This window comes from Lithobates pipiens, unplaced genomic scaffold, assembly GCF_037356315.1.
Source record: "Lithobates pipiens isolate NorthernLeopardFrog02 unplaced genomic scaffold, aLitPip1_a1.2 Scaffold_18, whole genome shotgun sequence".
NCBI classification, from domain to species: domain Eukaryota; kingdom Metazoa; phylum Chordata; class Amphibia; order Anura; family Ranidae; genus Lithobates; species Lithobates pipiens.
Genome location: NW_027507758.1, coordinates 620541964 through 620602911, shown reverse-complemented (window position 1 = coordinate 620602911; position 60948 = coordinate 620541964). Strand labels below are relative to the sequence as shown.

Genomic DNA, 60948 nt, shown 5'->3' with positions numbered 1-60948 from the left:
AGTGACATGTCTACAGCTCTCTTTGACTTCAGTGGGGTTCAGATTAACAAGCAAAACTAATAGGTCCGACAAAATCATTCCGTTGGATATTACGATCATGTGTGGGCTTCACCTGACTTTTTTCTTAAAAAATTCAGACGGACCCTGAAATAGAACATGTTTCAAATCTGTCCGACGGAATCAATTTCTTTTTTTTTTATTTCTTTTTATTGAACAGTTTTTTAACACATACAGAACATACAAAAGGTCCCAGAAACCCCAGTCCCCCCCCCCCCCTTCCCACCCTCTCCCCCCTGTGCAGCCCCCCGATCAACTTCTGAGCGTAATCCATGTTCACCAACAGTACTTCACATATAAAAAACATATCTTATACCGTTAATAATTGAATAATTTTCCCAAGACCCGCGACGGGGACGGGAGTCAACCTCAACAGACGACTCCCTGCCCCGTCCTTTACCCAACTCTCAAGGAGTTCTCCCCCCACCTAGCGATTAGATCACAGTATCTGTGGCATCAAGCCAACACCGCCACACTCTCTCAAATTTATTGGGACATCCTCTACTGAGATATGTTGCTTTGTAGAACGGCAGAGCATTATTAACTAAACCCTTCCAATAAGACACTGTAGGAGGATCAGGTTTCTTCCAACACAAAAGGATAGCTTTACGTGCATAAAATAACGTCAGAGAAATCAGAGTCCTCTGCACCTTTCGAGGTGCCAACTCCCCCACCAGTCCGAGCAAACATGCCGCAACCGTGACTGGGATCGGCACCGAAAGTACCGATTGTATAACTTGCGTCACTCCCCTCCAGAACTCCTCAATCTGCAGACACTGCCAAAACACATGATCAAAGTCAGCTCGGTCGGCTGTACAACGCCAGCACCCCCCGGCACCCGTACCATACATTCTGGCCAATCTGGCTGGGGTGTAATATACTCTATGCAGGATTTTAAACTGGATAAGTCTGTCTCTAGCTGATACCAGCGTCTGGAACGGGTAATCCCACATGTCATCCCAGTCCTCCCCCTCAAAGTCCGGCACCAAGGCACTCCAAACATCCCTGCATTTTTGGATGGGCTTCGGCCTGTCAGGGAACAACATTTTGTACACAACAGAAAGAGGCTTTTCCAAGTCCTCCGTCCGCAGCACACTCTCCAGAGACGACACTCTCATCTCCAGAGCCCCAGGACCAAACTGGGAGAGAAAAGCATGCCGCAGCTGTAGATAGCGAAAGAAATACCAATTTGGAAGAGCATGTTTAGCTTTAAGCTGATCAAACGTTAGAAGCTTCCTCTCTCCTACCACATCACCGGGTCGGGTATTTCCCTGAAATGTGGTAATCTAGGATTAAACCAGAGAGGAGTGTCAGGAGACCAACTCCCCTCCGGTTGTTTCAGTAAGACCCGCACTTTGTCCCAAGCCCGTATCGTTGCCCGCATTGAGGCCGTCAGAGCCAATGAAGCTCCTTGACCTCTATACGACGGAATCAATTTCTAATCGGCAAAACCGTTCGTCTGGACGCTGGTCCCACGGACCAAATATGACGCAAGGGCAGCTATTGGCTACTGGCTATTGAACTTCCTTTTCTAGTCCTGATGTACGTCATTACGTTCAAAACGAACGGACTTTGGTCCATTTGTGTGTGGGCAAGTCCGTTCAGTCAGAACTCCGTCGGGAAGACCGTCGGACCATTTCTGCTGGAAAGTCCGGTCCTGTGTATGCGGCATTAGGAGCAGTTCAATGAATCTCCCGTAAACTGAACCCAGGAATGTTCAATTCATCCCTACATCCCTCTGTGAGATTTCTGATGTGTTAGCCCTTGTACACACGGTCGGAGATTCCGACAACCAAATCCATCGGAGTGATTCCGATGGATTAATTCCGGAAGAGGTCCAGAAGTGATGTTGCATACACACGGTCGGACTAAGTTGTTGGAAAATCCGATTGTACATAACGTGATGACGTTATTTCGTTGCGATGGGACAACGTTCAGGCTAGTAGCCAATAGCTTTGGTCTAGGAATTTTATCTGAGCATGCGTGGCACTTTGTCCGTCAGAGTAGGCTACACATGATCGGAGTATGTCCGATAGGAGCATTTTGTCTGAAAATTTTACCCGCAAGTTGGAAAAATTGGTCCGTCGGATATTCCGATGGAAACAGTCCGATGCAGACCACACACAGTCGGAATATCCAACAAAACGGTCCGATAGGAAACATTCCGACGGAATCTCCGACCGTGTGTACAAGGGCTAACAAGTGCTGATTTCTGTGTAAAACATTTTCTACACTCGGGGCAGGAAAAAGACTTTTCCACATGTGACATATCTGATGTACAGAAAGATGGGACTTCTGAGAAAAAGATTTTCCACACACAGGACAGGAATAAGGCTTCTCCCCTATGTGAGATCTCTGATATCTTATGCCCTGTACACACAGTCGGAAATTCCGACGGAAAAGGTCCGATCGGATTATATTGTCTCAAAATCCGATCGTGTGTGGGCTCTATCCGACAGAAAAAAATACGAGACCAAAGCTATTGGCTACTAGCCTCTACGTAGTCCAGTCGTACGCAAAGAACGTCATCACATTGCGAACGATCGTGTGTATGCAACACCAGTTTTGGACAAAATCCGTCAGAAAAAATCAGACAGATTTTGTGGTCGGAATGTCCGACCGTGTGTACAAGGCATAACAAGTGTTGCTTTGTGTGGAAAATATTTTCCACACTCGGGGCATGAAAACAGCTTTTCCCCCCTTGTGGCATACCTTATGTCTAGAAAGATGATGCTGCCGAGAAAAAGATTTTCCACACTCAGGGCAGGAATACAGCTTCTCCCCTGTGTGAGATCTTTGGTGATTATTAAGGTCTGCTTTCCATGAAAAACATTTCCTGCACTCAGAGCAGCCATACGGCTTTACTGATGCTGAACAAGGGCTGATTTCTGTGAAAAACATTTCCCACATTCAGGACAGGAATATGGCTTTTCACCTGTGTGAATCCTCTGATGTGAGTAAAAATGGGACATCCATTAAAAATATTTCCCACACTCAGGGCAGGGATACAGCTTCTCCCCTGTGTGGATTCTCTGATGAATAACAAGGTCTGATTTACGCGAAAAACATTTTTTGCACTCATGGCAGGAATGGGACTTCTCTGCTGTGTGAGATCTTTTCCTTGTAAAACATTTCCCACATTCAGGACAGGAATACGGCTTCACCCCAATGTGAGATGTCTGATGTCTAATGAGATTTGATTTCTTTGTAAAACATTTTCCACATTCAGGGCAGGAATTTAGCTTCTCACCCAGGTGGAATCTCTGATGTACAATAAGACTTAATTCAGAGCAAAACTTTCCCACATTCAGGACAGGAAAATGTCTCCTCCACCTGAATTCTGGCACTGTCCCTCACAGTACAAGGTTGCTCAGAGTCAGAGGGATTTGGTGGTCTATCCACACTGTGAAGTCCTCCATCCATAGCTGAGCTCATTGTCTCTTGTGATTGTGATGTCCTCACCTTCTATTTTACAATCTAAAAATAAAGAGAGATGATCCTTTGAGGGTTTCTTCATGGCGTGTCCTGGAAAATATAAAAACATGATCAATAGATACAAGATGGTTTGTTCACTTAAATCAAAAGTCCATCTGGATCAGGTAGATTATAGTGATCAGATGTTATCTGTGGTTATCCCAACCTCCCAGATCACTTTTACATTTACACAGCCTTACCAGAAGAGCAGGAACCACTGGAGACTGGGAGGTACACGCACTTCACACAATCACAAGCCTAGGCACCGGGTCATGTGATTTATGATAATGAAGAGATAACATAAGAATATATTATGGCTCACTTGTGCTGATCTCTGTAGGAGTGTTTTCCACTTTGAATGTCCTCATCATTCCTGTCTCCTCTGTATATGGCACATGGCAGATCATCCCTCCCATACGTCTCTTCTACTTCACCCTCAACTTTCATGTTCATCAGATCTTCACCCTAAACCATTAGAATGGCAGAAAATAACATCTGTAAAATAGAAGTATTTATGATGTGAGATCATACAGAAAATATCATCTTGTAGAGTCCACACATCGTCTCCACATGTCAGAGTGTTCAATCACTTTATGTTCTAGACTCTTAACTCCATCTGGTCATGGTGAGGGATGGTGTGACCTTCCTGTGTGGAATCCCGGGAATACAGAGGACGGGGACATCTCTCTGGTGGGTTTCTGTAGCTGGATGTCTCCACCATGGTGTCCTGGTTCAGATCTTTGTGTCCTTTTAGAAACTCTGACTCCTCCATCACCCCATTTCAGCATCTTCTTTTATCTCTTCTTTAACCCCAACTTTAGAATCTCTCAGGTCTCCACTCTGAATATATAATAAAAATTACATCAATTGTAACAATGCAGATAATATACAGATCCTAATGATACTATCAGTGATTGTTCCTCATCTACCTGATGATGGTGAGGAATGGTGTGATCTTCCGGTGTGGAATCCCGGGAATACAGAGGACGGGGACATCTCTCTGGTGGGTTCCCATTACTGGATCCATCTGTAGGAAACACACACACTGACTGAATACATTGTTTCTATGTGTTTATCAGATAATGAGGGATCTTGATGGACTCTTCATACTGCTTAATGTCAGTAAGGGCAAGTCAGCAAGCAAGATGGCCTCCCTTGGTGGATTCCTGTATGCAGTCACAGGCCAGCTCACTGCCTTTCACACCCACTTAAAAAAAGTGTGCGTGCACAAACATCTGTCACCAACGATGGCATGGTCATTTAAACTGAACCAGTTATCTGGTTCAGTGCTGTCCTGTCTACAGCATTCCTGTGCTAACCTGCAATCTGTTACTCTGCATCTGATTCCAGTTATTGACTCAGCTTACCTTGACCATTCCTTGTACTCTACCTGCACTGATTCTGGCTTGTCTCCTGACCTTCACCTCTCCTTGCTTCCATTGCCTTGGCACCGCTGATCTGTTACCAACTTTGGCTTGTACCCTGACTGCTCCTGCCCCCTCTGCTGTTCTACCTGCTGCTAGGCAGCCTATTACTAGCACCGTCCTACTCTAAGTCAGTGCATGCTCACCCCCTGTCACCTACCAGCCTATGTCTCATCTGGTTGCTGTTTTCAGCTCCAGCCTGTTGGTGCTTTCTGCTTACCTGACACTTCTCTGGTCACCTGCTCTGCTGTGTTCCACAGTTGGCTTCCTTCTGCTTGGTCTGGATTCCCTGCTCAGCTTCACTGCTAACAAGACCAACAGGCACTCATGCCACTCTGTGCTTCACTGCCACCTGTCCACTCTATCAAGGGCCCCAAGCCAGAGGTGTAAGAGAAACCTTTCTCATCATATCAGGCTCTTCTACCAGGTACATGACACTCTCCTTTACAATAAAGTCTCCTCTTACCCGGTGATGTGAGGGGCGGCTGATTCTCCATCATGATGTCCTTGTAGAGATCTTTATGTCCTTCTAAATACTCCCACTCCTCCATGGAGAAATAGACAGTGACATCCTGACACCTTATAGGAACCTGACACACACAATGATACAGTCACCATCCAGACACATCCCTTGTCTGTTACTGGATAATGTCCCAGAATTCCCAGCACCGCTCACCTCTCCTGTCAGCAGCTCCATCATCTTCTTGGTGACTTCTAGAATCTTCTTTTTGCTGTTTATCTCAGGTTTTAGGGTGTGAGGTGGAGGCACTGTGATGGTCAGACGATCTCCAAACTTCACAGGAGGAAATCTCTATTAAAGCAAAAACAGTAATATTATGTTACCATCCATCATCTTCTTGGTGACTTCTAGACTCTTCTGCATGTATTCTATCTCAAGTTTTAGGGAGTCACATGGAGGCACTGTGATGGTCATATGATCACCTGACTTCAGAAGAGGAAATTTCTGAATTTAACAAAAACAGAAATTTCATGTCACATTCCCTGAATCCTCCTCGCCTCTCTGGTCAGGTCTGTGTTTTATTAAAAGAAATAAGAGTAATGTCATGTGACCACCTAGAATCCTCTTCAACTCTCCGGTCAGGTCTGTGTTATACTAAAAGAGATAAGTGATGTCATGTGACCTCCCAGAATTCTCCTCACCTGTCTGGTCAGCAGGTAGATGATCTCCAGGGTGAGGTTCAGAATTTTCTCAGTCACGTGACTTCGGGCTTCGTCCATCCTCATTGGCATAGTCATGTGATCTATGTAGGTTTATCTGTAGAAAGAGTTATCTGGACTGTATTTGGTGTACAATATTAGGATGGGGATGTAAGGGGTTAATAGGCGGGCTGCTCCAAGTGGGAATTGGCACATGTGTATAGGGAGATGTTACCTTCTAGTCACTGTATTTGTAAATAGCTATTGCTTGGTAAATTTCACAGTGATAATTTGTAGACAAGTACCTCCTGTCTCTACTAGGTGGATCAAAAACCATAATTGGAGTATTGGAATATCTCATAAAGGGTTTGCACAAAGTAGACAAAGAAATGGACCACATAACCTTCCATACAAAAGCTGCTGCGTTTCATCCAGACCAGAAGTAGAGACTATTATGCAACTGTTCCAGTTTTCTTATAGTTTAGCTGTTGCAGCTTCTATATGTATCCAAAATCTGGTGGCAGAAGTGTCTTTGTCCTATTATCTGGTGTGCAGGTATACGGGAACAGTGGGAAAAGTGATTAACACAAGAATTCTAGCTTGCAGAGTAGCTTCAGGAATCCTAGAAGTGTGTGCTAATTACTAAACTGCTCCTCCAACGCCTAGAGTGTACCAGATTGTATGAAAGGTTTGTGTGGCCAGCCAGCTAGATTTAGGTGGAGTCTCCTTCTAGTAGTGGCCAGAGGTATTGCAGACTCTGACAACTGTCTTACAGCAGGTTTTACTTGATCTAAATAAGCTCCCCTGCATTCCCTCCTCCAAACAGGGTCCTTACCTAAGTTATCTAGTTGCCAAGGGTTTGTGTCCTTGACAGTTTAGTGGTATTTATGGGATAATGGACTGGGTGTACTGTTATAAGGCTGTTAAGTGTGTCAGGACTGGGAAGCAACAATCTGTAGTGTACCAGTTGATTTTGAAGGCAGAAAAGAAGCACAATACCCTGCAAGTCAGTTGGCGTCCCACGTCCCTGTACACCCATCCTTGACAACCTCTTCCCTCATTATTGGCTGCTGTGTGTCTGCTGACCAGGGTCAAAGGCTGTGCAGGGCATTATGGGTTAGAATTAAAATTAGCCACAAAATCAACCAAAATTCAAATCTTAGAAAATAGGGTCACATTTCAGTACAACCCAAATCTCATTCTTCATTACAAGAGATCACTAAAGGTGAGAAGATGACACATCTCTAAAATGAAGAGAATGTTCCGGCCCTGTAAGTGGGGAAATGTTCGTGCCCTGAAGGTAGGGTTGCCACCTCATCCTTTTAAACCCGAACAAATATGAATTACATGGGTTCTGAGGCTAATTTACTGCAAAGGCACCAAGTTTACTTACCGCCTTAACCTCCCTGGCGGTATGATTCAGTCTGGAATTAGGTGCTGAAAGCGGTACAATTATTTTGCACGGAAATCTGGCTTTTATTTTGTAGTCCTGTAATTCTTAGGAATAACGCTCTTAAATCTGTTCAAACCAGAGTCTAGCAGACATCCCGGGTATGATAAAGTTTATAATATAATAAAGAATAATAAAAATTATTCAATAATGTAATCAAATCCAAAAACACTGAAAAATTTTCACTTTTTGGTTGCTATGGACAATCTCCAAATTCCAGGCAGTAAAAAACAGTATTTATAATATAAAAGTGCATGCAGGGCACTGCACAGACCACTAGGGACAAAGGGGGTGTGTATTTTTTAATACAGCACTGTAATCTGTAAGATTACAGTGCTGTGTGTGTTTAGTGTGTTTTTATTTTTTTGAATTTGCCGCCGTTCTCCGCTCCTGTGCGCCGTAACGCCGCAGGGAACGGAGCTCGGCGGCATTCGGCACTGTGAATCGAGTGGAGGACAGCTCGATCACACAGCGCGGCGGACATCGCTGGATCCAGGGGACAAGGTGAGTAACTCTCCCTGTGTCCTCCCCTGCATCGAGCAAAGCCATCCTGAGTCTGGCTCGGGGTTACCGCTCCTATCAGTATATTCCTACCCCGAGCCAGACTCGGGATTACCGCTAGGGGGGTTAATCAGCCACAGAACCTCTGTAATTAATAGGTGTTCGGATGAGGTGGCAACTCTACCTGAAGGGGTTAATCTAGGTTTCCACACTATATATGTGTGTATCATCATCTGCTGGAGATAAAATACATCACAGTGACTATGGAGGAAGAGGACGGACATGACGGGGTTTACTCGGTGTAAATAAAAAATAAGATCCTATGACCTCCTCTACTACCACTTCCAGCAAAGTCTTCTCTCTACTTCTTCCCGACTCAATGTTCACCTAGAAACTTGCTATTTATACCTGACATCACTTCCTGTCTGTATTCCTTACAGTATTATACTTCCTGTCTCACTATAAGCAAGATCACCATCTTGTGGAGCTCAGAGGAACTGCAGCACCAAGAAACGTGTTATACTATGAACACAGCCTTGTCATTTTTTTTCCAGGTGTCTTAGATATTGCAGGGCAGTCCCAGTATTTTGGCTAATCTCTCATTGTGTCCTCATCTTGCAAGTTCCAGGACATTGTGCAGAGTGGCAATGAGGTGCTGACTGCTAGAATATTCTGGAAAAGGATTGTGAAATGTTTCATACTGTGAATACAGTCTTGTATTGTGCATGTACCGTATATGCTCAAAGATTCATACTACACATGAGGTTCAGGTTCAGCATTACCATGGGTTCAAACAGTCAGCATCAGGTGAAGACTAATTCCTGAATTCGAATAATGAAAATTTTGTCCAAATTTCGATTTGTAACAAAACAAATTGCAAATGTCTAGCACCTATCGCAGCTTACCCTGGCTGAATTAGCTCACCTCTTGCATTTATCATTGTCTTTGCAGGGGGCCGGTGATGACTTAACCATTGGTAACTCTGGTTCTTGTGCCTGTTCCCTGGACATTTCCTTAGCCCTTCAGCTCGGTTTGCTGCTTTCCCTCTAGACTCGGATTCTACCTATCTGACGGCTACACCATTAACACTGGAACAATTATGCAAGAAATGTATTCTGTCTTGACCAAAGACTTTTTGGGCCAAAAAAAGGACCTCAGTTTTAATATAATACCACCACCCCTTTTTCGCATTATCCTGGGAATACCTTTTGCTACGGACCCATAACCCCAGTAATAATTGGTTCTCGTGGGGGCTGGGGCTATCTCCTTCAGCTGATCCCCCCATGGTGGATATGGGCTGGAACCTTAGTCCTTTATGTTGCTGCAAGCACCACCAGAAACAAAGGAGTTATGGAAAAGTTGTGAACAGTTTTGGTTGGCACCATTTCTATTACCAAGGGCCAGACACACAATGATGTTTAATGGATCTTTACTGACCACATGTAGGACAAAACAGTGCAAAGAGATATAACCAGTATTAAACCGAGAATGGTATCCACACAGGGTAACAGGAATACCAGAAACAATTCTTACATTTGCTCACTAGGTGGAGATAAACAATGATATAGCAATTATATAGGGGAAGTGTTACTGGTAACCAAACTATGAATAGTTGCCAACATTGTAAAAAAATGTATAGAGGCACTTTTTGTGGAGTCTTACTATAATTAGGGGGTGGGGCATTCATTTGTAGGTGTGACATAGTGGCAAAATGGGTGTGGTTTCTGCAAATATTGGGCGTGCTTAAGGGGCGTGGCTGGAGTCTGAGATGAACGAGAGATGGAGGTAGAAAGAGAGAAGGAGAGAGAGAGAAGGCCCAGATCCTACACCACAATAGAAATATGTGTATTCCAGAAAGTTTAATAATCAGCAGATAAATATACTCCAAACACCTGGTGTTAGCACTTCAATCATCCCGGCACCATGGTTATGGTGTCAGGATGATTGAAGCGCATTATTTCTATTATTTCATTGTAATATAAAATGAAATCATTCAACTCACCATAATGCAGAATCAGGGGGAGCCCCGAGCATGTCACCTGTCACCAGATGTCATCCGGTGTCCCCAGCAGAGTCCGTTCTTATATCAGGTGACCCCAACGGAATCTCTCCTTACATCAGATGCCCCCAGCGAAATCCCTCCTTACATCAGGTGCCCCCAGGTGAGGTAGGGGTGGGAGCTTTTCTCTCTCTTTCTGTTTCTCTGTCTCTCCTTCTCAAACACAGCAGGCTTAGGAGGAGCTGTTTTGCATCCATTCACGTCAGCCCTGCCTCATTCCCTTCTTCCTTCCTGCTGGAGAGAAGAGTGAGCCGAGAGAGGAGGAGGAGAGGAGAGGAGAGGAGGACAACACACCGTCCCCGCCGAGGTGACCCGGAGCCCGCCACTACACCTGATGGACAAAACAGTTGTGAAAAGGTGACGGCAGTTGGTCTCGGAAGTCAGCACTCCATGTTATTCACCCCTCTTCTTTTTTCCGGGTTTGATCTGTGGTCCATGGCTGAGTACCTGGAGTGAATTGCCTGGGGTGTCTATATCAGCTGAGGACATACACCTTAACCATTGGAGCGTATTGCTGTTTAACTGACAGCAGTGAGGTAAGGTACCCACTGCACTCAGCGTGCGAGCACCTGTCTTGAGGAGTTGTGAGATCACCGGTGGAACTATCCCGTGTTTGTTCACAGAATTAGTCTATTACACAGCACAGTGTGGACTCACTTATTTGCATGACCTGATACGGATTGCTATTTTTTCTATAAATAGAGACACTTTAAGAATCTTTTTTGGATTGTGTTTTATATCTATTTCTACTTTTTTTGTTTATTTATTTATTGGATCTTACTTTTATACAATTTTTTTAAACGTATATATTTTTTCACTTGGATGCACTTTTATGGATTGAGACACATTTTGGATTGCACACTCTTTTGGATTATTATCATTATTATCTGCGATTTCGTTACCTATTGTTTCACTTGCACTTTACTAGGAATACGTGTACTACTTGAATTTTTACACTGGTCATTTCACTATTATTGGATTTAATTTAGTTTTTGTGTGGAGCGCAAAACCATTCTTTATCATTATTATAATTTGAGGGGAGGGTTTGCACCTCTGTCAGTGTTTTGCTGCAACCATATTAGCTCTTTTGTTTAACCATTGTAGCGCGAGGATAACCAACAATTACCATTGCCCCCAGGTGAGCCCCTCCTTACATCAGGTGCCCCCAGCAGCAGAGCCCTTCCTTACATCAGGTGCCCTCAGCAGAGCCCCTCCTTACATCAGGTGCCCCCAGCAGCGGAGCCCCTCCTTACATCAGGTGCCACCAGCAGCGGAGCCCCTCCTTACATCAGGTGCCCCCAGCGGAGTCTCTCCTTACATCAGGTGCCCCCAACAGAGTCCCTCCTTACATCAGGTACCCCGAACAGAGTCCCTCCTTACATCAGGTGCCCCCAGCGGAGTCCTTCCTTACATCAGGTGCCCCCAGCGGAGTCCCTCCTAACATCAGTGTCCCCAGCAGTGGAGCCCCACCTTACATCAGTGTCCCTAGCCGCAGAGCCCCTCCTTACATCAGTGTCCCTAGCAGCAGAGCCCCTCCTTATATCAGTGTCCCCAGCAGTGGGTCCCTTCTCAAATCTGGTGTCCCCATCAGTGCAGCCCTCCTCACATCTGTGTACCTGGCAGCGAAGCCCTCTCCAAATCAGTGTCCCCTCAGTTTAGTCCCTCCTCACATCAGTGTCCCCAGCAGTGGAGCCCTCCTCACATAAGTGTTCCCAGCAGCGGAGCCCTCCTCACATCAGTGTCCCCAGCAGTGGAGCCGGCCTCCTTACATCTGTGTTCCTGGCAGCGTGGCCCTCCTTCATGCGTCTGTCCCCATCGTCGTCAGCTACAAAGTTCTCATATGTTCAGTGGAGAGGGGAGGGGCCTCCAGGCCGTGCAACCAATCAGCTTCAGTGTACAAAAGAATTGTCTACTTGTACACTGAAGAGAGAAACTGATTGGCTGCCCCTCCCCTCTCCACTGAACACACAGTGATTAGTCTTTGCGGCGGCAGGCATCTTTTTGTAGCAAGCTGGACATTTTTGCCTAAAACATTCCCAATTTTCCCTGGACAAAGGAAAAACCCTGGGAGTTTAATTGGGAATGTCCGGGAAAATTGGGACTGTTGGCAAGTATAAACTATGTAGATCCTGTACTGACAATTAAGGCAAATACTTGTGCTAATCTGGGAGGGAACACAGTCTCTCACTATGTTATGTCAGTGGATTGGCTGCAGAGGATAGCCCAAGTAGTTGAGGATTGGAACCCACAGCAGCCTCCAAATAGGTATGGCTGCAGAAGTCTCTTGTTAAGCAGTATAGGCAGCATTGAGTAATGCCACCCTCCTTCTTGGGGTGTTTTTTTTCCAATATAGGACTTTCTGGTGGTGACATTGTGTTTATTTACTTTTTGAATGAGTAAACGGGGGTACAACATACTCCTTACTTATTACAGTGCTTTTTTTCCTCAAAGAATAGGTGTAGGAACTCCTCCCTTCCGAGTCACCCCTTGACTTTGCCATCTACCCACCTCTGAGCACCATTCCTTAGGTCCACCCCTTACCTGCCACCCAGTATCACCCCTTTTAGAGAATACAGAACCAAGTATCATTTTGTGGTGTTAATTATTTTGTATGGAATTTGTAATGATAACAAGAAAGGCAGTAAAATAGATATAACAACAATACACCCCAGTGACAATAGATCCACCCCACCAACAATGGTTTCCCAAAAGCCAGCATCAATAGACCCTTCAGCAGCCAGATAGATTAGACCCTTCACTCCACAGTAGATCCCCCCAGCAATGATTGACCCTCTGTAACTTAAGACCCAGCTCAGCAACAATAGACCTCCCAGCAATGATATACCACCTGCAAAAATAGATCCCATCCAGCAACAATAGATTCCCGAGCAGCCAGCATCAACAGACCTTCCAGCAGCCAGCAACAAATACCCCCCTCCCTCAACACTAGATCCCTGCCAGCAACAATTGACCCTCCAGCAACATAAGACCCAATCCCAGCAACAATAGATCCCATACGAGCAACAAAAGACCCCCTCGGCAAACAATAGCCCCCCCCCCAGCAACAATAGACCCCCTTCCTCCACAAAAATAGATCCCCTTCAGCAACAATAGAATTCTGGAGGGCAGCATCCCTTGTCATTCAGTTCTGGAGGTGCCGGAACTGCGCTTCCCCACGTCCCTGCTGAAAAAAAGCCCTGCTTCTTCAGATAGGAAAAGGCCTGTATTTGGGGACCCACTTTTTTTTCCAAGAAGGCTTTCAGACTTTGTCTCCCCCCACAACAAACAGGTCAAGGTTGTGGGAAAAAGGCCCTTGTTCTCATCAACATGGGGACAAGGTGCTTTGCCAGAATAGCCCCTCCTGGCAAGATACCCCCATATTTTGAGGGCATGTGGCCTGGTATAGTCCAGGAGGTGGGGCACATGCCCCCCTTTTCCTGGCCAACTAGGATACACATTTGAATAGGCCCAGGTGGGGATTTTGGGATGGCTTTCACATTTTTTTTCTTGTGCTATGCAATTTGGTGGAGACCCCCACCTTAATATTTTTTTCTTTGGTCCCCCTTAACCACTTGCCTACTGGCCACTTTTACCCCCTTCCTGACCAGGCCAATTTTCAGCGCTGTCACACTTTAAATGACAATTGCACGGTCATGCAACACTGTACCCATATGAAAAATTTTCTCTCTTATTTCACACAAATAGATGTTTCATTTGGGGGTATTTAATCCCCACTGGGTTTTTTATTTTTTGCTAAACAAACGAAAAAAAGATGAACATTTTGAAAAAAACCAACACATTTTTCATAGTTTTTTTTATAAAACAGATAACTTTTCTCCCTTAGTGATGGGCACTGATGAGGAGGCACTAATGAGGCTGCACTGATAGGCGGCACTGGTGGCCATTGATGAGGCTGCACAATGATTTTACATCGTAAATGTGCCCTTTGTTTAAGAATCCATTGTTTCTGAACCATAAAAATGGCCTGGATGGATTTTAAAGATTCTGCTCTCATTGACTTCAATGAGGTTCAGATTAACATTAAAAACTTTGGAGAAGTTCAGTGAACCTCCCACAAACTGAACCAAGAAATGTTCCCTACAACCCTCTGTGAGATTTTTGATGTTTAACAAGCTTTGATTTCTGTGTAAAACAAACAATTTCCACACTCGGGCCAGGAAAACTGTTTTTCCTGCATGTGGCATAACTGATGTAAAGATGGGACTTCTGAGAAAAACGTTTTCCACACTTAGGTCAGGAATGCAGCTTCTCCCCTGCATTGGGATCTTTGGTGATAGTCAAGTTCTGCTTTCCATGAAAATCAATTCCCGCACATGGAGCAGACATATGGCTTCTCACCTGTATGCATTCTCTGATGTTGAACAAGGGATGATTTCCGTGAAAAACATTTTCCACACTCAGGGCAGAAATATGGCTTCTCACCTGTGTGAATCCTCTGATGTGTGTACAAAGTGGACACCTGTGAAAAACATTTCCCGCACTCAGGGCAGGGGTACGGCCTCTCTCCTGTGTGTACTCTCTGAAGTTTAACAAGATTTGACTTATGTGAAAAACATTTTCTGCACTCAGGGCAGGAAAAGGGCTTCTCACCAGTGTGAGATCTCTGATGTATAACAAGGTCTGATTTCTGTGAAAAACTTTTCCCGCACTCAGGGCAGGAATGCGGCTTCTCTGTATGAGATTTCTGATGTCTTTTAAGTTGTGATTGTCTTGTAAAACATTTTTTGCATTCAGGGCAGGAATATGGCTTCTTGCTCACATGAGATATGCAATGTATGACAAGTTCTGATTTACGAAGAAAGCATTTCCCGCACTCAGAACAGGAATGAAGCTTCTCACCGGTGTGGGATCTCTGGTGTACAGTATGACTTAATTCAGAGCTGAAATTTTCCCCACATTCAAGACAGGAAAATTTTTCCTCCCCCTGATTTCCGGCACCGTCCCTTACAGTACGAGGTTTCTCAGAGTCAGAGGGATTTGATGGTCTATCCACACTGTGAAGTCCTCCATCCATAGCTGAGCTCATTGTCTTTTCTCCTGCACAATCTCTTGTGATGTCCTCATCTTCCATTTTATAACTTGGAGATAAAATGAGACGATACTTTGAGGGTTTCTTGATGGTGTGTCCTGGAAAATATAAAAACATGATCAATACATGCAAGTTGGTTAGATTACTTAAATCAAGATTCCATCTGGATCAGGTAGATTTGAGTGAGTAGATGTTCTCTGTGGATGTTCCAGCCAGCTGGGACCTGGGACTTCCCCTCTTTATTAAAAGGGCCTTTGTTCCTCCTCCGAGATCACTTCTTCCTTTACACAGTCTTTTCAGAAGAGCAGGAATGACTGAGAGGTGCATGCTTTTTCACACAACCATAAGCCTAGGCACTAGGTCATGTGATCTCTAATAATAAATTATCTCTCTATCTCTCTATCTATCTATCTATCTATCTATCTATCTATCTATCTATCTATCTAGATAGAGAGATAGAGATATCAAGAGATCGAGAGATAGATAGATAGAGATATTTATTAGGGCTCACCTGTGTTGATCTCTGTAGGAATGTTCTCCTTGTTGAATGTCCTCGACATTCCAGCCTCCTGCTGATCATCCCTCACATACGTCTCTTCTACTTCACCCTCAACATTCATGTTCATCAGATCTTCACCCTAAACCAACCAAGAATGGCAGAAAATAACATCTGTAAAATAGAGGTATTTATGATGTGAGATCACATAGAAAATATCATCTTGTAGTCCACACATTGTCTCCACATGTATGAGTTGTGACGGATCTCGGATACCCCTGCTGAGCATCTCCGCCAGACCTGTGTCTCCTGTCCTCCAAATGCACCCGCAGCCTGCAGACTCGCGATAACCAGCCCTTAACCCCTCAATCACAAAACAAGCCACACAGGTGTTGAGGGTTAAACATCCAGAGCATATACTGTTTACTAAAAACTAAACATGCACCTTTAAACACAGGGACACTCCTCTTAGCCTTGTCATAGAGGGGGTAGGGGACAAGGAAGAACCAATGGAAACTCAACACTTGTATATTCAAACAACTACAGTTGAAACACATGAAGAGATTATGATAAGCAGGCAGCCCCTCCTTACACATTCCCTGCTGGGAGATGTCTCCAGATCTTTGTCTATGTGCTTTGACCCAACATAATTATCACAGCAACAAGAGGGAGGGGGGGGGGGGTGGAGAAGGGATGTAGCGTTACATTACATTATCTCAATGCTGTTTTGTCCCCAAGTCTCGTAGCCCCGCACTTTGGGAATACCGCCATCTTGTATATGCCTTTATCAGCTAAAAGTACATTGTGGAATAAAAGTATATATTTAGCCCAGCTGGGCCAATAGGTTTAGGTAGCCAGAAATGACTCCAGGAGCCCAGCCACAGATACCGCGTTCACCCAATTCCGAAGAACCGGCGACCGCGGACACAAATGTCTGAAGGTGGCATCTTCTCCAGGTGGAGGGAGACGGCAAATAGCCCTCCAAATCTCACGTTCTCTGCTGGGCCAGGAGGCGAGCCCACAGCCCCTTCCAAAACACACAGTGACATTGGGCTCTGTCACAAGAGTGTTTAATCACTTTATGCTCCAGACCCTCAACTCCACCTACCTGATGATGGTGAGGGATGGTGTGATCTTCCTGTGATGAATACAGAGGACGGGGACATCTCTCTGGTGGGTTCCCATTACTGGATCCATCTGCAGGAAACACACACACTGACTGAATACATTGTTTCTATGTGTTTATCAGATGATGGGGGATCTAGGTGGAACCTCCATACTGCTCTCTACTTACAATTACCCGTTGAGGTGAGGTGTGGCTGATTCTCCATCATGACGTCCTTATAGAGATCCTTGTTTCCTTCTAAATACTCCCACTCCTCCATGGAGAAATAGACAGTGACATCCTGACACCTTATAGGAACCTGACACACACAATGATACAGTCACCATCCAGACACATCCCTTGTCTGTTACTGGATAATGTCCCAGAATTCCCAGCACCACTCACCTCTCCTGTCAGCAGCTCCATCATCTTCTTGGTGACTTCTAGAATCTTCCTATTGTGGTTTACCTCAGGATTTAGGGAGTGAAGTGGAGGCACTGTGATGGTTATATGATCTCCAAACTTCACAGGAGGAAAACTCTATTCAAGCAAAAACAGTAATATCATGTCACGTTCCCAGAATCCCCCTCGACTCTCTGGTCAGGCCTATGTTTTATTAATAGAGATACGAATGATGTCATATGACCTCCCAGAATCCTCCTCACCTCTCTTGTCAGCAGGTAGATGATCTCCAAGGTGAGGTTTAATAACCTCTCAGTCATGTGACTCCGGTCCTCCTCCATCCTCATTGATGTGGTCATGTGGTCTTTGTAGGTTTCTCTGTAGAAAAAGAATTATCTGAACTGTATTGGTTGTACAATATTGGGATGGAGATGTAAGGGGTTAATAGGTGAGCTGCTCCCAATGGAAATTGGCACATGTGTAGGGAGCTCCTTCCATCTAGTGTCTGTATTTGTAAATAGATTTTGCTTGGTAAATATCACGGAGATAATTGGTTATAGATAGGTACTTCCTGTCCCTGCTACTATCTGGATCAGAAACCCTGATTGGTGGACTGGAATATTTCAGAAAGGGGAGTTTGCAGAATGTAGACACACAATTGGACCACACAACCTTCCATACAATAGCTGCTGCTGCTGCTGTATTTCATTCAGACCAGAAGCAGAGACTATTAGGCAAGTGGTCCTGTTTTCTAATAGTTTAACTGTTGCAGCTTCTATATGTATCTGAATCCTGGGGACAGAACTTGCTGGTCGCATTCCCTCCCACACTATACAAGGTCCGCAACTTGGTTATCTTGCATCCTTGACATTTCAATGGCAGCTGTGGGATAATGGACTGTGTGTAATGTTATACGGCTGTTAAGCATGTCAGGACTGGAAACACAATCTGCAGTGTGCTCGTTGATTTCCGAGAACACATAACGGATGGCGATACCCAGCATGCCGGTTGGCCTTCCACTTTCCCGTACACCTGTCCTTGACACTGCCTTCCCCCATTATTGGCTGCTGCGAGTCTGTTGACCAGCGTCAAAGTCTGTTTAGGGCATTATGGATGAGAGCCAAAATGAATCAGCCACAAATTTAAATCCTAGAAAATAGGGTCAAATTTCAGTACAAACCCAAATCTGAATTACCGTATTTATCGGCGTATAACACACGCCCCAATTTAAGAGGGAAATTTCAGGAAAATATATATATTTTTTAAAATAAACCACTTTGAAGCAAAATAGTGGTCAGTGAGCATCAATGCAGCCTGATTAGTGCCCATCTGCAGCTTCAGTGCAGCCTGATTAGTGCCCATCTGCAGCTTCAGTGCAGCCTGATCTGTGCCCATCTGCAGCTTCAGTGCAGCCTGATCTGTGCCCATCTGCAGCCTGATCTGTGCCCATATGCAGTCTAATTAGTGCCCATCTGCAGCCTAATCAGTGCCCACCTGCAGCATTGTTCAGTGTCCATCTGCAGCCTTGCCGTTATATTTGCTGCCATCGAGGAATAAGTGGGGACGAGCGCTGCCAAAATAGAGCCGGATCTCCTGTTTACTCGGCGTCACGCTCAGTCCCGCCCCTTGGCCCGGATCCTATGATGAACATAATGCCGGTTCAATGCCGGGACGTCCATGCTAGGAGCCGCCCAGGGGACAGGGCTGAGCGTGATCCGGAGCCGATTACACAGGAGATCCGACTCTATTTCGGCAGCGCTCGTCCCCGCGGTGGCAGCCTATATCGGCGTATAACACGCACACACGATTTTCCCCCTATTTTAAGGGGGAAAAAGTGCTAGTTATACGCCGATAAATACGGTACATCTCTCAAGACTGCTAAGGTGAGACATCTCCAAAATGAGGAGAATATGAATTACATGGGTTCTGAGGCTAATTTACTGCAAAGGCACCAAGTTTACTTACCACCTTAATCAGCCACAGAACCTCTGTAATTAATAGGTGTTCGGATGAGGTGGCAACTCTACCTGAAGGGGTTAATCTAGGTCTCCACACTATATACGTGTGTATCATCATCTGCTGGAGATAAAAGACGTCACAGTGACTATGGAGGAAGAGGACGGACATGACGGGGGGTTACTGGGTGTAAATAGAAAATAAGATCTTATTACCTCCTCTACTGCCACTTCCAGCAATGTCTTCTCTCTACTTCCTCCTGACTCACCTCTCGCCCAGAACTTCCTATTTATACCTGACATCAGTTCCTGTCTGTATTGCATAGAGACTTCCTGTATCGATATGAAGGGCCGACTCCTGAAGAGCACGCGCTATGTGCGTTTGAAATTTAAAGTTACACCTAAACTGCAGTTTGGTTTTGGTATTATTATTCCAAATTTTGAACTCAGTCTGACTGGACTATAGGGTGTTCAGCCTGGCCATAGGGGGCGCTGTCTCCTCTGGTAGGCATGGAAACACAGTCTGGTTGGGTGCTTTAAGGTTACTTTCTCTCTGAGCCAGCCCAGTGGGAGTATCAATCTAGCTGTGCCTTCTGGGAGAGGGTACTTAAGATGCGGATGTCACTTGGTTTGGGGTTCCGGTCCAGAAGTATGTTCTGACTCCATGGTCCTGGTCCTCCTGACCAGCCCCCAGGATGCCTATGGCCTAGGGTGCGGATCCACCTGACTTTACGTCTCGGGGCTGGCTAGCCCGAGGCGAGGAAACTAAGGAAGGGATTTTAAAGTGGTCCGGGGCCATCTCAAGTTGTGGAGAGGCCCAGCGACTTCGTAGTTATTCAGGGGAGGACTCTTCAGAAGGAGGCCACGCAAGGGATGGCCTCTTAGCAAGAGCCTGGTAAAGCTGAAGCACCTAAGTGAATCCAATCTCGTGTGGTATCGCCGGACCGGCTGCAAGATACTGGTACCACACGAGTGTTCTACAAGTTTTCCAGTTTCCTTGTTCATGTTTTACAACAAAGTCTGTGGCAGAGACTTGTTCTTGACTCAAGCACCCTGTTGGCTGCTAGGCCTTGTGAGAGAAGGACTATCCGACTTGAGTGAACATCCAGCTGTGAATGGCTATTCTCTGGATTTATTCAAAGTAAGAAAGTTCTTTATACTGACTTTGACACTAAGAGTACCTGGACTTTTCCCCTAACCCTCTGATCCTATACTAAGAGAGTGTTGTTAACTATGTCCTTACAAATAAAAATCCCATTGAGCGGATCTGTCGTCAGTCTCTAAAGTTTCTGGGCCATCTACTATGGGAAACCCCTAGACGCAAATCAAGGTGAAGAAGGTAATGGTAAGCCCATTAAAATCAGCCGCTCCTTCGGGGGTAAGCGATACAGATATAAGAAAGATCGCCACCTTATGGTGCTCAAAGGAAATGCAGCACCAAGAAACATGTTATACTATGAACACAGACTTGTCATTGTTTCCAAGTGTCTTAGATATTGCAGGAGAGTCCCAGGACCTTGGTTACTGTCCCATCATGGCCCGCGGTGCCCTCAGATGTGGCCCGCCATGTCTTGCTCTGAGATGGTGGGTCTGATCATGGGTTGCTCTGAGATGGTGGGCAAGCCCTGATCATGGGTTCCCGACCCGCCATCTCCGAGCATCAGCGTGAAGAATGGTGCCGCTGCTGGAGGAAGCGGAGCTAATACTTGTATAGCGCCGGCTCCTTCACAGGCGGAGTGATACCAAATGAACTCCACCTGTGACAGAAAACATGCTCTCTACTGCAGCTGCATGCTTCCTGCGCTCTCGGACAGCACCCAGCAGTGCCAGAGCCAGCAGTACCAGCCACCAGTACCACAAGGTGCTTTGGGGAGAGGGAGCCGCAGGGCCCCCCCTTCCTAAAAGCACCCCCCCATGTTGAGGGCACGCGGCCTTTTACGGCTCAGGAAGGGGGGGCGCTCGCTCGTCCCCACCCCCTTTCCCGACCGGCTGTGCTGCGTGCTCGGATAAGGGTCTGCTATGGACTTTGGGGGGACCCCTCGCCGTTTTTTGGCGTAGGGGTTCCCCTTTAAATCCATACCAGGCGACGGGGCTAGGGAGGAGTCAATATCGCCGATGGAGGCGGCGACATTGACTTCCTTTGCTAGTTCCATCTACCTGGAGCCACGTTCAAAATGAACAGACTTTACTCCGTGTGTGGGCAAGTCCGTTCATTTCAAAAGTCCGGGTGTGTGTGGGCAAGTCCGCTCATTCGGAAAGTCCGGCGGACCTCCGCTGCAAAGTCCGGCGGGTTGTCCGCCAGATAGTCTGATCGTGTGTACGCGGCATTAGTCTACCTGTAAAGTAGCATATCTGTACTGTGTATAGAAGCTGCTGCAGCAATAATAGCATTTGAAATTGCATTTATAAAGACAAAAAAATACATTTTCCCTGCAAGCTTTCTTTATTTTGTAAACAACGGCCAGTCTGTACCATGAGGCCACAATTTAGTGCACTGGGAACAAGATTAGAGATTTTTTTTTGATAATTTCTAGTGCCTCTTCCATAGATTTTGGATAGAAGTAAAAAAATATGGAAAAATTGGTCTTTGGGTATCGGAGGTCCCTTCACACCATAAGCCTATAGAGGTACTCTTGATGAAAGCAAGAATTGGCCTTGCTGTCTAAGCCCTTGTACACACGGTCGGACATTCTGACAACCAAATGCGTTGGATTTTGTCAGACGGATTTTGTCGGACAGATTTTGTCCGAAACTGTTGCATAAACACGGTCGGACAAAGTTGTCGGAAAATCCGATTGTACATAACGTGATGACGTTATTTCATTACGTCGGGACTACGTTCAGGCTAGTAGCCAATAGCTTTGGCCTAGGAATTTGATCTGAGCATGCGTGGCACTTTGTCAGTCGGAGTAGGCTACACATGATCGGAGTATGTCCGATCGGAGCATTTTGTCTGAAAATTTTACGAACAAGTTGGAAAACTTGGTCTGTCGGATACTACGATGGAAACAGTCCGGTGGAGACCACACACAGTCGGATTATCCGACAAAATGGTCCGATAGGACACATTCCGTCGGAATCTCCGACCGTGTGTACAAGGGCTAAAATTGAAATGCCATGCACCTGTCAAACAGGTATGGACAAATTGGTCTTTGGGTGTCCGTGGTGTCTTTGCACCATAACCCTATAGAGGTAGTATTGATGAAAGCAAGAATTGCCTTGCTGTCAAAAATGAAATGCTATGCACCTGTCAAACAGGTGCTGAAAAATTGGTCTTTGGGTTCCTGTGGTGCCTTCACACCATAACCCTACAGAGGTACTCTTGTGAAAAGCAAGAATTGGCATTGCTGTCAAAAAGTAATTGGCTGTTGTGGGGCACTGTAATAAACAATGTCTGCCAGAATGAGAAGTTGCTACACAGGACAGCCAGCCTTGGTTGCAAGAATGCAGGTGACCTTTTTTGTGTTAATTTTTTGTGGAATCCCACTTATAATCCATAGTTACATAGTTATATAGTTAGTCAGGTTGAAAAAAGACACAAGTCCATCCAGTTCAATCCATACCATAGCCTCATCTAGTGTAAGGCTTGATTTACACTAATGCGTTTTTTGATATATTTTGCATTTTGCAGAAATGCAGGAAAGTTTTTAACATGGGTCCCTATGGAACAAGTTCACATCAATGCATTTTAGTGCTTCTGCGTTTTTGGAAAGGGTCTGGGGCTTTTTTCCCTCAAAATGCAGCGTTTTGCATGTGATAGAATTCAATGGACCCGCATCCAAAAAGCAAGTGCTGCGTTTTTACCGCGATTTGCGGTTTTTATTTCTTTCTTTTACACTGTATATAGCTAGTTGCTAAGGAGAGGGCCAGGAAGCCGGCCGCCGTGTCCTTAGCAACCGATAAGTCATCAGCTGTCAGCTGACTTCCTGCTGAATGTAAAAAACAAAATGCCGGCTAAAAAAAAAAAATTTGAGAAAAAAAAACAGCGTGGGGGTCCCCCCCAGGTCCATACCAGGCCCTTGGGTCTGGTAGGGATTCGGAGGGGACCCCCCACACCAATTTTTTTTTCAAAAATGGCGTGGGGGTCCCCCCAAAATCCATACCAGACCCTTATCCAAGCATGCAGGTTAGGAAAGGGAGGGGACAAGGGAGTGACCTCCCCTCCTGAACCATACCAGGCCGCATGCCCTCAACATGGGGGGGTGGGTGCTTTGGGGCAGGGGGGCTCTGCTATGCAGGCTGCCTCGTTGGTTGCTAAGATTGCAACGGGAACCTGTGTCTTAGCGACTACTATCCTGCTGCTTCCTGGTTTGTGCACAATCTGGCAGGGATTTCTGGAGACAACAGTGACCAAATGTGTTCAATGAGGTCAGACCATTCCTGGGCATGTTTAGCCGGTAGCTGTTATGCCCCGTACACACGAGCGGATTTTCCATCAGAAAAAACTTGGATGGATTTGCCGACGGAATTCCGCTCAAGCTTGGCTTGCATACACACGGTCATACAAAAGTTCTGTGAACTTTCAACTGTCAAGAACGCGATGACACTACGACGAGCCAAGAAAATGAAGTTCAATGCTTCCGAGCATGCGATTAATTGTTTCCAAGCATGTGTAGGGATTTTGCGCGTCGGAATTTGTACAGACGATCGGAATTTCTGATCTGAACTTTTTCTGACGGAAAAGTAGAGAACCGCCAGCAAAAGTCTGATGGAGCATCCACACGGTCAGAATTTCCGGCCAAAAGCTCACATCAGACTTTTGCTGAGGGAATTTTCGATCGTGTGTACGGGGCATAAGTTGCAATTGGGAATCATTTAGGATTGGATCGGCGCTTGTTGACTTTTCGTTTGATGGGTCAGGATTGTCCTTCATTGTGATTGACAAGGATCCGCATTGCTTGGTGGCATGAACGATAATGGATTTACATTGTGGGACCTTTTTTTAATTTCAAATAACTACTAGATAAATGTGTGTGTGTGTATCTAAACTATTTTGTTTGTGGGAATGAGTACCCAGGGGTACTATACACATTTTACTAATTTCCCCATGGGGGGGTATCATTATCTGGGAGCCCACTCATTTTAAAGAGGGCTTCTAGATTCTGATAGGCCCCGTCTGCAGACCCCCACATCAACTGCATGGGGATGTGGGAAAGAGGACCTTTTCCTCATCAACTTGGGGACAAGCTGCTTTGCCAGTGAGCCCCCCCCCCCCGGCAAGGTACTACCCCCAATTTGAGGGTATGTGGCCTGGTATGGATCAAGAGGTAGGGCTAAACCCCTAAACCTCTCCTGAGCAGCCAGAATTAATGCTCAGATTAGGTTCTTGTATGGATTTTTAGGGGAACCCCATAACATTTTTGTGTATTTTTTTTTTTTTGCATGGGATACTGATTTTGGCAGGACGCACACTTTTTTTTTTTTTAATTCCTAACAAAACCCCATAGGGTTCCCCCCAAAATCAATTCCAGACCCTTATCCTACCTAGGTCATGTCTCCAGGAATGCCTGTCAGCCTGTTTACAAGGTAGCAAGCAGCGGGCTAAAAGTCACAAAGACACAAGTACCCACTGGCATTTTAGCAGCCTCTGGATGACACAGATCATGTGATTGGACTGGAGCAGGCTGAGAATAGGCAAGTATATACATCTTTCTTACTCAGGTTAGTTGGAATCAGTGTTGGCAGTGGGGAGGGAGCATTTTAGGTATGGAGATTAGTTAGTTATAGCATGGAATTATACTTTAAGGCAAATACTTGTGATGCCCTGAGAGGGAACACAGTCTCTCTCTCTCTCTTTTGTCAGGGGATTGGCTGCAGTGGATAGCCCAGGTAGTTGAGGACTGGAACCCCGCAGCAGACTCCTGTCAGGGCTGGGCTCCTTCTCTGAGCTGGCCGCTCAGCTGTCAGCTAATTGGCAGCTCCTATCTCTCCACAGTTACTCAGCTGTTGATGATATCCTGCTCGTCAGTTCTGCCTACTTAAACAGTCCAGTTCAGAGGATCTCTGCCTTCGCCTTCGCCAACATCCCAGAAATCTCCTGCGATCCTGTTCAAGACTTGCTTTGCTCGCATCCCTTCTGGCTCCAGATCCTGCTTGCTGTTCCACTACATTGATCCCTGACTTCTGGCTTGGCTGACTATCCGTTTTTTGCAATAAAATTATTTTTGCACCAATCCTAGTGTTCGTTAGTGACCTACTTTTGGAGATATTTTCTTTTCTCCAATTTTTTGACTATCCGTTCTGGTTACTGAACTTTGGCTATGTTTTGACTACGTTTGTTCTTTTTTACTTTTATTATTAAACAAGAGTGATTTAACCGTACTTCTGTCTCGGCCTGATTTCATGGTTTCTGACAACTCCACACAGGTATGGCTATGTCCAGTAATGCAGTTCAAGCAGCTTTGAGTAATGCCAGCCTACTTGAATGGCTGAATTGGAATTAAAGGGCCATGTGGCTGCCAAAAAATAAATGATGTAATCCAGTCATCCATGAACAATGCCTACTGCCTCATTCCTAATGAGGACATTGACACGCCTGCTCCCAGTGAAGACTGGCCATGAATAACAGCTCCCCAGAGAGACGTTATTGACCAAATCTGGCCATGTTTGGTCAGTGACATCATGGGAAATCCTAGGTGAAGAAATTGATTTCTGTCTGTATTTGGTGCTGTCCTTTGTATACATTCAGCTATGAGGCCATGAGCCCTTTTTTTTTTTTTTAATAAAAAACTCAGTTTTTGGGGTCTTTTTCCCCAGTATAGGTCTTTCTCACATTATTGCATGTTCCTTGCCAGGTGAAGGGATGGTGGCGCACAGCCTTTGAGCCTCATATTCGGTGTCATTCTGGCCTGACTTGGATGCGGCGCAGCGGACACTCTCAACTCCACTCCACCATTTCTGGACATGCTCGGCCTTGGTTCGCAAGTGCCCGGAGACATATCTGCCTGCACTTCCCGCCACAAAGATAGTGTATGTGGCGGGCACGGGAAGGAGTCATAGTGGTGGCAGCCATTTTATTCCTTATATAGGGATGACATTTGAGGTCTGAGGCAGGCACTTTTTTCTATTTAAGGGGGCTGCGGTGGCGTGTTGTGGACCGTCTACTTGCGGATGGGCTCCTACTAATACTCTTGAAGGTCAGTTTTGATAAAACAGAAGACTTTACTGTTTTTTGGGTCAACCCCATGATCAAAATCCCCATAATCATTGTTTATATATCTACTTTATTTTAGTCTTTGGAATTCTTTATGTAAAATTCCATTTTCTTGTAGGCACATAATATGACCCTGTGACCAACCGTACATACTCTCCACTAGCTATTTGAGGTGGTTTGTTTTTTCTATTTTTATTTTGATTATTAGGTTTTTATACAACTTCTTTATAATGTTATTTTTCAATTACTTTTAGCTAATTCTGACCACCAAAACCCCTAACCTCTCCCCCCTTTAAGATTGTTATGCCTAGCAGAGAGCGTTAATATACCCTCTGTGTGATACACTATATATGGCCGTTATTAAATAGGGAATGGAATGCCCCATTGGGCTCCTGTTTGAGCTGGTTTGGTCCGCATGCAGCACCTCCTTGTGAGTCCGTAGTTCTCCCCTCGTCTTGAACCAAGCAGTTTGTTACCCTGGTACTGGCTTTTTGTTTGTATAGATGTGAGTACTGAACATTGCTATAGAGTTATAAAAATATTTTCTCTTTGTATTTGGCTTTTGCAACTGCGTAAAGTAAAAGAAAATAACTGCAATGCATTTTCCAGCAACTACTAGGATCCCCTGAAGAAGCCAGTTGGCGAAACACGTAGAGATCCTTACCAATGATTATCTACTGATTCCTGGATGGAAGACTTCTACTGTTATGATCTTCTTATGTAAGAAAAGTATACAGGGCTGATGCACACAGGTCTCAGGTTATGTAGATATTTTGTACACAGATGGAAAATGCAACATCGTGCACACTGGACATTTTTACAGCAGCTGTTTTTGGCTATAAATGTTTTTTTTCTACAGTCAATAAACTCCCCATCATGTTATCCTATGTGTCTATGCACACATAGGCTGTTATAAGCAGTTTTTGGCTGGGGCGTTTTTTTAGCTTTAAAAAAAAAAATAAAAAAAATTAGTGTGTTCGGAGAGGAGTTTTTCAGCTGTAAAAAATGCTCTAACATCAAAAAACGCTGATAAACGCATCTCGCCAGTGTTTTTTGAGCCATTAAAAAAAACGCTGTAAAAACTCATCTCATACACTCTGTGTCCATAGAGACAGAGCGTATGTCTCGGTTCCGCCCCCTGGCAGCCGCGTCATTTGGATTTGATTGACAGAAGCGTGAGCAAATGGTTGCGCTGCTACCAATCTATCCAATGAAGAGCCGAGAAGACCGGGCCAAGAAGAGCCGAGAAGCCAGCGTGTTCTCGACCCCTTTAACATCTATACTATGAAAGAATACGGTTTGGAATTTGGACCCCGTACTTTTTTTTTTTTTTGTATTTTCCCTCCTTACAACCCATACCAGACCTTCATCAAGGATAAGAGTCTGGTACTGACTTGGGAACACTGTTTTTATTTCTTTTTTTTGTCATAAAAGTCATCGTTTGTTCCAGTGCACCATAACTACCAATGACCGCATGGCAGACAGCATCCTAGCAACCAATGACATCATTGGTTGTTAGGACGCAGGTGTCTTGCATGTACAGCATCCTTGGGTGTTAGGGTGCAGGTGACTTTTTTTTTTGTGTTCTTTTTATGGGGTCCCACTTTGAATCTATACCGGATCCTCATCTAGGATAGGGTCTGGCATGGATGAATGGAATGCCCTTTTGTTTGTAAACGGAAAGAAGCTAGTGGGGAAATGTAATTTAAAAGCAATGTAAATGTTTTTATTTCTAATATGAAAATATCACTTGTTTACATCGTACAGTTGTGCCCCTTCACAAGCAGGCTTAAAGCGGTTGTAAACCCCCCCCCAAAAAAAGGAGAAACATTCGGAATGGTTGCATGATGAGGCACTCATGTGCTGGCCGTGGGAGGTGTAAATCAGGTCATTATCCACTAACAAAAAATTATGTGTGTGTGTATATATATATATATATATATATATATATATATATATATATATATATATATATATATATATATACACATACACACACACACACACACACACACACTATAATTTTTAGTGGATAAATGACCTGATCTACCCCTACTGTGGCCAGCACGAGTGCCTCATCCTGCAACCATTCTGTGTGTTTGTTTTTTGCTGACCTTGTAGTCAATACAAACCTTTTTGGATGACTACATACATTAACATTGCATACTGGGAACATGCCTACCCCTCCACCAATTTTTATGAATATTGTTTTTATGAGTATTGTTTAGGGGTGCAACGGATCGTCACCTATCCGTGATCCGAACGGGTCACCCCGCTCGGATTGGCACACGCCGCGATCCGTGGTGCGCTCCCCAGTCTCGGCCTTTGGAAAAGCCGCGGCTTCGGCCTAGTTCCGGAGCGGCGGCCATCTTGGTGCACCCGTCTGGGTTTACAATGTGCTCGCTCCGTCAAATGATGGAGCGATCACCTGTAAACAAACTGGTGTCATGATGACGCCGGTTCAGCTCTCCCCTCTCTGTACAGATCTGTACAGTGGAGGGGAGAAGAGAAAAAAACAAAAAAAACAAAAATCGGATGGCAGCAGCGCTGTGGGCTGCATCTGTAGTGCCCACAGCGCTGCTCTGTGACAATTGCAGTCACAGCCATCCCTCCATATTCTGGCAATACCCTGTCAATACCCTGCCATACCCAGTCAATACTCTGCCAATACTCTGCAGCACCCTGCCAATACTCTGCAGCACCCTGCCAATACTCTGCAGCACCCTGCCAATACTCTGCAGCACCCTGCCAATACTCTGCAGCACCCTGCCAATACCCAGCCAATACTCTGCAGTACCCAGCCATGCTCAGCCAATATTACATTGGGAGAGATGATGTGGATATTACAGTGGGGGGGAGATGTATATTACAGTGGGGACTATATGGTGGTATAATTTTCACAGGTTTTTGCAAATTCAATTATTTGCTGATCCGAAAAATGATCCGATCCGTGACTCTGATCTGAGGAATGATCCGATCCATGAGTTTTTTTTAACCATTGCACCCCTAGTATTGTAATGTAGGATTTAACATTCACCATCTATCTTTTTGAAATATTTATATTGGGTTATTGACATCTTAAAAACCTCAGCTCCTGTTGTGAGCAGCCTTTTCTTGTGTCTTATTTCCAAGTGATGGAATGTGGTGCCTATGAGCTGTCCTCTGACCAGCCTTTTTCTGTGCCACAAGAAATTTTGCATAATTTTGCAAAAAAAAAAAAAAAATTGCATTTCTACATGTCCTGAACAGGAACAAACTCTGGACTGCTGCACTCTTGAAGAAAAAGCCTTTTATTTAAAAAAAAAAAAATTCACATAAAAAAAACAAAGAACACAGCAAACAAAAGAGCTGACGTTTCGCACTAGCAGTAGTGCTTATTCATAGCTCATCCATCAGGGCAGTGCCCAGCTTGCCGCGCCCTTTGGTTGGCATTGTCTTGCCCATTAGCCTTCAAAATGGACTTTAAAAATTCTGCTCCCATTGACTTCAGTGGAGTTTGGAACTTTAGAGCTGTTTAGTGAACCTCCCGGGAACCAAACTCAATTCTCACCCCTTTGTGAGATCTCTGATGTCTAAGAAGTTCCGATTTCCGTGGGTAACATTTCCCGCACTCAAGGCAGGAATACGGCTTCTCCCCCGTGTGACATATTTGATGTGCAGAAAGACTGGACCTCCAAGAAAAAGATTTTCCACACTCCGGACAGGAATACGGCTTCTCTCCTGTGTGAGTTCTTTGATGATTATCAAGGTCTGACTTCCATGGAAAACATCTCCCACATATGGGGCAGGAATACGGCTTCTCCCCTGTGTGCAATCTCTGATGTATAGCAAGGTCTGATTTCTGTGAAAAGCATTTCCGGCATTCTGGACAGGAAAACGGCTTCTCTCCCGTGTGGATTCTCTGATGTCTGCAAAGACTGGACTTATCTGAAAAACATTTCCCACATTCGGGGCAAGAATGCGGCTTCTCCCCCGTGTGCAATCTCTGGTGCATAACAAGGTCCGATTTCCACGAATAACATTTCCCGCACTCAGAGCAGGAAAATGGCTTCTCACCTGTGTGAATCCTTTGATGTAAGTAAAGATAGGACACCCGTGAAAAACATTTCCCGCACTCAGGACAGGAATATGGTTTTTCACCTGTGTGAGATCTTTGATGTTTAGCAAGGTCCGATTTCTGTGAAAAACATTTTCCGCACAGAAGGCAGGAATACGGCTTCTCCCCCGTGTGAGACCTCTGATGTACCACAAGGGCATATTTCTGTAAAAAACATTTACCGCACTCGGCACAGGGAAACGGCTTCTCCCCTGTGTGAGATCTCTGATGTCTAACAAGGTCTGATTTCTGTGAAAAACATTTCCCGCACTCATTACAAGAAAACGGCTTCTCCTCCATGTGGGATCGCTGATGCAGAACAAGGTCTGATTTCTGTAAAAAACACTTCCCGCACTCAAGGCAGGAATTTGGCTTTTCCCCCGTGTGAGATCTATAATGTATGAAAAGTTCTGATTTATGAAGAAAACATCTTTCACACTCAGAACAGGAAAATTTCTCCTTCCCCTGAATTCTACCCCTCACAGTACGAGGTTGCTCAGAGTCAGAGGGATTTGATGGTCCATCCACACTGTGAAGTCCTCCATCCATAGCTGAGCTCATTGTCTTTTCTCCTGCACAATCTCTTGTGATGTCCTCATCTTCCATTTTACACCCTGGAGATAAAGTGAGACGATCATTTGAGGGTTCCTCGATGGTGTGTCCTGGAAAATATAAAAACATGATATGAGAGGGTTACATAGTAGGTGAGGTTGAAAAAAGACACAAGTCCAACCTATGCAAGTTAGTTCACTTAAATCAGTGTTTCTCAAATCCAGTCCTCAGGCCCCCCCAACAGGTCATGTTTTCAGGATTTCCCTCAGATGAAACTGCTGTGGTAATTGCAAAGGCAGTGAAACTGATCAAATCACCTGTGAAAAATAATGGAAAACCTGAAAACATGACCTGTTGGGGGGCCCTGAGGACTGGATTTGAGAAACACTGACTTAAATCAAGATTCTATCTTGCTCAAGTAGATTTTAGCAAGCAGATGTTCTCTGTGGATGTTCCAACCAGCTGTGGCTTCCACTTTTTAGCCAAAGGTCCTTTGGTCCTCCTCCTAGATGGCTTCTACATTTATAAAGTCTCGTCAGAAGAGCAGAAACCAATGGGGATTGTCAGGTGCATGCTCTTCACACAAGCCTAGGCACTGGGTCATGTGATCTCTCATAATGAAGAGGTAGCAGAGCTAACAGAAGAATATATTATGGCTCACCTGTGCTGATCTCTGTAGGATTGTCCTCCTCTTCGAATGTCCTCATCATTCCAGCCTCCTCCATATATTGCTGATCATCCCTCACATACGTCTCTTCTACTTCACCCTCAACTTTCATGTCCATCAGATCTTCACCCTAAACCAACGGAATGGCAGAAAATAACATCTGTAAAATAGAAGTATTTATGATGGGAGATCACATAGAAAATACCATCTTGTAGAGTCCACACATCGTCTCCACATGTCAGAGTGTTCAATCACTTTATATTGCAGACCCTCAACTCCACCTACCTGATGATGGTGAGGGATGGTGTGACCTTCCGGTGAACGGGGACATGTCTCTGGTGGGTTTCTGGTATTAGGTGATTCCATCATAATGTTCTTGAATAGATCCTTGTGTCCTTCAGAAAACCTCTCCATCACTCCATACTCCTCATCCTTATTCTCTTCTTTAACAACAATATTATAATCCCTGAGGCTTCCGCTCTGAATTTATAATAAAACATTCCTTGTAACAAACATGCTGTGTATAAATCAGAACTACCAATAACTGTCAATTATCTACCTGATGATGGTGGGGGATGGTGTGATCTTCCTGTGGTGAATCCCGGGAATACAGAGGACGGGGACATCTCTCTGGTGGGTTCCTGGAGCTGGATGACTCCATCATGGTGTCCTGGTACAAATCTTTGTGTTCTTTTAGCAACTTTAACTCGACGATCACCCCATCCTCATCCTCCTTTTCTTTAACATCAGCTTTAGAGTCTCTTAGGTTTCCACACTGAAGAAAAAAAATTGTAAAAATGCAAATATACAGATCCTGACACACAATGATGCAGTCACCATCCAGACACATCCCTTGTCTGTTACTGGATAATGTCCCAGAATTCCCGGCACCGCTCACCTCTCCTGTCAGCAGCTCCATCATCTTCTTGGTGACTTCTAGAATCTTCTCCATGTTGTGTCTCTCAGGTTTTAGGGAGTCACATGGAGGCACTGTGATGGTCATATGATCACCGGACTTCAGAAGGGGAAATCTCTGTATTGGAAAACCGATAGGAAGATTATGTTAGAATCCCAGAATCCTCCTCACCTCTCCGATCAGGTCTGTGTTTTAGTAATAGAGATAAGAGTGATGTCATGTGACCTGCCAGAATCCTCCTCACCTCTCTGGTCAGCAGGTAGATGATCTCCAGGGTGAGATTTAGTATCTTCTCAGTCATGTGACTCCGGTCCACCTCCATCCTCACTGATGTGGTCATATGATCTACGAGGGTTTCCCTGTAGATGGATAGTTGAGAACGATTGGTTGTACAGTGTTAGGATGGGGTGCATGTAATTTGGGTTAATTTGTATTTGTTGGGTTTCTTGCACCCTGCACACCTGTTATATGAGGGTGGCACAGTGGTGTGGTGGATAGCACTTTCGCCTGGCAGTAAAAAGGGTCGCTGGTTCGAATCCCAACCATGACACTACCTGCCTGGAGTTTGCATGTTCTTCCTGTGCCTGCGTGGGTTTCCTCCGGATACTCCAAAGACATGCAGGTAGGCTAATCGGATCCTGTCTAAATTGTCCCTAGTATGTATGAATGCGAGTTAGGGACCTTAGGGTAGGGACTGATGTAGGGACTGATGTGAATGTACATGTATATGTAAAGCGCTGCATAATTTGATGGCGCTATATAAGTAACTCAAATAATAATAATAATAATAATAATATCCTGTCCTACCTGCCCGATCAGAAATTACATCTCAAGTCTGGACCTTGTTTGCATAGTATTACGAGGGTCCTTCTCACATAGCTTTGAGGAGAACTCGGGGAATACACAAATCCTATAAAATGGCTTTCTTCTTGCCTCTCTTCCATAAAGGCCAGATTTGTGGAGCGCACGACTAATAGCTGTCCTGGTGGACAGATTCTCCCACCTAAGCTTTGGGGGAAGCCATACACCTGTACATGGTGTACGGGGACCAGCGCAGTTTTCAGGGACAGTATTGGCAGCAGTTTAGTTAGACAGAGCATACTTTGGCTGTGGAATTAAAATTCTTTTAAAATGAGTTTCATCTTTTAGACACCACCAGCACCCCAATCTACTATTACGTACATTAATTGACAAATGTGAATTGCATCTAGGAGCCAGGTAAAAAAAAATTATTTAGGAGCCCGTTTTTTTTTTAGCGTAACATGTGTTGTCATCGCCTGGGCAAGGCAAGTAGTTTGCGCTTGTTTACTATAGCGCGGTATTAACCTTTTATTTTCACAAGTAGTTCGCGCCCCCTAACCCTAATAAGACATGTGCAATTTGTTTAGTTTCAAATTAGTTTAACAAATTTTCACAAATTTGTTAATTCCGAATTTCCAAAAATTTGAAATTTCGGAAATTTGAAAGTTCGGAATTTGGAACATTTCAGAAATTCGAAAAAAAAATTCGGAAATTGGAAAATTCAAAAATTTGAAATTAAGAAATTCGGAACGTCAGAAATTGGAAAATTCTAAAATTTGAAATGAGGAAATTCGGAATGTTAGAAATTTGAAAATGCTAAAATTTGAAATTAAGAAATTCGGAATGTTAGAAATTTGAAAATTATAAAAATAAGAATGAAAATCTGAAAATTCAAAAGAAAAAAAATCCGAAAATTTGAATTAATATCTAATAACGATTAAATTATAGGTATTGGAACTTCCTTTCAAATTTGGTTGTTAGTGGACGTAACAAGTACGAATTTATCCGAAGTTATGAATTATCTGAAATAACGAATGCCATATCTAAAAAGAAAGGAACATAACGATCTAATAATAATAATAATTATTAATTTGTTCCATTCCATTTGTTTAGATGCGGCATTCATTATTTCGGATAATTCATAACGAATACAAATTTATCTGAAGTTACATTCACAAACAGCCAAATTTGAAAGGAAATTCCAATACCTATAATTTAATAGTTAGAAAATCAGTACATTTCGAAATTATAACTTTCTTCTTTTAAGATTTTCTCATTTCCGAATCTTTAAATTCGGAAATTTGAAAACTCGGAAATTTGAAAACTCGGAAATTTGAAAACTCGGAAATTTGAAAACTCGGAAATTTGAAAACTCGGAAATTTGAAAATGTGAAAAGCCGAAAATTGCGAATTCCAAATAAAGCAAAAAATAAATAAAATGAATGAAACGAAAACAAACACATTTTTTGTCAGTGCACATGTCTAACCCTAACTTACTTACAGCAGAGCGGCCAGCCAATAACCCCAATGAAATGCCAGGGTTATAGAAATTTGAAAACTCTGAAATTTGAAATCTTGGAAATCCAAAAATGTGAAAATCCGGAATTTCAGATTTCCGAATTCTGAATTTTTTTTTGAATTGCCAAATAAAGCAAAAAAAAAAAAACTAATGAAACGAAAACAAACACATTTTTTTGTCAGTGCACATGTCTAACCCTAACTTACAGCAGAGCGGCCAGCCAATAACCCCAATGTAACTCCGTTAGGCCCCATTCACAACTAGGCATTTCAAGATTGCGGCAGAATTTCGACCGTAATCGGAAAGCGCAGGTTCAGGTGTCATCATTTTCAATGGCACCTAAAACGATTGCGATATTTACTGCGCAGGAATCACGGCAACCCGCATAACCGGAAGCTTGTCACCCATAAAAGGAGCAGGAGCTCCTTTTTGGGCAACAAGCTTCACGAGACGCAATTTGCCACACCACAATCACGGCAAAAACGGCATCACGTTTTAGGCGCCATTGAAAATAACGCAACCTGACCCTTTGTTTTGTGATTTCGATTTTTGCCCGTGATCCCATTGCCCGCGATCCCAAAATGCCCGGGTATGAACGGAGCCACCCGGGTTATTATACTTCCGCCCAGGCACCTGTTTTGGCAGAGAATAGGTGCAGGCACTCCCTCTTTGAGAGTTACCCCTACCTACCTCTGGGCACCGTTCTTTGGTTCCACCTCCTACCTACCTCCCTGTATGGCCTCTTTTAGAGATCACAGAACCAACATTTGTGGTACTAAAAACAATTTGTATAGAATTTGTTAATAATAACAAGAATGCTCCCATGCAACAATAGAACACCTGCAACAAAATACCCCCCAGCAACAAAAGACCCCGGCAGACAGCATTAATAGACTGTTCTCCTCAACAGTAGATCCCTCCCAGCCACATAAGACTCACCCCAGCAACAATAGATCCCCCATAAGCGACAATAGACCTCGCAAGCAAAATTAGACCCCCCCTGCAAAAATAGATCCCATCCAGAGGCAATAATGTAGGACCCCCAGCAGCAACAATAGACCTCCCCAGGAACAATATCACCCCCCTCTCCAGCACCAAAGATCCCCTCCAGCAACAATAGATCCCCCAGCTGTCGGCATCAATAGACACTGTAGCACAACTCCTTGCCATTACAAAACATTCAGTGCTGGAGTTGCTGTAACTGTGCTCCCTGTACTGTACTGCCATTCATTAACCAATTCGCTGTCAGAGAATACACGCTCAAAAAAACAAACAAACATAGACCTGAAGATTACATAAACTCCCATAACCTTATGTTACCAAAAGTATTGGGACACCTGCCTTTACACGCACATGAACTTTAATGGCATCCCAGTCTTAGTCTGTAGGGTTCAATATTGAGTTGGCCCACCCTTTGCAGCTATAAGAGCTCTAACTCTTCTGGGAAGGCCGTTCACAAGGATTAGGAGTGTGTCTAGGGGAATGTTTGACCATTCTTTCAGAAGCGCATTCGTGAGGTCAGGCACTGCTGTTGGACTGGAAGGCCTGGCTCACAGTCTCAGCTCTAATTCATCCCAAAGGTTCTCTTTGGGGGGTTGAGGTCAGGACTCTGTGCAGGCCAGTCATGTTCCTCCACCCCAAACTCGCTCATCCATGTCTTTATAGACTTTGCTTTGTGCACTAGTGAGCAATTATTTTGGAACAGGAAGGGGCCATCCCCAAACTGTTCCCACAAAGTTGGGTGTAAATAGAAAATAAGATCTTATTACCTCCTCTACTGCCACTTCCAGCAATGTCTCCTCTCTACTTCCTCCCCACTCACCTCTCACCCGGAACTTCTTATTTATACCTGACATAACTTCCTGTCTGTAGCTGACATCACTTCCTCCATAGAGATGTCTTGTCTTGGAATATGCAAGATCACCACTTTGTGGAGCTCAGAGGAACTGCAGCCTCGAGAAAGTTTTGCATTTTGGATTTTGGCTACTCTCCCATCATTATTATTATAAAAGGTTTATATAGCGCCAACATTTTACGCAACACTTTACAGTATAAAAGGGAGACAGTACCTTTCCAATATAATAAAATCATAAGAGCTTACACTCCCAGAGATGTCTTTATCCTGTAGATTCCAACTATGGGGCTTATTTCATCCCACTGACACCAGTGATGGGACTTTTTTTTTATCCCACTGTCTTCAACGATGGAACTTATTTTATCCCACTGATACCAATGATGGGACTTATTTTATCTCACTGACACCAAAAATGGTGCTTATTTTATCTCACTGACACCAATGATAGGTCCTATTTGTCTCATAGACCATAACAATGGGGCTTATTTCTTCTCACGGACACCAACAATATGACTTACTTTATCTCAGTGACACTCGCGATGGCACTCATTTCATCCCACTGACACCAACAATGGGACTTATTTCATCCCACTGATAACAACAGTGGGGCTGATTTTATCCAATTAACAGCAATGATGGGACTTATCTTATCCCACTGACACCAAAAATGGGGCTTATTTCATCCCACTGACACCAACAATTGGGGCTTATTTTATCCCAATGACACCAACAATGGGGCTTATTTCATCCCACTGACACCAACAATTGGGCTTTTTTTATCCCAATGACACCAACAATGGGGCTTATTTTATCCCACTAACAGTAATGATGGGGCTTATTTTATCCCACTGACAGCAAAAATGGGGCTTATTTTATCTCCCTGACACCAATGATGGGGCTAATTTTATCCCAATGACACCAACAATGGGACTTATTTTATCTCCCTGACACCAATGATGGGGCTTATTTTATCCCAATGACACCAACAATGGAACTTATTTTAGCCCACTGACACCAACAATGGGGCTTATTTCATCCCACTAACAGCAAGGATGTGACTTATTTTATCCCACTGACACCAACAATGGGGCTTATTTCATGCCACTAACAGCAATGATGGGACTTATTTTAGCCCACTGACACCAACAATAGGGACTTTTTTTTATCTCACCAACACCAATGATGGGTGTTTCTCCCAGTGACACCAATGATGGGATTTATTTTATCTTACTGAAACCAACAATGGGGGGGGGGGGGGGTTATTTACGAAAAGGCCAATCTACTCTGCACTACTAGTGCACTTGGAAGTGCAGTCGCTGTAGATCTGAGGGGAAGATCTGAAATGAGGGAAAGCTCTGCTAATTTTATCATCCAATCGTGTGCAAGCAAAAATGCTGTTTTTTCTTTTTCCTTGCATGTCCCCCTTGGATCTACAGTGACTTCCAAATCTCAGTGCACTTGTAGTGCAAAGGGGATTGGCCTTTTGTAAATACCCCCCTGGTCTTATTTCAGCCCAAGCCTGTCCAAGCCGTTAAACTGAAATCTAGCTAACCAACCCGGCATGCAGGCCCAGGCCAGGCTAGCCCACTCAGCTGTCCATCAAGCATAGGTCCGGTTCCTCGATGGTTTTCCTAGGTCACAAGCCAATTGGATGCTGCAGCCCCATGTGACTCTGGCAGCCATCTTGAGTCAGGCAGAGCCTATTTTAAGAGGCACTCCAGGCTTCTTCAGGAAAAAATAAGTCAGCAGCTACAAATACTGTAGCTGCTGACTTGTAATATAAGGACACTTACCTGTCCAGGGATCCAGCGATGTCCTCACCTGAATTGATTATTCAATTGGCTTCAGGTACAGATGCCGCCATCTCTACTAAGGGAAACAGAAAGTGAAGCCTTGCGGCTTCACAGCCTGTTTCCTACTGCACCCTGGCAATGGTCCCATAGTCTTTTGGGACCTTTGGTGTATCACAGAAGAATGTGAGGGAAGGAGGCGGGGAGGGGGGGACTTCAGGCTGAGATCTGAGATGGAAATGGGAGTGGATACCTGTCAAAACAAGGTACCTGCTTCCCCCTCACCCCCAAAAAGCGCCAAATGTGGCAGTGGAGGGGAGGGTGCAAACAATGCAGAGGTTCTTCTTTTGGGTGGAGCTTTGCTTTATAGCCCTGGCCCCCAGGTTTGACGCACATTTTGCGAGTGGGTAGAATAGGAAAAGGTACCCCATCTGTTAGGGACAGTACTAGCATTATGCAAAAGGTTCCCGATGAGGAGAGAAAACTTAGGGTTGCACCTCTTCTGGACACCTTACCGATTGTGCACTAGACTAGAGGCCATATTATGCCCCTCTCAACAGATGCTGTCAGTGCAGTTGGAATTTGCTTCTTCCATGTGGCTGGAAACTGTGAGTGCACCCGGCTGGGTGGTCTTTCCACTGGGTTTGTTGAAAACTGTTACTGCCATAGGCATGCGCACAGGGTGTGCCGGGTGTGCCTGGGAACACCCTAATCACCCCGTGCGGTGCTGATTCCCCCAGCTTCCAGTCTCCCCCCCCCCCCCCCCCCCCCGCAGTGCTACCAGCTTCCCTCCTCTCCTCTCACAAGCAGGGAAGGGGCTAGTAAATGTTTAATTAACTGGCCCCTTCCTTTTCTGAATGAACACAGTGAGTGATCTGTACCGATTGCTTCTGTTTCTGGGTGCTGATACAATACAGTTGAATAAGTACACATTAACTTTAGGAGGGCCACTGAAGATGTTTCATATTTTTGCCAGAGCAGCCAGTCACAAGATGGGCACCCATGGTGCATGCCAGATGGACACAAGCCAGAAACAGAACCCCACCAGGGGGCCACGGATTCGGTCTATGACATAGGGGTTAGCATCTGTGGGTCTCTTTCTGAAGGTACTTTGGAGAGCAGCAGCTATGTGTCCAGGGATTCTGTGATACCTGTAACAGAACAATAGCGGAATTTTTGAGGTCACCTGAGAGCAGGTGACAGATGCACTCCATAGGAATTGGAAGTGCACCGCTAATATAGTGGACCCTAGGACTGACTTCTGCGGATAGTACCCAGGGAGGTTCAGGAAGAAGGTCTACTGGATTACTAACACAGATCTCAGTGGGAGCTAGAGCATAGATTCCTTAGGGCATGGAGTCTAAGAGCCAGCAGGTGTTCACCAGAGCCAGGCGCTGGCCACGGAACTCCTGACCCTTAGAGAGAAACTTTTGAACATTTTGGAGACTTGTATATGGGGCATGTCTCTCGTAAGTTTTATGAGTTTGGGAATAAGCGTGGGAAACTTCATGTCATGTCCACAAACTTTGTGTTGCCCCAGGTCCCCCGATGGTCCTCTAAAATTGCGGAAGCTTTTAGGGATTATTATACGCAACTTTATCAGCTCTTAGACACATTCGCCGGATCAACACCTATTCAGAAAGCAATATCTTGACGAGGCACAAGCTCCCCAGCTCACGCCACAAACCAGCAGGCAGCTGGAAGAACCTATTTCCCTGATAGAGCTAGAAGACCTGCCAAGAGACAAAAGTCCGGGATCCAACAGGTTTATAAACACCTACTACTGCAAACTCCTTCCCCTCCTATCTGGCCATATGTGGCATACGCGGACAATGTCTTATTTTATGTAGCTGATCCACTAATCTCCCTCCCCACTATCATGGCTGAGCTACAGAAATTCCATTCACTATCAAATTTTAAAATCAATTATATTAAGTCGAAGATTCTCCCTATTGCTATTCCCTCTGGTCTGCGTGCCCAGCTGCAAGCCTCTTTTTCCTCTACCTGGTGTCTCTCCTCTTTAAAATATCTAGGCATTCATCTCCCAGCACAATTATACACTAGCAATTATGCCCCTTTTCTCTACACGATAAGATGGGACTGTACCACTTTCTCCTGGATGGGCCGAGTCAGTATATTGAAAATGAATGTGTTGCCAAGAGTTCTTTTTTTTCCTCCAGATGATGCCAATATCGATACCCAGATCTTTCTTCTCGGCCCTTGACAGTCTGTTTTTGAAATGTATTTGGCATGGGCGGAACCCCCGCCTGGCCCTCCACACCCTGCAACCGCCTAAGCAGTTGGGGAGATTGGGGGCGTTGGCTCTACAGCGGAAATTGGATTGGCTGCTGAATCCTTGACCGAGCATGCACAGTCTATGTCCCCGAAGACCTGCATACACTGGTATTATTCTCACCCACGCCCTGGCTGCTTTTGGCCTTCTTTTGCCTCTCCTTCCCCCCCCCCTTTTTTTTTTCCTCTACCCTCTCACTCCACCCGTGTTCCCCCCCCCCCCCCCCTACTCTGTTTCCATCCACTTTCTCGCTACTTTCACCAGATAATGGAAAATGTAGGGAGGGAATCCAGCTACCATCAAACTTAGACCATCCGGGTTGACCCTTATTTGCCAACATGTTTTTTGCACTTGGTCTGTAACATGACTTGTTTTATTGTATCTGGACTGACAATTGTTGCCATGTGAGATAAGCTACTTGTTTTCAGCCTGCATTTATGTTTATTTTTTTATGTATCGCTGGGATTCCCTCCCTTTGTCGGTGTTTAATAAAAGTTGTATATTTGAAAAAAAAAAAAGAAATTGGATTGGCATCATCACGTTCATACAAAAGCTTGGGTTTCCCTTGAGAAATTTTTGACTGACTTTGGCTGTAATTTGTCTCATGCCCCTTGGCTCTCCCAGGAATATCAGGGTCTTTTGTAAGTTGGATGTTTGAAAGTAGGGGCCTGCCCTATATGCTGTGCAGAAATGGGGGCCTAAGGTGTTGGTGTTGCCACAACACTGTAAGCCCTCAAAGTGACTCTTGCTGGAGCGCCCTGCTGTGAACGATTATATCAAGAATTGTAATTACATGCCATTGTTGAACAGTGGTAGAAAAATTGGGCCTTTGGTGGTTGTGGTGCTGGTGCCACAACACTATAAGTCCTCACAGTTACTCTTGGTGAGCACAGGAACGGGCCCTGCTGTGAAATATTATATCAAGAATTGTAATTACATGCCCCTGTTAAACAGGGGCTTAAAAATTGGGCCTTAGGCACTGCTTGCTGGTGTCACAACACTGCAACCTCTCCCAGATACTCTAGTTGGAGTGCAGGAATGAGCCCTGCTGCAAAGCATTGCATCAAAAATTTAATTACATGCCCCTGTTAAACAGGGGCTGAAAAATTGGGCATATACACTGCAACCTCTACCATATACTACCATATACTCTAGTTGGATTGCAGGAATGAGCCCTGCTGCAAAGCATTGCATCAAAAATTGTAATTACACGCCCCTGTTAAACAGGGGCTGAAAAATTGGGCTGGTGGCATCACCCAGAACCAAAAATGTTCTTCCAAGATATCAGCGGAGGAGGAAGAGGATAGGCAGTCAACATAACAGGACAGTCACTCAGCATCAGCATAGGCAGTCTTGAAAGGATGTGATATTTCAAAAATTATTCGGTTACATCAGCTTCAGGTGCTTGGTAGCTGCTGGTGATCCAAGACTGATTCATCTTTATGAAGGTCGGTCGATCAACTGAGTCGGTGGACAGGTGCACCCTGTGATTGGTTACAAAGCCACCAGCAGCACTGAAGGTGCGTTCCGAAAGAACGCTGGATGCAGGACAGGCCAGTAGCTCAATTGCATATTGTGCAAGCTCTGGCCAGTAATCCATCCTTAAGACCCAGTAAGCCAGAGGATTTTCAGTGGGAAAGGTGTCCAAGTCTGACCTTGCCCCTAGGTATTCCTGCACCATGTAAATCAGATGCTGGCGATGGTTGCTGGAACCGATCATACCTTGGGGCTGCGGACTAAAAAATTGTCTGAACGCATCGGTCAGATGGCCACCTTCTCCACCGCTCCTTCTGACCAATGCCTCAGCAACACGTTGTCCAGGACCAGGAGTTTTTAACCTCCCAGTCTCTGGTAACACGTTGCACAGACCTTTCTACAAGGCCTCCCAGAGATGTCTCATCCTCTGCTCCCTCTGCAATGGCAAGATAAGGTCGGCAACCTTACCCTTGTACTGTGGATCAAGGAAAGTGGCCAGCCAGTAATGGTCCCTCTCCTTGATCCGAAGAATACGAGGATCCTTCCGCAGGCTTTGCAGGATCAGGGAGGCCATGCAGCGTAGGTTAGCTGAGGCATTCGGTCCGGAGTCCTCTGGGTCACTAAGGACAACAAGATCCGCAGCTACCTCCTCCCAGTCACGTACAAGTCCATGGGTTTCTTGGGACTGTAAATCATCCCTACAAGACTGCTGCTGAGTGCCAGGCTCCACCTCCATGCTGACACAATCATCCTCCTCCTCCTCTTCCTGTGTGATGGGTGGGACAGCAGGAACACTGTCTGGATAAAGAGGGCCTTGAGAGGCAAGGAAGTCCTCCTCTTCCTGCCTCTGTTCTGCCTCAAGTGCCCTGTCCATTATTCCAAGCAGCGTATGCTCCAACAGGTGGACAAGAGGTACAGTGTCACTGATGCATGCACTGTCACTTCTCACCATCCTTGTGGCCTCCTCAAACGGTGACAGGACAGTGCATGCATCCCTGATCATGCCCCACTGGTGCCGTAGTCGTACATGTTCTCATTGATGGCCCTCTGCTGCGTGTGCAGCCGCTGCAGCATGGCCAACGTTGAGTTCCACCTGGTGGGCATGTCACATATAAGGCGGTTCTTGGGCAGGTTCAACTCCTTTTTGAGCTCAGCCAGTCGAGCACTGGCATTAAATGATCAGTGGAAATGCACACAGACTTTCCTGGCCTGCTTCAGGACATCCTGTACGCCCGGGTACCTGCCCAAGAACCGCTGCACCACTAGGTTAAGGACGTGAGCCACACAGGGCACATGGATCAGTTGTGCGTGTCGGACGGCGGAGAGGAGGTTTGTGCCACTGTCGCAAACCACCAATCCTGGCTTAAGCTGGCGTGGCGTCAACCACCTCTCGGCCTGCCCCTGCAGAGCTGACAAAATATCTTTCCCAGTGTGACTCCTGTCCCCCAAACAAACCAGTGCAAGCACGGCATGGCATCGTTTTGCCTGCGTACTTGCGTAGCCCCTTGAACGCCTACGGAGCACCGCTGGTTCCGAGGACAGAGCACTGGAAGAGGCCATGGAGGAAGAAGAAGAGGCCATGGAGGAAGAAGAGGAGGGGGTGGAGGAGAGAGGTGTGTCACAACCACTAGTAGCATTTTGGAGGCGTGGTGGCAGAACAACCTTCAACACTACTGCACCTTGTCCTGCATCCTTCCCAGCTGTCAGAAGAGTGACCTAATGGGCCGTGAAAGACAGGTAACGTCCCTGTCCATGCCTCCTGGACCATGAGTCAGCGGTAATATGCACCTTACCACTGACCGCCCTATCCAGCGGGGCAAGGACATTGCCTTCCACAGGCCAGTTGAGAGCCAGAATCGCCTTCTGTGAGAAAAAGTGGCATTTGGGGACCTGCCACTGAGGAACCGCACATTGCACAAACTCACGGAAGGGGGCCGAGTCTACCAAATGAAAAGGCAGCAGTTGAAGTGCTAGCAATTTAGCCAAGCTAGCATTCAACCGCTGGGCATGTGGATGGCTGGGAGTGAATTTTTTTCTACGGTCCAGCAGCTGGGGCAGGGAAATTTGCCTGCTACAATTGGACAAGGGTGTACTGCTAGCAGAGTGCCCGCAAGCACTTGGCTGTGACACACCTAGTTCTACACCTTCATTCCTCTCAGTGTGTCACGGTCCCTACCATGTCTTTTTAGATGGCCAGGCGTGGTCGTGCCCCAAGTGGCTCTAGGTGGTATTGAACTAATGACTGTGAGCCCGGGTAGCTTCTCTTTGTTACCGTGTCTATTTGCAAGGGTGAGCCTACATCTCTGTACCATGGACTCCAACCAAGGTAAGCCCTCACACAGTGCAGGTTTCAGAGAGGACTGAAGGTCTAGTGGGGTTGGAGAGCCCAGCTGATGAGGAGCAAGGAGAGGTCCGCTTTGTTCTTTGGTGTGGGTCTTTGAGGTAAGCTTGCCAACGAGCTGCATGGCAGGTCAACATATGTCTGGTCAAGCATGTGGTGCCCAAGCGGCTGATGTTTTGGCCACGCGAGATACGCTTGAGACATATGTTGTAAATAGCAGCGGTGCGATCTGATGCCCTGCACAGGCGGTGTGATTCAGTCGGTGTGCTGCCCCTCAGCTGGCCCCCTGAGGGCATCCTGCCTTGTTGGAGATGTGCCTCCTCCTCCTCTCTCCTACTAGGCATCCACGTGGACTCAGTGCCTCATCATCCCCTACCTCTTCATCACTGGAGCAAACCTGGCAGTATGCTGCAGCTTGTGGAACATGCCTGCTAGATTGCTGTCCTTCTTGAGCATCCCCTCTCTCTGCGCTCACGCTACTGCCTTCCTCTAGCTAAGTATCATCATCAGAGCCTACAAAACACTGGGCATCCTCCTGTAGCATGTACCCAACACTGTGCTCAAACAGTTCGGGGGACTCCTCAGGAGGGCGTGGTGGGTCTAGGGAAGGGAGTCAATGATGATGACATTGAGACAAGGGAAGAGGATGCGTTGGCAGCTGCTTTGCTAGTACCCTGAGCCTGGGTGAGAGAGGATGAGGAGGATGAAGAGGGTTTGATCATCCACTCTACCAAGTTTTCGGCATGATGCGGCTCAACACGTCCAGCTGCCGAAAATAAGGACAAGCGTGTCCCATGGCCACGTGCTAATGACGATGCACCGCGTCCACGACCAGCACTGTTGTCTCTAGACACAGAGCCTGCTTGTCCTCTTTTATTGGCTCGTGCCTGTCTGCCTCTCCTTGTTGGCCTTCCAGACATGGTAATGGTCTGCAGAGAGATGGAAACACCAGCAATTGGGTAGTGTATATTGTGCTGGAGGCAAAAAACACCCACTAACTCCTGCAGATGCCATTATTATAGAACACCAGCAATAAAGGGCAGATCCAGGTGTATATTGTGCTGTGCTGGACGCACACAACACCCACTAACTCCTGCAGATGCCTTTATTATAGAACACCAGCAATAAAGGGTAGATATAGGTGTATATTGTGCTGTGCTGAAGGCACACAACACCCACTAACTAAAGCAGATACCTGTATGAGAAAACACCAGCAATAAAGGGTAGATACAGGTGTATACTGTGCTGTGCTGGAGGCACACAACACCCACTAACTCCTGCAGATGCCTTTATTATAGAACACCAGCAACAAAGGGTAGATGTGTGCCCACAGCATAGTATACACCCATATCTACCCTTTGTTGCTGGTGTTCTATAATAAAGGCATCTGCAGGAGTTAGTGGGTGTTGTGTGCCCAAAGCATAGTATACACCCATAACACCCACTAACTCCTGCAGATGCCTTTATTATAGAACACCAGCAATAAAGGGTAGATACAGGTGTATACTGTGCTGGAGGCACACAACACCCACTAACTCCTGCAGATGGCTGTATTAGAGAACACCAGCAATAAAGGGTAGATATCGGTGTATACTGTGCTGTGCTGGAGGCACACAATACCAACTAACTCCTGCAGATGGCTCAATTAGAGAACAGCAATATAGGTAGCTACAGGTGTATACTGTGCTGGAGGCACACAACACCCACTAACTCCTGCAGATGGCTCAATTAGAGAAGAGCAATATAGGTAGATACAGGTGTATACTGCGCTGGTGGCACACAACACCAACTAACTCCTGCAGATGGCTCAATTAGAGAACAGCAATATAGGTAGCTACAGGTGTATACTGCGCTGGAGGCACACAACACCAACTAACTCCTGCAGATGGCTCAATTAGAGAACAGCAATAAAGGGTAGATACAGGTGTATTCTGTGGTGAAGGCACACAGACAACACCCAGTCACCCACTAACTCCTGCAGATGGCTCAATTAGAGAACAGCAATAAAGGGTAGATACAGGTGTATTCTGCGGTGAAGGCACACAGACAACACCCACTAACTCCTGCAGATGCCGGAACACAACACAAGGCCGCCGCGCTGGCGGCCTTATATATTGTGGGACATGTACTACACAGCCTGAGCTCGAACACCAAGCTCATCCCTAGTGGGAATGCCCGAACCTTTGGCCATTCTGGCTAGATATTCAAGCCCAGCTTAAGGTGGTACTAGATATTGAACTAAGTGATTCTTCCATGGAATGCTTAGATAGAGAGTAGAGAGTCACTCTCTTTTGTCAGGATATTCGCTAACATAACACAGCTGCTTCAGGTAGGGTCCCTCTAAGTCACAGAAAGTGAGAGGAGGTATTGGGGTTAAAAGGGTCCTGCTACTCCCAATGGGGAAGACAAAAAAGAGGCACTCTGCCACATAAATAAACACACACACACACACACACACATCTTTGACAAGTCCTTTATTGAAAAAAAAAAAATACCCAACAATGTAAATAAATAATAAAAGGAATGGGTCCATAACATTTACAATGGAGACCTTCCAAAAAAAAAAAAAAAAAAAAACACGTTTATATGTCTGGAGTCTTGCTGTAAATGACAGCTCCCCAGCCGGTAGCAAAATTAATATGGAGTCAGGATATTCAGGGTGACATCACAGGGCGAGGGTGGGTTGATGTCTTTGACCAAATATGGTGGTGCCCATTGTTTACATTCAGCTAAGGGGCTGGGATCTGTCATTTATGGTGAACAGTGATTAGGAGGAAACGTGTCAGCATTGGCACCATACATCATGGTTGATTTTTTTTTTTCCTTTAACCACTGGCCAATCAGCCGCTGCAGTTGGTCATGTTACGTCGCTTCTATTTGTGGCCACTATGGGCGTGTTTGCCCGTAAAAATGGGGATATTTATTATAGCAAAAAGTACAAAATATTGTGTTTTTTTTCAAAATTGTCACCATTTTTTTGTTTATAGCGCAATAAATAAAAACTGCAGAGGTGATCAAATACCACCAAAAGAAAGCTCTATTTGTGGGAAAAAAAAAAAAAAGACGTCAATTTTTTTGGGTACAGCGTCGCACGACTGCGCAATTGTCAGTTAAAGAGACGCAGTGCCGAATCGCAAAAAATGCTCTGGTCATTCAGCAGCCAACTCTTCCAGGGCTGAAGTGGTTTTTAATAGGACTTTTCTCTTTCCCCATGTGTGTTTTTTTCCAATATAGATATTTCTCACAGCGTCAATGTGTTTTTTTTTTTTTTTTAGCGCTACGATGTAACTACTTATTTATTCACATAGGGAGGCTCGTGTATCTGGGGGCCCCCTTTATAATTAAATAGAGATTCAGATTTTATCTCCCCCCCCCTCCACAGGGGGACAAAAAAATAAATAAATCACTGATTGCCACCATTTCTAGTAAAAAAAAAAATATATATATAAAAATGCTATATGCTGAAAATAATAAATCTATCCCCCATTTTGTAGATACTATAACTTTTGCGCAAACCAATAAACGCTTATTGCGATTTATTTTTTTTAACCAAAAATATGTCGAAGAATACATATCGGCCTAAACTGAGGAAAAAAATATGTTTTTTTTTAACCACTTTCAGACCGGACCATTTTGCTGGTAAATGACCAGAGGTCTTTTTACACTTTGGCACTGCGCTGCTTTAACTGGTAATTGCGCGGTCATGCAATGTTGTACCCAAACAAAATTTGCGTCCTTTTCTTCCCACAAATAGAGCTTTCTTTTGATGGTATTTGATTGCCTCTGCGATTTTTATTTTTTGCGATATAAACGTAAAAAGACCGCAAATTTTGAAAAAAAATGATATTTTCTACTTTTTGTTATTAGAAAAATCCAATAAACTCAATTTTAGTCATACATTTAGGCCAAAATGTATTCAGCCACATGTCTTTGGTAAAAAAAAAGTCAATAATTGTATATTTATTGGTTTGCGCAAAAGTTGTCACATCTACAAACTAAGGTACGTTTTCTGGAATTTACGCAGCTTTTAGTTTACGACTGCCTATCTCATTTCTTGAGGTGCTAAAATGACAGGGCAGTACAAAACCCCCCCAAATGACCCCATTTTGGAAAGTAGACCCCCTAAGGAAATTGATAAGAGGCATGTTGAGCCCATTGAATATTTTATTTTTTTGCCTCAAGCGATTGAATAATGACAAAAAAAAAATTTTTTTTTTTTTTTTACACAAAGTTGTCACTAAATGATATATTGCTCACACATGCTATGGGCGTATGTGAAATGACACCCCAAAATAAATTCTGCTGCTTCTCCTGAGTACGGGGATACCACATATGTGGGACTTTTTGGGAGCCTAGCCGCGTACAGGGCCCCGAAAACCAAGCACCGCCTTCAGGCTTTCTAAGGGCGTAAATTTTTGATTTCACGCCTCACTACCTATTACAGTTTTGAAGGCCATAAAATGCCAAGATGGCACAAAACCCCCACAAATGACCCCATTTTAGAAAGTAGACACCCCAAGCTATTTGCTGAGAGGCATGTTGAGTCCATGGAATATTTTATATTTTGCCACAAGTTGCGGGAAAATTACAAACTTTTTTTTTTTTTTTTTTTTTTTCACAAAGTTGTCACTAAATGATATATTGCTCATGCATGCCATGGGCATATGTGAAATGACACCCCAAAATAAATTCTGCTGCTTCTCCTGAGTACGGGGATACCACATATGTGGGACTTTTTGGGAGCCTAGCCGCGTACGGGGCCCCGAAAACCAAGCACCGCCTTCAGGCTTTCTAAGGGCGTAATTTTTTGAGTTCACTTCTCACTACCTATTACAGTTTTGAAGGCCATAAAATGCCAAGATGGCACAAAACCCCCACAAATTACCCCATTTTAGAAAGTAGACACCCCAAGCTATTTGCTGAGAGGCATGTTGAGTCCATGGAATATTTTATATTTTGCCACAAGTTGCGGGAAAATTACAAACTTTTTTTTTTTTTCACAAAGTTGTCACTAAATGATATATTGCTCACGCATGCCATGGGCATATGTGAAATGACACCCCAAAATAAATTCTGCTGCTTCTCCTGAGTACGGGGATACCACATATGTGGGACTTTTTGGGAGCCTAGCCGCGTACGGGGCCCCAAAAACCAAGCACCGCCTTCAGGCTTTCTAAGGGCGTTACAGTTTTGAAGGCCATAAAATGCCAAGATGGCACAAACCCCCCCCCCCCCAAATGACCCAATTTTAGAAAGTAGACACCCCTAAATTTAGGGGTACACTAGTGAGACTAGGTAATAAATGGCGGGTGCCCTGAAACTATAAAAAAATAACTAACCAACCAGCGTCACCTGTAACAGTTATATGGTGATCACTGGTGAAAGGGTTAACTAGGGGGCAATCAGGGGGCTTTATGCGGTAGTATATGGGGGTCCCTGGCGCTATAAAAAGCTGCGGCGAACCTAAATACCTACCTGCCTAACTAGCGTCACCTGTGACACTAATACAGCGATCAGAAAAACGATCGCTTATTAGGCTGGGTTCACACTGGAGCGATGCGGGAACGCCACGAATGCGCGGCGGGTTCCCGCATCGCATGCCTCCCGGCGGCAGTTCACACTGCCCTATGCGAACTGCTGGGAGTGTCAGTGAAATGTTAATGACACCCCCAGATCAGTTCGCATATCGCAGTGCGATCTGCAAACTTGGATCGCATGGTGTGAACACCCATGCGATCCGATTCTGCTGCGGACCAAAAAAAGGGTCCCGTGCGAGTTTGCGGCGGGTGCGGCGGGTGCGACACGAATTCAGCCATACTATCTGTATAGCTGAACTCGAATCGCACAGAGATCGGATGTGATTTGCACTGCAGTGCGGTGCGAATCACATCCGTTCTCATAAACCGCTGCAATGTGAACCCAGCCTTAGTGACACTGGCGACGGGGGGTGATCACGGGGTTAAACCTTTATTGGGGGGGTTAGGGGGGTACCTTAGAACTAAAGGGGGCTAACCCTAACTGCCCTAACAGTTATTAGTCACAAATGACACCTGCCGGGTGATCAGGGGGTTAAACCTTTATTAGGTAATAAATGGCGGGTGCCCTGAAACTATAAAAAAATAACTAACCAACCAGCGTCACCTGTAACAGTTATATGGTGATCACTGGTGAAAGGGTTAACTAGGGGGCAATCAGGGGGCTTTATGCGGTAGTATATGGGGGTCCCTAGCGCTATAAAAAGCTGCGGCAAACCTAAATACCTACCTGCCTAACTAGCGTCACCTGTGACACTAATACGGCGATCAGAAAAATGATCGCTTATTAGGCTGGGTTCACACTGGAGCGATGCGGAAACGCCGCGAATCCGCGGCGGGTTCCCGCATCGCATGCCTCCCGGCGGCAGTTCACACTGCCCTATGCGAACTGCTGGGAGTGTCAGTGAAATGTTACTGACACCCCCAGATCAGTTCGCATATCGCAGTGCGATCTGCAAACTCGGATCGCATGGTGTGAACACCCATGCGATCCGATTCTGCTGCGGGCCAAAAAAAGGGTCCCGTGCGAATTTGCGGCGGGTGCGGCGGGTGTGGCGGGTGCGGCGGGTGCGGCGAATGGCTGAACTCGAATCGCACAGAGATCGGATGTGATTTGCACTGCAGTGCGGTGCGAATCACATTCGTTCTCATAAACCGCTGCAATGTGAACCCAGCCTTAGTGACACTGGCGACGGGGGGTGATCACGGGGTTAAACCTTTATTGGGGGGGTTAGGGGGGTACATTAGAACTAAAGGGGGCTAACCCTAACTGCCCTAACAGTTATTACAGTCACAAATGACACCAATGCAAAAAAAAAAAAAAAAAAAAAAAAAATGACATTGGTGTCACTGTGACTGGGGGGGCAGGGGTAATTGGGGGGGTGATCGGGGGGTAAAGGGGGGGTGTGAGTGTGCCTGGCATGTTCTACTGTGTGTGGGATGTGTTGGTGCAACTCACTGATCCGCTCTCCTCCGTGTCGGAACGAAAAATACCGACACGGAGGAGAGAATACATCACTTCCTCTCCTGTGTTTACATTACAGGAGAGGAAGTGATGTCACCGGGGATTTCCATTCGTCGGGAGCGATCGCGAGGGGGTGGCCATGAATGAATGGCCGTCCCCTCGTCCGGGATCGCTCCCGAACGAAAACCGACCGCCGCAGGCACCGGGCGGGGGCCCGATCGGGCCCCCGACCCGCGGGAGGCAAATCACGTACATGTACGTGCTTATGCCTGCCCGTGCCATTCTGCCGACGTACATCGGCGTGAGGCGGTCGGCAAGTGGTTAAATATATTTTTGGTGGATATTTATTATAGCAGAAAATAAAAAAATAATGCTTTTTTTTTTTTAAATGTACGCCCTTTTTTTGATTATAGCGCAAAAAATAAAAAACGCAGAGGTGATCAAATACCACCAAAAGAAAGCTATATTTGTGGGAAAAACAAGATGTCAATTGTGTTTGGGTACAACATCGCACGACCGCTCAATTGGCAGCTAAAGCGACGTAGTGCCGAATCGCAAAAAGTGCTCTGGTCAGGAAGGGGGTAAATCCTTCCGGGGCTGAAGTGGTTAATGTGAGATCTGGAGTATAAAAAAAAAAAACAAAAAAAAAAAAAACACACACCTCAAATTTCTAAATTTACACTTAAATGCAATAAGACTAAATAAATGTGTTTAAAAAAAATAAAATAATTCCCCTTTTAGACCATTGGGCGGAAGTGGCGTTTGACGTCGCTTCTGTCATTCAAGGTTATGGAGCCGAGTGGGGGCCATCTTTCCCTCACTCGGCTCCAGGCCCGTGACGGGAAAGGAGGAAAATTGTCTCCACCGCTACCGACGACTCTGCTAAGCGGTGGAGACGACCGGAGCGCGGCGGGAGGGGGGGCCCTCTCCCACCCACGATTAAAAATAATCTTGAGGCCGCGGAGACCACTTTTAATCTTAAAGAGGGTTGGCTAATGATTTAAAGGAATTATGCATTTTTAATATTTCACTTTAAGTATTATTACAAGAACTGGGCTCAGATCAACATTCCGAGCTTATGAGCAAGTATAGTGAACCTCCCGTGAATAATAAAATATTTCCCTCTTGTTTCTTCCCTATGAAAGCTCTCTGATGTCTAACAAAGTCAAATTTATGTAAAAAATTAAAAATTTCCCACACTCATAAAATTTACTTCTTTTCTCTGTGAGATCTCTGATGCTTAAGAAGGCTTTTCTTCCATCTAAAACCTTTCCCACATTCAGTGCAGGAATGTGGCATCACCCCGGTGTGCAATATCTGATGTGAATGAAGGTTTGCTTTCTGTGTAAAACATTTCCCACACTCAGTACAGGAGAACGGCTTTTCCCCAGTGTGAACCCTCAGATGTGTAATAAGACCCGATTCGTGCACAAAACATTTCCCACATTTAGGACAGAGATGTTTCATCTCCCTCGCGTGAGATTTCCGATGTTTATTCAGGAGTGATTTGTCCGAAAAACATTTCCCACATTTAGGACAGAGATGTTTCATCTCCCTCGCGTGATATTTCCGATGTTTACTCAGGAGTGATTTGTCCAAAAAACATTTCCCGCACACAGGGCACAAATATGTCTTCTTTTGGGGGTGAGTTCTCTGATGTCTATGAAGACCTGCCTTCTGTGTAAAACATTGCCCACATACAGAACATGAATACGGCTTCTCCCCTGTGTGAGATCTCCGATGTGTAACAAGCAGTGAATTTGATGTAAAACATTTCCCACATTCAGGGCAAGAAGGTGACTTCATGCCCATGTGAGACCTCCAATGTATGACAAGTTCCGATTTATAAAGAAAACATTTCCCGCACTCAGGGCAGGAATTTGGCTTCTCCCTAGCGTGCAATCGCTGATGTCTACAAGGGTGTGATTTCTGTGCGCAACATTTTCTGCACTCAGCACTGGAATATGGCTTCACTCCAGTGTGAGATTTCTGATGTTGAACTAAGTTTGATTCATCTGAAAAACATTTCCCACACTCAGGGCAAAAATACGGCTTTTCGCCTGTGTGCAATCTCTGATGTGTAACAAGGGCTGATTTATGTGAAAAACATTTCCCGCACTCAGGGCAGGAATATGGCTTCTCTCCCGTGTGAGATCTCTGATGAATAACAAGTTTTGATTTTGTTGCAAAACCTTTCCCACACTCAGGGCAGGAATACGGCTTCTCCCCCGTGTGACATCTCTGATGTCTAACAAGTTTTGATTTAGTTGTAAAACATTTCCCACATTCAGGGCAGGAATTTGGCTTCTTGCCCGTGTGAGATCTGCAAGGTATGAAAAGTTCTGATTTATGAATAAAGCATTTCCCGCAGTCAGAACAGGAATGTGGCATCTCACCCGTGTGAGATCTCTGATGTACTGAAAGATTTAATTCAGAGATAAAACTTTCCCCAAATTCAGGACAGGAAAACCTCTCCTTCCCCTGAATTCCAGGATCATCCCTCACAGTACGAGGTTGCTCAGAGTCAGAAGTATTTGATGGTCTATCCACACTGTGAAGTCCACCATTCATAGCTGAGCTCATTGTCTTTTCTCCTGCACAATCTCTTGTGATGTCCTCATCTTCCATTTCACAAACTGGAGATAAAGTGAGACGATCCTTTGAGGGTTTCTTGATGGCGTGTCCTGGAAAAATATAAATAGGTACAAGAAGGTTAGCTCTTTAGGTCAAGATTCCATCTGTCCTAATCAGTTGCGACTTCCCCTCTTTAGGCCTTTGGTCCTCCTAGATAACTTCTAAATTGAGAAAGCCTTGTTAGAAGAGCAGGAACCAATGAGGACTAGGAGGTACATGCAAGGGCGGACTGACAACTTATGGGGCCCCCGGGAAATAGGAGATCATGGGGCCCCCTGTGTCCCTGTCCATACGCAAGCCACACAAAACACCATCTACTTATTGCACTGCGCCCACATTACATATGTTCGTCCCTTCCCCCTTTAGCTACAGTGGCTGCAGCTAAGGATGTACACATGCTACAGCAGGAATTATACCTCCTGTTGCTTTTGGTGGGTGATTGTGACCCATTCAAGTAAATAGGGCCACTCTGCAAACACCTTGCAACTTTGTGCAATGCACAAAGTTGCAGCATGCTAGTGTGGGATCCAAGCGGTTAAAGCAGGTGATGAGGAGGCAATACAAATTTTAACCCCTTTTTTTTTTTGCTGTACTGCACAAGGTTGCAGAGCAGCCCCATTCACTTGAATGGGTTACTCTTGGCAGGCACTACACCGTCTAAGTGTGACAGGGTGTATAATTCCTGCTGCAAATGCAACATGTGTAAACCCCTGGCCACTACAGTTAAAGGGGTGTGGTTGAGGGTGAGAAAAAAAAAAAACAGGGCTCAACTATGAGGTTTTACCACCCCAAACTGTGAATGTAGACAAGCCCTAACTGTCCAGCGCCCCCTATCAGAGTTGGTGTTTAGGGGACACCTGGTATGAGAGCCGAGAGAGGAGGGTCCTGGCATGAGAGCCGAGAGAGGGGGGGGTCCTGGCATGAGAGCCGAGAGAGGGGGGGGGGTCCTGGCATGAGAGCCGAGAGAGGGGGGGGTCCTGGCATGAGAGCCGAGAGAGGGGGGGTCCGGCCCTGGGATGACGGCAGAGAGGAGGGGGGCCCGGCCCTGGGATGACGGCAGAGAGGAGGGGGGCCCGGCCCTGGGATGACGGCAGAGAGGAGGGGGGCCCGGCCCTGGGATGACGGCAGAGAGGAGGGGGGCCCTGGGATGACGGCAGAGAGGAGGGGGGCCCTGGGATGACGGCAGAGAGGAGGGGGGCCCTGGGACTAGAGGCAAGCAGCATCTCTTTGGTTTTGGGGAGTGTTACAGGATATGTGCCGAGGCATACTTTTGGATTGGGATTGGGTAAAGGACTTGTCCAAATAGGGGGATTGGATTTGAAATCTCCCCACACCACCCCACCTTGCAGCACAAGTCCACTGCTCTCCAAAAAGCAACCCCCCACCATCACTTCTCAATGTGTGCATCCTAACCCCCCCCCCCCTTCCTGGTTACTGTGACGGTCACAGTGTGTCCCCCTCCCCTATCAACAAACTATATACACACCGCAGATGACCAGCACAGCTCTTGCAGTGGATGTCTTTCCTTCCACCTCCTGTCTGTGTACATCGGAGCCAAGGAGGAGGATCCTCTGTGAGCTCTGTGTGATGTGTGCAGGCTCAGTGGGGAAAGATACCAGTGTCGGCTGTTAGTGCTAGAGAACGATCGCTGCGTGGGGAACTCAGCACCCTGCAACACATGTGGGGAAGGTGTCCTGACTGAGTGCTCATGCTAGCGTGCCCCTGTCGCACCAGTTACCGGAGCTCAGTGCTGGAACTTGTTACAGCACTGGGCTCCACGATCAACACAGAGTACCAGGAGCCTCTCATGGTGCCCCCTGCTCTACAAACGATCGGACAAAGTCCGATCGGCTCATGTTGTCGGAAAGTTTTAAAGCCCAGCTCTAAAACTTTGTCGGTCGGATATTGCGACGGAAACAGTCCGATGGAGCCCACACACGGTTGGATTATCCAACAACGTGGTCCGATCGGACATTTTCCGTCGGAATGTCCGACCGTGTGTACAAGGGCTAAGAGAATAAAATGTCGGTCATTGTAATACTTTTTTTCACACCGTATTTGCGCAGCGGTCTTACAAGCGCCCTTTTTTTTAAAAAAATTCACTTTTTTGAATAAAAAAATAAGACAATAGTAAAATCAGCTCAATTTTCTTTTGTATTGTGAAAGATAATGTTACGCCGAGTAAATTGATATCCAACATGTCACGCTTCAAAATTGCGCCCGCTCATGGAATAGCATCAAACTTTTACCCTCAAAAATCTCCATAAGCGACATTTAAAAAATTCTACAGGTTACATGTTTTGCGTTACAGAGGAGGTCTAGGCCTAGAATTATTGCTCTCGCTCTACCGATCGCGGCGAAACCTCTCATGTGTGGTTTGACCGCCGTTTTCATATGCGGGCGCTACTCACGTATGTGTTCGCTTCTGTGCGCGAGTTCGTCGGGACGGGGGTTTAAAAAAAATTTTTTTTTTTTTCCTTATTTATTTTACTTGATTTTATTTATTTTTACACTTTTCAAAAAATAAATAATAAATAAATGGATCACTTTTATTCCTATTACAAGGAATGTAAACATCCCTTGTAATAGAAAAAAGCATGACAGGTCCTCTTAAATATCAGATCTGGGATCAAAAAGTCCTCACATCTCATATTTGGACTTAAATGCAATAAAAAAAATAAATGTAATTTGGAAAAATGACATTGAAAGAAAAAAAAAAAAAAAAAAAAAACATTTACCTTTAAGAGGTATGGGCGGAAGTGACGTTTTGACGTTGCTTCCGCCCTCCTATGGTATAGAGACGAGTGGGGGCCATCTTAGCCTCACTCGTCTCCATACCCAGTGATCGATAGGACCCGATCGCCTCCGCCGCTACCGACGGCTCCGGTAAGCGTCGGAGGGTGCGGGAGAGTGGCGGGAGGGGGGGGTGGCACCTCTCCCCCCGCCGATAACGGTGATCTCGTGGCGAACCCGCCGCGGAGACCACCGTTATCACACACAGGACCACCACCTGTAAAGAGGGACATATTGGTTGTGGCAGCAGCTGCTGCCGTTACCGAGATATCCCTCTTAAAAGTACCAACGTACATGTACATGAGGCGGTCCTTAAGTAGTTAAGAACACTTACAGCAGGGATATGCAATTAGCGGACCTCCAGCTGTTGCAGAACTACAATTCCCATGACATGAGGCATAGCAAGACTGACAGCCACAAGCATGACACCCAGTGGACGAGGCATGATGGGACTTGTAGTTTTGCAACAGCTTGGGAGGTCCGCTAATTGCATATCCCTGACTTACAGGATGTAAGGTAATTGACGCTTGTAAAAGAATGCCATCATCCTTGGGGGCTGGCGCCATCCTGGAGGTCCATTAGAAGCTCTGGATGGCTGCTGGATGAAGAGCTGGGACGCCTAGAACGTCCAGGAAGTCTATGCAAACCGTCGTGGACCACATGGGAAGAAATGACATCACAGGAAGAGGCGGGGACCGGATCGTGAGAATGATGTGATGACTGTGCAGGCTACGCGCTCAGAGCACACAGCTCCTTCTACTGGCCTGCTGTACCGAGGAGGTTATCAGCTTAAATGTTAAAAAAAAAAAAAAAAAAAAATTTGTTTTCGTCATGCACATGCCTAGCAAGCGGTCTATTGTCTTTTTATTTTTCGTCTGAATTATCTTTTCCTCAATCTTAAATCTTTTTTATCAAATACTTTTATTTACGGACCTCGAAGGCGAGGACCTTTCAGCATTGTCAAATATTGTTGAATGGTCACATAGCCCGAGACTACATTAGCACTACTTAAGTTTGGTCAAAACAGGCGCCGGTGTTCAAAGCCTGTCCGGATTACCCACTTCAATACCTTATACACCTTCCTGCCCAGACCAATTTTCAGCTTTCAGCGCGGTCACATTTTGAATGACAATTGCGCTGTACCCAAATTACAGTTTTAGCATTTTGTTCCCACAAACAGAGCTTTTTTTCTGGTGGTATTTGATCACCACTGGGGTTTTTATTTTTTGCGCTAAAAATAGAAAAAGACCGAAAGTTGAAAAAAAAGTTTGTTTCTGTTGCAAAACTTTGTACATAAAGTTTTCTCCTTCACTGATGAGGCTGCACTGACGGGCAGCACTGATGGGCACTCATAGGCAGCACTTATCAGGAGGCACTGGCAGGCATCACTGATGGGCACAGAGTGCCATCCCTAATGGGCATTGATTGGCATCCCTGGTGGGCTCTAGTGGGCTTACCTGGAGGTCATGGGTGGGCTGCACTTATAATCAATCAGTGCAGACCCCCCTGTCAAGAGAGTAGCCGATTGACTCTCCTCTATTCGCGGCTGTCAGTGCGAGTTGAGGAACAGCCCATACGCGTCTTTTCCTGTTTACACCATGATCAGCTGTGATTGGACACAGCTGATCACATGGTAAAGAGCCTACGTCATAGGCTCTTTATCTCAATCAAAGATGCGGCATCTCAGACTGGTACTCCACCGATCGCCATACTGCACGCCCCGACAATCGCCGGTTATCCTGCTGGACGTTATATGACGCCCAGTCAGGATAACAGAACCACTTTCCGGTCATCATTTTGCTATATGGCAGACTGGAAGTAGTTAAAAAATCGAATTAGAGTATCTTGGTTGATGTAGCTATTGTCAAAGACTCTTCCTGTATCTTGAAAGCGTGAGAAGTTTTGTAAAATGTTCTGTGGGTCGTGTATTTTTATATGATTTATAATTATTTTTATATGTCACAATGCCATGACAAGAATATATTCTGGCTCACCTGTGCTGATCTCTGTAGGAGTGTCCTCCTCTTCAAATGTCCTTGTCATTCCAGCCTCCTCCATATATTGCTGATCATCCCTCCCATACGTCTCTTCTACTTCATCCTCAACTTTTATGTCCATCAGATCTTCACCCTAAACCAACAGAATGGCAGAAAATAACATCTGTAACATAGAAGTATTTATGATGTGAGATCACATAGAAAAGATCATCTTGTAGAGTCCACACATCGTCTCCACATGTCAGAGTTCAATCACTTTATGTTCCAGACCCTCAACTCCACCTACCTGTTCATGGTGAGGTATGGTGTGATCTTCCTGTGTGGAATCCCGGGAATACAGAGGACGGGGACATCTCTCTGGTGGGTTCCCATTACTGGATCCATCTGTAGGAAACACACACACTGACTGAATACATTGTTTCTATGTGTTTATCAGATGATGGGGGATCTAGGTGGAGCCTCCGTACTGCTCTCTCCTTTACAATAAAGTCTCCTCTTACCCGGTGATGTGAGGGGCGGCTGATTGTCCATCATGACGTCCTTGTAGAGATCCTTGTGTTCTTCTAAATACTCCCACTCCTCCATGGAGAAATAGACAGTGACATCCTGACACCTTATAGGAACCTGACACACACAATGATACAGTCACCATCCAGACACATCCCTTGTCTGTTACTAGATAATGTCCCAGAATTCCCAGAATCCTCCTCACCTCTCCTGTCAGCAGCTCCATCATCTTCTTGGTGACTTCTAAAATCTTCTCCATTTTGTGTCTCTCAGGTTTTAGGGAGTCACATGGAGGCACTGTGATGGTCATATGATCTCCAGACTTCAGAAGAGGAAATCTCTGTATTGGAAAACCAATAGGAATATCACGTTAGGATCCCAGAATCCTCCTCACCTCTCTGGTCAGGTCTGTGTTTTATTATTAGAGATAATAGTGATGTCATGTGACCTCCCAGAATCCTCCTCACCTCTCCGGTCAGCAAGTAGATGATCTCCAGGGTGAGGTTTAGTACCCTCTCAGACACGTGACTCCGGTCCTCCTCCATCCTCATTGATGTGGTCATGTGATCTGTACAGTTTTCTCTGTAGACAGATAGTTGAGAATTTTAGAATGGTGATAAGGTGTCATATGGAGGCCCCAAGATGACCAGCTTACTGCTTGTAAAATGAATAGTCTTTATTGGTCTTTCATAATAGAATCACAAAGAGCTTTCTTCAGCAACAGTAATGCAAACAGTTCACAATCCCGATATAACAAAGACCATACAACATGGCTCACCGCCAGTCTGTTAGTCCCACACTGGGGTTCAGGGTTCCCACTTGTTTTAGGGTACAAGACAATCTGCAGGACTTCAGCAAAACCAGGGTCTCAGTCTGCAGAGAGGTCACTCCCTCACAGCTGTGAACCCCTCCACACTCCCTCCCAGACGCCTGCTCCTTCCTTCCTGCTGCTTTTCAAGACTCCTCTTGCACGTGGCTTAAAGTGGTTGTAAAGGCTCAGGGTTTTCTACCTTCATGCATTCTATGCATGAATGTAAAAAACCTGTTTGTAGCAGTCCCTCCAGTCCCCCCCCCCAATACTTACCTGAGCCCCCTTGCGATCCTGCAATGTGCACAACAGCTGTATCCCCATAGGGGGTAGCAAGGATCTGGGCCCCCCTCCCCTTGTTAAAGAGGTCTTCCAGATTCTGATATGACCCCCGCCTGCAAACCCCAACAACCACTGCTCAGGGTTGTTGGTAAAAGGCCCTTGTCCCCATCAACCTGGGGACAAGGTACTTGGGGGGGGGGGCCTCCTGCCCTAAAGCCCCTTACAATGTGGTTTTGTATGGATTTGGGGGGACGACGACACCATTTTGTTTTCTGAATTTTTAATTGCCGGCTATTCCTTTGTTTACACCGGACTCTGCAGCACAAAGTCGGTTCTCT

At 45.4% G+C, this 60948-nt stretch overlaps 4 protein-coding genes across 5 annotated transcripts in view; all 4 read right to left on the bottom strand.

The window, feature by feature from the left end:
• Nucleotides 1-309: 309 nt before the first annotated feature.
• LOC143989495 (gastrula zinc finger protein XlCGF66.1-like) lies at nucleotides 310-8440 on the bottom strand. The gene is made up of 6 exons (XM_077489635.1): nucleotides 6117-8440; nucleotides 5632-5766; nucleotides 5422-5545; nucleotides 4461-4558; nucleotides 3854-4371; nucleotides 310-3582 (listed from the first exon to the last, which is right to left on the bottom strand). Exons 1-5 carry the CDS (start codon nucleotides 6210-6212, stop codon nucleotides 4303-4305), a joined length of 522 nt encoding a protein of 173 aa, XP_077345761.1. The 5' UTR covers nucleotides 6213-8440; the 3' UTR covers nucleotides 310-3582; nucleotides 3854-4302.
• Nucleotides 8441-13827: 5387 nt separating this feature from the next.
• On the bottom strand, nucleotides 13828-19411 carry LOC143989480 (uncharacterized). 2 transcript variants are annotated; one of them, XM_077489621.1, is made up of 7 exons: nucleotides 19142-19411; nucleotides 17440-17554; nucleotides 17180-17314; nucleotides 16964-17093; nucleotides 16778-16866; nucleotides 15685-15811; nucleotides 13828-15271 (listed from the first exon to the last, which is right to left on the bottom strand). In XM_077489621.1, the coding sequence occupies exons 2-7, from the start codon at nucleotides 17533-17535 to the stop codon at nucleotides 14445-14447; spliced, it is 1404 nt and encodes a 467-aa protein (XP_077345747.1). In that variant the 5' UTR covers nucleotides 17536-17554; nucleotides 19142-19411; the 3' UTR covers nucleotides 13828-14444. The 2 variants fall into 2 exon arrangements, with proteins under 2 accessions (XP_077345747.1, XP_077345748.1); XM_077489622.1 differs by having other exon boundaries at nucleotides 19348-19400.
• Nucleotides 19412-29553: 10142 nt separating this feature from the next.
• Nucleotides 29554-36658, bottom strand: LOC143989435 (uncharacterized). The gene is made up of 7 exons (XM_077489563.1): nucleotides 36605-36658; nucleotides 32760-32874; nucleotides 32498-32632; nucleotides 32159-32374; nucleotides 31885-32079; nucleotides 31594-31729; nucleotides 29554-31042 (listed from the first exon to the last, which is right to left on the bottom strand). Exons 2-7 carry the CDS (start codon nucleotides 32853-32855, stop codon nucleotides 29799-29801), a joined length of 2022 nt encoding a protein of 673 aa, XP_077345689.1. The 5' UTR covers nucleotides 32856-32874; nucleotides 36605-36658; the 3' UTR covers nucleotides 29554-29798.
• A 15252-nt stretch (nucleotides 36659-51910) lies between these two features.
• The window catches only part of LOC143989312 (uncharacterized), a 12734-nt gene continuing 3696 nt past the window's right edge, over nucleotides 51911-60948 (bottom strand). Inside the window, exons 2-7 of the mRNA XM_077489397.1 lie at nucleotides 59988-60102; nucleotides 59726-59860; nucleotides 59514-59637; nucleotides 59300-59397; nucleotides 59011-59146; nucleotides 51911-54273 (exon numbers count right to left, since the gene is read on the bottom strand). Of these exons, the coding sequence (XP_077345523.1) occupies nucleotides 52799-54273; nucleotides 59011-59146; nucleotides 59300-59397; nucleotides 59514-59637; nucleotides 59726-59860; nucleotides 59988-60083 (2064 nt within the window). The 5' untranslated portion in view covers nucleotides 60084-60102 and the 3' untranslated portion in view covers nucleotides 51911-52798. The remainder of the gene's footprint in view (nucleotides 54274-59010; nucleotides 59147-59299; nucleotides 59398-59513; nucleotides 59638-59725; nucleotides 59861-59987; nucleotides 60103-60948) is intronic.

Bases quoted from the DNA above. Each gene is read 5' to 3' on its own strand.
- LOC143989495 (XM_077489635.1), bottom strand. From the start codon at position 6,212: ATGACTATGCCAATGAGGATGGACGAAGCCCGAAGTCACGTGACTGAG. The intron at 5,767-6,116 runs GTGAGGAGAATT...TTGCTTTAATAG, and splicing joins TCTACCTGCTGACCAGACAG to AGATTTCCTCCTGTGAAGTT. The intron at 5,546-5,631 runs GTGAGCGGTGCT...TGTGTGTGTCAG, and splicing joins TGGAGCTGCTGACAGGAGAG to GTTCCTATAAGGTGTCAGGA.
- LOC143989435 (XM_077489563.1), bottom strand. From the start codon at position 32,855: ATGACCACATCAGTGAGGATGGAGGTGGACCGGAGTCACATGACTGAG. The intron at 32,375-32,497 runs GTGAGCGGTGCC...TTTTTTCTTCAG, and splicing joins TGGAGCTGCTGACAGGAGAG to TGTGGAAACCTAAGAGACTC. The intron at 31,043-31,593 runs GTGAGCCATAAT...TATATTTTCCAG, and splicing joins TCCTACAGAGATCAGCACAG to GACACACCATCGAGGAACCC.
- LOC143989480 (XM_077489621.1), bottom strand. From the start codon at position 17,535: ATGACCACATCAATGAGGATGGAGGAGGACCGGAGTCACATGACTGAG. The intron at 17,315-17,439 runs GTGAGGAGGATT...TTGCTTGAATAG, and splicing joins TCTACCTGCTGACAAGAGAG to AGTTTTCCTCCTGTGAAGTT. The intron at 15,272-15,684 runs GTGAGCCCTAAT...TATATTTTCCAG, and splicing joins TCCTACAGAGATCAACACAG to GACACACCATCAAGAAACCC.